Raw genomic sequence first — 72089 nt, forward strand, 5'->3', positions numbered from 1 at the left:
ACCTACTGTAATCAAAAACATTTGATTTGATTACAATCAAAAAACATTAAAAAAAAAAAAAACAGAACAAAATGGCAGAAGCTATTGGAGTCCCCAAGCTATCTCCAGATATACAGATAGCTCACTTTCCATCTTCCCAAATTCTGTATCTTATCACTGCAGGAACCTCAAAAGGCTATAGTCTGAGCATGATGGCTCATGCCTATAACCCCAGCACTTTGGGGGGCTGAGGCAGGTGGATCACTTGGGGTCAGGAGTTCAACCCACTGTGGCCAACATGGTGAAACCCTGTCTCTACTAAAAATATAAAATTAGCCAGGCGTGGTGGCACATACCTGTAATCCCACCTACTCGGCAGGCTGAGGCAGGAGAATAGCTTGAACCTGGGGGTCAGAGGTTGCAGTGAGCCAAGACTGCTCCACTGTACTCCAGTCTGGGCAACAGAGAGAGACTCTGTCTCAGAAAGAAAGAAAAAAGGCTATAGAAGAAGGCCCTTAGACACAATGGAAATGTAAGAATAAGTTTGTCAGTGTGGGGTTTACAGCATCATGGGAGGAGTGTTAAAGCCATCACATTGAACTTTCCCACCCACCTCCTACTGCCTCCCAGGACATTCTCTAGGATTTTGGCTTCAAGAAAACAAACCTTATAGTCAAGCCAGCCTGATATGGTTACCCACAATGGTGTAATTTCAAAGGAAAAAACCTAAAAATCACTTTCCCACTGATGCTTGAAAGCTTATTTTATTTTGGTGGAGTTGGGTAATCCTGAGGTGTCAGTTTTTGACACCTCAGTGCAAAAGATGTCAGGAGCTCTGGGATCAGAGCAGAAGAGGATAGAGAAAAAAGTGGAGGTTGCCACTGGCAATGAACAAAATCTGAGTGGGCATCTTGCTAAGGACTGAACCACTTTTCTAGAGCACACCTTCTTTTACAAAAGGAATTCTACCTGGAATCTAAAGACCTGGGTTCAGGTCCTAACTCTAAGACTCATGTCCTAAACTTATGATGTTTTCTCTCTGTGTCTCAGTTTTGCTTTAATGAAATGGCAATGATGAAAATACTTGCTCTGCCTACCTTGCAGGACCATTGGGAAAGCCCATTGAGGTCATGATTTGTGAATGTGTTTTTCAACTGTGCACATGATAAGAATGGAGAAGTGATATTGAACGGTTTATTTGGAGGGAGTTTATCTAGAAACCCCATCCACTGTGATTTATTAGAGAAATACCCCCACTTTTTCATCCCTGTTCTTTGGACTAAAGATCCTGAACTCTTCACAGTGTACTCTGTCTACAGTGAGGCAAAAAGGAATCCCTGTTCTTGGTTATAATCAGGGAAATTTAACCTGAGTCTCTGTGACCCCAAGACTCTCAGCATCCCTATGGTGGTCTTACAAGTGTTGACAGTCTTCCCTGCATGTTGCAAAATAGCACCCTAGCACTGCATAAATATAACTTCTTTATCTGTTTGTATTATTATACATTTGTGGTGACTGTAGGTATACGTCCTCATTTCTTCCTGATTCAGTTTGAAGCGGTAGCTATACAAATAGTACCTGGTGTGGGACTGATCCATCCATATTTGGTCAATTCCTAATTTTGTGTAGAGAAGGAATTAGTTGCTTGTTTGTTTTTTATTATTTGTTGGTTTCTCCAACTGAAGTTTCAACCAACATTTCTTTCTATCACCTCCCAGGAGACCCACCTTCAGCTCAATCATTGTACCCTCACAAAATGCAGGCCGGCACGGTGGTTCACACCTGTAATCCCAGCACCGTGGGAGCCCAAGGTAGGCGGATCACCTGAGGCCAGAAGTTTGAGATCACCCTGGCCAACAAGGCGAAACCCCAGCTCTACAAAAATGCAAAAATTAGCCAGTAGTACATGCCTGTAGTCCCAGGTACTCGGAAGGCTGAGGTAGGAGAGTCACATGAACCCCAGAGGCGGAGGTTGCAGTGAGCCGAGATAGTACCACTGCACTCCAGCCTGGAAGATAGAGCAAGACTCCATCTTGTAAGGAAAAGAAAGAAAATGCTGCATTAGAACCGAATCATTTTCTGAGTGTTAAAAAAAAAAAAAAGAAAAAAGAAGATGCGTATGTACTGTAATATGCCTAAGCAAAACTATTTGTTAATTCTGATTTAGAAAAATTCTTACTTGCTTGGCTTTGAAATGCATTGTGTAATTTTGTAATTACACAATGCATTTCAAAGCCAAGCAAGTAAGAATTTTTGGTTGTCTACATTTCTATAAATATACTAATAATTGTATTTTTATTTATTATTCTATCCTGGCTTTTAGCCAAATCAGAAGATTCTTTAGGAATGGACCATGTCGAGTCAGCAGGATCCACCCCCCTTTTCCTTTTTGTCCTACACTATACCATCTTCTTTTATTGCAATTTAACTGAAAAAACGTTTGTAAATATCAGTGTGTATTTGTGACTTTCCAGCGAATAAAAGTGTAATGTTGTTATCCAATTAAATAATTAACATATGGAATTTAATCACAGGTTTCAAGTGCTTTCCCTGCCAATCTTTTAGAGCCTGTTAGTATATTTAGATATGAATGAAGTAATAGCCACCTAAACAGTCCAATCCTAGAACAGAGAAGGAATTTATTGAAGGCATTTTTAGAATAGTGGCAGCTCATAGCATCAATTAGCCTCCTCTCAGTTACATCCTTCAGGCTAATAGCCCAGGAGTGTATTCATGCGTGCAAATAAGCAGGGAACCACAGTCCTGGACTGATGTGATGCCTTCATTCTAAAACAGTCTTGTTTGTTCCAACGAAAACTGCCGCTTGCACAGTGACGATTCATCCGTCTAACTGGTAATAAATGAATTACACTTGTATTTAGGCTTTTCTTTTCAAGTCTAATTAGTGGTAAGCTTAAGACACTTTTAATATGCTAAGATATATAGACATTTATGCCTATTATTATATATTGAAAAATTAATCTCATTTAGCAAAATGGATCCATTTCCTCAGGCAGAATAAGAAAAAAGATCGCTCTGTAATGAAGCTATTAAAGATTTTTCTATCAGCATTCAACATTTAAAATAAGTTGCTTTACAAATTAAAGAAATCAAAAGATGGCTTCAGGTCCTCAGTCATGAGAAGCAATCCAGACTTGAAGAGGAAGAAAGAATGTGACATGTAGGAGGTAATTAGAACACTTAAAGTCAGTTGTTCTATTTCTACAAGAAAAATGATGGCTTTGAAACATATCCTTCCAGTTTAACAGTTATGTCTCCTTTGGCTCAAGAGGATGGGTACACACGTGCACACACACACACACATCCCAGACCAGGAAAGGCCTTATAAGGGCATACAATTCAACTCACTCCTTTCTTAAGTGAGGAGATCTGAGTTTCAAGAGGAAATGTCTTGCTTAAGGGTGCAGCTAACACCACTGGAGCCAAGATATTGCCCCATGTGTTCTCATTGTTCAACATCCACTTATGAGTGAGAACATGCAGTGTTGGGTTTTCTGTTCTTGTTTCAGTTTGCTGAGAATGATGGTTTCCAGCTCCATCCATGTCCCTGCAAAGGACATGAACTCATCCTTTTTTATGGCTGCAACAATCTGCACATGTACCCCAGAACTTAATCTAAGAAAAAATCATGAAAAAAAAATATTGTCCCGATTTTCACTCTGATGCAGTGAACTGCACTCAGGAACTGCATTCCTAACTCTTAAGGAGTGAACCCTCAGCTGGTTTCTGGCCTCCCAGCAGAATCTTAAACTGCAGGGAAGATAATCTTCCTCCCTTTGGCAGACCAAAAGCCATCCAATCCAAGAGACCATAATTGAGCCTCCAGGATTCCAGGGAGGAATCACCCCAGAATCACTCTAGTGCTCTTGTGTTTTTTTCCTAATGAGAGAAATGGGCGTGTAGGGGGCTCTTAACACATTTGACTTGAATGTATGTGGAGCCGTTTGCAAGTGATCCAGGAGCCGCATGGGAAAGCAGATTGTGCTGAGAGGTGACCTGGCCCCAGGAAAAGCAGGTGGAGGGGAGGGGATTTGCTTGCACTCAAAGACAAGGCAAATCCAGGGACACCCACGACACAGCGTGCAGTCTTTATCCAAGCCACTGCTGGCTGACTCAGCTGTGGCCGCGCTTTGTGCCTCCCAGTAGCCAACTGCCTTCTAAAGAAATAAACATCAGCTTTTAAAGAGTTCAAATTGGTTTTGAGGACGACAGCCTAGGGGGAGTTTTTCAGAGAGGTTCTGCTGGATATCTCCAAAGCTGTGTTTTAGTTCACAGTTTATATGCAGGTGTGAAGATTCAGCACATGTACAATCACATCAAAGCCTGGGTGGAAGGGTATATCTGGTTATAGTTTACAGAAGCATAATCATTAACCCCAACAGATGTTATCTTATGTGCAGAAAAAGGCAAGGGTTAGGGTCATTCACCTTTTGAGAAATAGAGTGACTCCGGCAAGAGACGTGGGTCCCGATAGGATGCTGTCAGCTGTGGTTCTTGTTGTTAACTTAAAATGCTATATGTCATAAAAAATAACTACATTTCTTTGTCAATTGAAAACTTTTGTCAGATTTTACTATGGCTATTCCAAGTTTTGTCTCTATGCTGTTTTGTCTTCAAAGCATTCCTCTGGAGAGCTGCACATTGTCACAGTCAGGGGCTTTGTGAAATTTTGCTGGCAAGCAGCAATGAGTACACGTGGCTTCTTACATTTGCTATTTTATCTCGTATGGTAATGTAAGACAAGCGCAGCATCTCTTGAAGTGCACCAACCAGAGACACATCACCTCCTGGGGCTGCTGATGCCCTTTTTATAATTTTAATAATTTTTTTTTTTTTTTTTTTTTGAGACAGAGTTTCACTCTTGTTACCCAGGCTGGAGTGCAATGGCGCGATCTCGGCTCACCACAACCTCCGCCTCCTGGATTCAGGCAATTCTAATGCCTCAGCCTCCTGAGTAGCTGGGATTACAGGCACGTGCCACCATGCCCAGCTGATTTTTTGTAGTTTTAGTAGAGACGGGGTTTCACCATGTTGACCAGGATGGTCTCGATCTCTTGACCTCGTGATCCACCCGCCTCGGCCTCCCAAAGTGCTGGGATTACAGGCGTGAGCCACCGCGCCCGGCTAATTTTAATTCTTATGGATACCTAATAGGTGTTTGATGCCCCCCCCTTTTTTTTTTTTTTTTGAGACGGAGTCTTGCTCTGTCACCCAAGCTGGAGTGCAGTGGCATGATCTTGGCTCACTGCAATCTCAGCCTCCCAGGTTCAAGCATTCTCCTACCTCAGCCTCCTGAGTAGCTGGGATTACGGGCATGCACCACAATACCTGGCTAATTTTTGTATTTTTAGTAGAGTCGGGGTTTCGCCATGTTGGCCAGGCTAGTCTCAAACTCCTGACCTCAAGTGATCTGCCTGCCTTGGCCTCCCAAAGTGCTGGGATTACAGGCATAAGCCACCACGGCTGGCCTCATGCTCTCTTAAATAGCAGCTCAAACACAACTTTTGTTGGTTTCTTCCCTGGCAGATGTTTGGACAGCTCTGCCCTAGAGGGACCTGGATACAGAAACCCTGAGTGCCCAGCGTTGGAACCACTATGTGAGGAACACGTTTATTTTATCAACATATCTTTTGCTAAGCAAGGTCTTCACCTTCAGCCCTCAGCTGGGAGAAACCTTGCTACTACATAGGGCAGTTCATCAGCAGGGCAGCCTGGATTACAGGCATGAGTCACCATGTCCAGACTCAGTCTTTTTGATATAGACATTTAGGGCTATGAACGTTCCTCTTAGCACCAGCTTTGCTGTATCTCAGGGGTTTTGATAGGTTGTGTCACTTTTGTCATTCAGTTTGAAGAATTTTTTAATTTTCATCTTGATTTTGTTTTTGACCCAGTGATCATTCAGGAACAGATTATTTCATTTCCATGTATTTATCCAGGTTCCTTTTGGAGCTGATTTCCAGTTTTATTCCACTGTGATCTGAGAGAGTGCTTGATATAATTTCAATTTTCTTAAATTTATTGAGGCTTATCATAGGGTCTATCTTGGAGAGAGTTCCATGCACTATTGATTATATTGTGTATCTGCCATTGTTGTATGGAATGTTCTGTATATATCTGTTAAGTCCATTTGTTCTAAGGTATAGTTTAAATTCACTGTTTCTTTTTTGACTTTCTGTCTTGATGACCTGTCTAGTGCTATCAGTGGACTATTGAAGTCCCCCACTGTTATTGTTTTGCTGTGTATCTCATTTCTTAGGTCTATTAGTAATTGTTTTAGATTTGGGAGCTCCAGTATTAGGTGCATATACGTTTAGGATTGTGATATTTTCCTGTTGGACAAGGTCTTTAACCATTATATAATGTCCCTTTTTGTCCTTTTTAACTGCTGTTGCTTTAAAGTTTGTTTTGTCTGATATAAGAAGAGCTACCCCTGCTCGCTTTTGGTGTCCATTTGCATGAAATGTCTCTTTCCACCCCTTTAAGTTTATGTGAGTCCTTTTGTGTTAGATGAGTCTTCTGAAGGCAGCAGATAGTTGGTTGGTGAATCCTTATCCATTCTGCAGTTGTGTATCTTTTAAGTGGAGCATGTAGGCCATTTACATTCAATGTTAATAAAGAGATGCGAGGTACAATTCCACTCATCACACTATTTGTTGCCTGTGTACCTTGGTTTTTCATTTTTGCTTTTTAAATTGTATTTTTGTTATATAGGTCCTGTGAGATTTATGCTTTAAAAAGGTTTTGTTTTGATGTGTTTCTAGGATTGGTTTCAATATTTAGAGCTCCTTTTAGCAGTTCCTGTAGTGGTGTCTTGGTAGTGGTGAATTCTCTCAGTATGTGTTAGTCTGAAAAAGACTGTATCTTTCCTTCGTATATGATGCTTAGTTTCACTGGATACAAAATTCTTGGCTGATAACTTGTTTGGGGATCCTGAAGACAGGGCCCTAATCTCTTCTAGCTTGTATGGTTTCTGCTGAGAAATCTGTTGTTACTCTGATAGGTTTTCCTTTATAGGTTACCTGATGCTTTTGTCTCATAGCTCTTAAGATTCTTTCCTTTGTCTTAACTTTAGATAACCTGATGACAATGTGCCTAGGAGATGATCTTTCTGTGATCAATTTCCCAGGTGTTCTTTGTGCTTCTTGTATGTGGATGTCTAGGTCTCTAGCAAGGCCAGCGAAGTTTTTCTCAATTATTCCCCCAAAGATGTTTTTTAAACTTTTAGATTTCTGTTCTTCCTCAGGAGCACCAATTATTCTTAAGTCTGATCATTTACTATAATCCCAAACTTCTTGGAGGCTTTGTTGATATTTTCATATTCTTTTATCTTAGTGTTTGTTGGATTGGGTTAATTCAAAGACCTTGTCTTCAAGCTCTGAATTTCTTTCTTCTACTTGTTCAATTCAATTGCTGTGGCTTTCCAGAGCATTTCACATTTCTAAAAGTGTGTCCGAAGTTTCCTGAATTTTTCATTGATTTTTCTTTATGCTATCTATTTCCTTGAGTATTTATCCATTCATTTCTTGTATAATTTTTTTAGATTTCCTTGCTTTAGAGACTTCACCTTTCTCTGGTGCTTCCCTGATTAGCTTAATAAGTAACCTCTTGAATTTTTTTTTCAGGTAAATCAGGGATTTCTTCTTGGTTTGGATCCATGGCTGGTGAGCTAGTGTGATTTTGGGGGTTGGGGGAAGTTTTAAGAGCCTTGTTTTGTCATATTACCAGAGTTGGTTTTCTGGTTCCTTCTTATTTGGGTAGCCTCTGTCAGAGGGAAGGTCTAGGGCTGAAGGCTGTTGTTCAGATTCTTTTGTCCCACAGGGTGTTCCCTTGATGTAGTATTCTCCCTCTTTTCCTATGGATGTGGCTTCCTGAGAGCTGAGCTCTAGTGACTGTTATTTCTCTTCTGGGTCTAGCCACCCAGCAAGGCTACCAGGCTCTGGGGGTTGTCTGCACAGAGTCCTGTGACATGAACTATCTATGGGTCTCTCAGCCGTGGATATCAGCACCTGTTCTGATGGAAGTGTCAGAGGGTGCAATGGACTCCATGAGGGTCCTTAGCTTTGGTGGTTTAATGCTCTATTTTTGTGCTGGTTGGCCTCCTGTCAGGAGGTGGTACTTTCCAGAGAGCATCAGCTGTGGTAGTATGGTGGGGGCACAGCCCTAGAACCTCCAAGAGTATATGCCCTTTGTCTTCAGCTACCAGGATGGGTAGGAAAGGACCATCAAGTCGGGGCAAGGCTAGGCATGTCTGGGCTCAGATTCTCCTTGCAGGTCTTGCTGCAGCTGATGTGGGAGACAGGAGTGAGGTTCCCAGGTCAATGGAGTTGTGAACCTAGGAGGATTATGGCTGCCTCTGCTGAGTCATGGAGGTTGTCAGGGAAGTGAGGAAAACCAAGCAGTCACAGGCCTCATCCAGCTCCTATGCAATCTGAAGGGCCGGTCTCACTCCCACCATGCACTTCCTAACAGCACCAAGTGTTTCCAGGCTGTGGGCAAGCAGGGCTGAGAACTTGCCCCAGGCTACCCGCCTCCCAGCTGCAAAAGAAAAGGGCTTTCATTCTTCCCTTGCCTTTGGAGTCTCACTTCCACCATGCACCCCCATGCATCAAGTCTGTTTCATGGCTGTGGGGAAGCAGAGCTGAGAACTTACCCTAGGCTACCCACCTCCCAGCTGCAAAAGAAAAGGGCTTTAGTTCTTCCCTCACCTGTGGAGTCTGCACGCCAGATTCACACCCTCCCCACAGTTCTGGCCAGAAGGCTTCTCCACAGGTTCAGATTGTTACAAAGTTCAGCTGGAGACTTTCTTCTCTCTGTGGCATTTTCCCCATGCCTCTGGCTGCTCTCCTGAAGGATCCCTGTACTGCCAGGCAGGAATGGCCTGCTTGGGAACCCAGTAATCTCCCAGAGCCTTTCCCGCTGCTTCCTCTACCCCTCTATTTCACTCAGCTCTCTAAACTGACTCAGCTGCAGATAAGATCAAAATATTCTCTGGCAAACTAGACCTTCAGTTTCCCCAGTGAGGGGTATGTGTTCAAGAGTGGAGGAACTCTCTTTTCCAGTTCCACGGTTTGGGCACGCACAGTATTTGGGGTGTCTCCTGGGTCCTGCAGGAGCAGTCTGCCTCCTTCAGAGGGTCTGTGGTCCTCTTGGGATTCCTAATTTATTCCTGCAGTCATTCTGGAGCTAAAATTCACAGTGTGAGCCTCCACACCCTGTTCTGTCTGTATGAGTTGGAGCTGCAATCTAGTCCTGCCTCCCATCCGCCATAATTGACACCTTGATTTTATCCTCATAAACTCATTTTGGACTTCTGACCTCCAGAACTGTAAGAGACTAAATTTGTGTTGTTTTAATCCACTAAGTTTGTGGTTGTTACAGCAGCAATAGGAAACTAATACACCTGGGTACCAATTCCCTTGCTACCTTTGAGAATGAATAGTCAGAAAGCACTTTGGTCCTCCCCAGACTACATCCCTCTGGCTGGACATATATGCTCCTGTCTTAAATCAGTGAGGACAGACATAGAATGAAGTTGATCTGGAGGGCATATAACAGGTTCAGAAAAGAACAGGGTGATTCTGCCAGTCAAGCAAGGCTAAGGGTCTAATCTATAGACAGCAAAATCAAAAAGCAGGGAGGAACACGCAGAGTCCAGGAGGTCAGATTACAAATTCAGCACTGAGGAACAAGACTGACATGCTCAGCTCCTAAGCCAGCAATGGCTTCCTCCTATGATTCTGCTTTGCACATCAATGGGGAATTGTTCATAATATTTGTTTGCCATAGAAAGAGGTTAGAACCCTGCAGGCAAAACTTTGCATTAGGCTGAAATCAAAACAGAACAAAATGGCTGCCTTCCCTTCCACCTGGACGTGCTCATTAGACTACTGAGGCCATGAAGATGTCAAAAAACACATTTGGGACCAAGTATTTACCTCTGTGGCCTTCCCAAGATCTGTTATTATGTACTAAACCTAGGATGCGCTAAACTCTTCTTTAGAAACATAGAAATTTCTTGGCCAAAGTGGTTCACTTACAGCCTCCCCACTCCCAATTATGCTCTTACCATTTGGGCACCTTTCTTAAGTGAAGAAAGAAGAGATGAAATCAATGGGGGAAATGATAGGAAATAAGAACACACCTGCACTGTATACTTGTATACTTTCTTGGTGCCAGATTTCATAAGGCACATTTGACATATGGAACCATGTTTAAACCTCAATTTCACTTGATCATTTAAAAGTGGTTATATCTCCTCACCTGGAATCTTTTGATATAGGAGTGAAGTCAATGTGCAAAGTAAAGTGTACATTGTTAACAGTTTCCTTGTGAGTAGCTGTTGGAAGCACATGGTACTTCATCTCCAGGAGGTGTTCAAAGAAGAACATCTACTTCTTTAAAATAAGTATTTCTTTAAAAGTTTTTACACAGGATTGTAATAGATGTTTTCTCATGTACATCTTTTTTACATATAGTTAGCCCTCATTCTTTTTTTTTATTTTACTTTAAGTTCTGGGGTACATGTACACATCTCACAGGGTTGTTGCATAGGTACACACACGCCATAGTGGTTCACTGCCTCCATCCCCCTGTCACCTACATCAGGCATTTCTCCCAATGTTATCCCTCCCCAAACTCCCCACCCCCTGCTGTCCCTCCCCTAGCCCCCCCACCCCCAACAGATCCGAGTTTGTGATGTTCCCCTCACTGTGCCCATGTGTTCTCATTGTTCAACACCCATTTATGAGTGAGAACATGTGGTGTTGGTTTTCTGTTCTTGTGTCAGTTTGCTGAGAATGATGGTTTCCAGATTCATCCATATCCTTACAAAAGACATGAGCTCATCCTTTTTTGTGGCTGCATAGAATTCCATGGTGTATATGTGCCACATTTTCTTTATCCAGTCTATCATTGATGGGCATTTGGGTTTGTTCCAGGTCTTTGCTATTGTAAACAGTGCTGCAATGAACATATGTGTGCATGTATCTTTATAATAGAATGACTTTTTTTGTTATTCTTTTTTATAGAACGATTTATAATCCTTTGGGTATATACCCAGTAATGGGATTGCTGGGTCAAATGGAATTTCTATTTCTAGGTCCTTGAGGACCTAGAAAAGGAATCGCCACACTGTCTTCCACAATGGTTGAACTAATTTACACTCCCACCAACAGTGTAAAAGTGTTCCTATTTCTCCACATCCTCTCCAGCATCTGTTGTCTCCAGATGTTTTAATGATCACCATTCTAACTGGTGTGAGATGGTATCTTAATGTGGTTTTGACTTTTATTTCTCTGATGACCAGTGATGATGAGCATTTTTTCATATGTTTGTTGGCCTCATAAATGTCTTCTTTTGTAAAGTGTCTGTTCATATCCTTCGCCCACTTTTGAATGGGTTTGTTTGTTTTTTCTTGTAAATCTGCTTTAGTTCTTTGTAGATTCTGGATATTAGCCCTTTGTCAGATGGAGAGATTGCAAAAATTTTTTCCCATTCTGTTGGTTGCTGGTTCACTCTAATGATTGTTTCTTTTGCTGTGCAGACACTCTCAAGTTTAATTAGATCCCATTTGTCTATTTTGGCTTTTATTGCCATTGCTTTTGGTGTTTTAGTCATGAAGTCCTTGCCTATGCCTATGTCCTGAATGGTATTGCCTAGGTTTCTTCTCGGGTTTTTATGGTGTTAGGTCTTATGTTTAAATATTTAATCCATCTGGAGTTAATTTTAGTGTAAGGTATAAGCAAGGGGTCCAGTTTCAGCTTTCTGCACATGCCTAGCCAGTTTTCCCAACACCATTTATTAAATAGGGAATCTTTTCCACATTGCTTGTTTTTTTCAGATTTGTCAAAGATCAGATGGTTGCAGATGTGTAGCATTACTTCTGAGGCCTCTGTTCTGTTCTTTGGTCTGTATCTCTGTTTTGGTACCAGTACCATGCTGTTTTGATTACTGTAGCCTTGTAGTATAGTTTGAAGTCAGGTAGGGTGATGCCGCCCAGCTTTGTTCTTTTTGCTTAGGATTGCCTTGGCTATGCGGGCTCTCTTTTTGTTCCATACGAAGTTTAAGGTGTTGTTTTTTTTTCCAGTTCTGTGAAGAAGGTCAATGATAGCTTGATAAGGATAGCGTTGAATCTATGAATTACTTTGGGCAGTATGGCCATTTTCACAATATTGATTCTTCCTAACCATGAGTATGGAATGTTTTTCCATCTGTTTGTGTCCTCTCTTATTTCCTTGAGCAGCAGTTTGTAGTTCTCCTTGAAGAGGTCCTTCACATCCTTTGTTAGTTGTATTCCTAGGTATTTTATTCTCTTTGTAGCAGTTGTGAATGGGAGTTCACTCATGATTTGGCTCTCTGTTTGTCTGAGCCCTCATTCTTGAATTCTGTATTTGTGTATTTTCTTATGAACTAAAACTTATTTGTAAATCCAAAATCAGTATTTATGGTGCTTTTGCAGTCATTTGTGTACATGCACAGATGAATAATTTGAGTTGTTCAATGCACATTCCCAGTGAAGTTGAACAAGCTGACATTCTGCCTTCTTGATTCAGCTCTCATACAGTAAACAGTTGTCCTTTCCAACGTCCATTTAGTGCCATGTCTTTTGCTGTTTTTGCTTTCTGTTGGTGATTTTGCTGTTTAAAATGGTCCCCAAGCACAGTGCTAAAGTGCTGTCTATTGTTCTTAACTACAAGAAAGCTCTGATGCACCTTACAGAGAAAATATGTGTTAGATAAGTTTTGTTAAAGAATGAGTTATGTTGGTCTTGGGGGTGAGTTCAGTGTTAATGAATCAACGATATACCTTAAATAAGGTTTCTTTAAATAGAAACACGCATAAAACAAAGTTATCTATTTATCTCTTGACAAAAATATTGTGACTAGTGGGTTGCATGAACTTGACCTGTACTTCCCCTAGGAGCAATGGTTCACTATTCACTGAGTCAGTGTTTGAGATGACTATAGAACATGACTACCATGAGTAATGAGAATTGACTGTCATATTTTAAGTTTAAACCTTGTCACCAGACATAACTTTGGATGTTAGTTGGATAAAACCATAGGGTCTAAGATTTGAAAAAGCCAAATGGCCACTTTGCAAGACATCCCTGTCACCCCTCCCTCCTACCCAAGTCTGCCATTTTGATGCAAATTGAAACCCCTTAGGCAGAAAGGAATGGGATGGAAATACACACATTTAACCAAACCACACGCCACACTTTGTGGTGAACACATGTCTAGAAGAGCAGCCCTCATTTTTTTTCCAAGAAAAAAAAAGCACTACAAACTTGAAAGCTCCAGCTCATCTGTTCTATCTTATTGCTATGGAACGGGAAGAGGAAAACCACACACTCTTCCCATCCCAGACTGGAAAAGAGGGTAGCTCTTGGCCAAGACTTTAATTGAGCCTTTATGTGGCAACTGCAAAGCTTTTCAAAGTCAATCTTAGCAGAGCTGAGGGGACAGTTACTAAGAAATAGTGCTACTTCCTACTCCCAGTGACCCAGGTATACAAGGGGAAGGGGAAGGTTGAGAGAAAAGGAAGGAGCCAATGATCTTCCACATCAAAATGTGAAGTTTAACTCCACTGAGGAGCTGTGGCCTTGAAAATTGTGGGGCATCAAGAAAAATGTGATTCTTCCTCCTTGTGGGTTTCTACTGTCTCTGATAATTACCATTTGTCCTTGGAGTGAGAAAGACAGAGGAGAGAGGAAGGGGGAGAGAGAGAGATTGAGGGAGAAAGAGGGTGGAGCAAAGAGAGAGCAACAGTTGCATGCCTTTCCACTCGATTCAACAGCCACTTACTGGAAAATGTGAAAGATGAAGAAGTTCGCCTGCAAAATATGCAGATGGGAGAAGACATGGAAGGGAGAGCTCACGCTGGGCTACCTGTGGGTCCTAGAAGGTAAAAGCAACTTCCTACTCCCCTCTGGAGCCCCAGGACATTCTCACAGACAGAGCTCAGCAGCAAGGAAAGTATGGCTGATGGGAGAAGAATGAATCCTGGGGAAGGCAAATTGCTGGGATAGGCAATGGAGTTTCTTAAAAAGTGAGTTGAGAGTCCTATCATGGGAATTTGAAAGAAGTTGCTACTCCCTTAACAAGAACCAGATACAAATGTCTGCTCCCATCCCTTCCATTCATCCTGTACTAGAAGTTGCCATAATAAGAAAAAGAAAAAAGTTACAAAAGATTAGGAAAGAAGAATCTATTGTCATTATTTGCAGAAAATATGATTGTTTACACAGAAAATCCAAACTAATCTAGTAAAAAGAAATAGAGCTAATAAGAGAGTACAGCAAGATAGTTGGTCACAAGACCCAGAAACAAAAATTAATAGAGAACTTGACAAGTCTAACCCATAATTCAAGCCAAGGCAAATTTCTGGAGGGACTTATTCCACCAGAGAGAAATATTTATTATAAAGCTGTGGTAATTAAAAGAGTGAGGCATGCAGGGAAAGATAGACAGGCAGGCCAGTGAAATAGAATATGAAGCCCCAGATACAGATGCAAATATATATGAGAACTAACAAAATCAAGTTTTCTCCAAAATGTGGAAATCAAGGCTTAAGAGCTAATTTAATCTCAGCTGTAGAAAAATAAAGTGAGAGTTTTACACACTTGGCTTTTTTTTTTTCCCCAAAACATTTACATCTTTCAACCTACCCAGCACATTCTATGGTGGAGATGCTGAAAAAGACATGATCAGGATGGAAAAGGAACTGTGGCCTAACCCCTTTCAGCCCCATGCTGATACCTGGAGAGAAGCAGCGTCCAGGGGTCAGGCAGGCCTGGGTCACCAGCAGCGAAGTGAGCAGAAGAGGAGCTGGGCGCCATGTGGGCCTGGCTACTGCCAGGTGGGTACCTCATGAGGGACTTAAGAGAAACTCCTCTGTCAGGAGGCCAGGAGGCTGGGAGGCTGGCCCATGAGGAACTCTTCCTAAGCCCAGTCAAATACTGGGTATTACTAACAGAATTCCTCCACTGTACATAACACACTAGCACCTCACTTCCTAAACATATTCTGCAACTGTCCTCCCTGTGCCAGAAGCACTGCTTTCATGAAGACTTCCTCATCCATCTTTATCACAGTAATAATCCCTTCCTTCTCCTGCCAACACCAAAGAGTAGGCCAAAGCTGCATTGTTCATGGGCTCAGATTCTGTCCCTACACAGCTGTCACCAGCTAATTTGTGTCCATTCCTGCCTGGCCCTGGTCTCTTCCATACTCAGCCCCCAAGACCATAAGAGTAACCCTGAACCCCATGCCTTGATGTTACCTACTTCAGTTTCTCTCATGACTCTGAGCCCATTGCTGGTTCTAGCCCCAGCCTCAGCTCTGGGCTCCCCAACCCATTGGGACTGAGCCCTATGGATGCAGAAGGATTCCCCAGAATGCAGATGCAACTGTGCCCTCAATGTGAGCATCCCCATTGCCCAGAGACTCCTGCCTCCCTCACCAGAGGGCCGTCTCCAGGTTTTAGCACCCAGCATAGACAAGCAACGACGACCTGTAGTTTAGACTTATATGACCCAGCCCTACCAAAAGTAGGGCTTGATTCCTGGGCCTTGCCCCTGTAGCTCCCCAATTTACTCCAGTCTTCTTCCCCCTCCAATCTGCATCCTGCTGTCTCAAAAAGCCAGTCCCACCCAAATTAGGATGCTTGGAACCTTTACTCTTTCTCCATGTGCCCATCAGGATCTTAGAAAGAAACAAATTCAACTCAGCTGGTTCAACTGAGAAGCCTTTAATAAAGGTGCTATTTTCAGCAGTATGGATGGGGTTAATGGGACCAACGAGGGTAGTTGGGTCCCAAAGACAAGCAACAGATTGCAGCATTACTGCCCTTAGGACTGGGGGGCAAGAGAAGGAAATGGCAGCACAGGAGCCCAATGAGAGCTGGAGCTAGGTTAAGGGACTGTTCCTGGGGGGATGGTGCCACTGTCAAAGCAGGAATTGGGGGTGGATCTCTCCTTCCATCTGCCCTTCAGTCTCAGATACCTCCAACTGGTCAAGCCCAAGCAGAATCTAGTTGTCAAGGGAGCTTCAAAAGTGCCATTCACAGGGTCAACCTCTGCAGTGCAAAGAAGGGCTAAGGATGCATTCCTGTGTGTGGGTGTGGGTGGAAACAGAACAAGCAGCCTACCCCTCTCATGGCAGGCCCTTCATTTCTCCTACAATGATGACAGCTTCTGCCCTATTGAGCCCAGACTCAGGCTCTCCTGGCCTCCTGACAGGGGAGCTTTCTTAAGCATTTCACAAGGTGTCCACCTGGCACCATGACTTTCATGATGCAAACTGCTAAATTTCTATTCCAACTGCTCAGCTGCAAGTGAGACCATGACTCTGATATTCTCCCATTCCTGGGAGGGGAAAGTGGAGAAGGGGGATTCCTGACACTTCTCTGATACCAGGTGTTACTGGGAACTTATGGAAAGAGAACAGAGAAGGCTTGTCTTCCCCAGGAAGCTGTCAGTAGAGACACTGGCAGGTGGGACACAGCACAAGGAAGGAGGACCACAGGAATAAAAAGCCCAAGACAGGACCCCTGTCCAATCAGTTAGGACAGTAAAATGAATCGCTTGGGAGATAGTCTGTCCTCTCATTCCAGGGGATGCCCAACAAGAAGCAGAATGGCTTAGGCACCCCTGAGAGACTATGTGGCAATGCTTATTACAAACTCGCACCTCTCCTTCTGTCCAAACCAGGGACAGTTTCCTGACCCCCACTTGGTCACATACGGCTATCCCGCCCTTAACATGCATTTCTGTACCTGCTTCTCATATTCTTAATTGCTGCTACTTCTCTTTTGTAAGTCTATTTATGTCATCCCAGCACTTCTTGTTGTCACATAGTCCCAATTTAACATCCACTGTTAATTTTGTGACTTAAAAAATATGGTTGCCATAACAACTCTTGCAAAAATCATGGACCAGCTGCATCATTTAGCAGTTGGCATTTCCCACTTTGGAAAGACTTCCTGATAAGACATCCCAGACTTCTCTTTTATGTTAACCCTGAGACCCAGGGACCAGAACCAACATGTTTACCATAGCAGGCACATGTAACTCTCTCAACTGCGCTCTGAGCTGTGAACCACCATTAGTCCCATTTTACAGATGAGGAAACTAAGGCTCAGGGAGGTTGAGTAATTTGTCCCATGTCATACTGCCAGTAAGCATCAGAAGTGGGACATGTGAATACATAGAAGTAGAGAGTGGAGTAGAGACCACCTGGGGTGGGGAGAAGGAAGACATGGGTGAGGCAGGTCAAAGGGCACAAAGTTGCCATTATATAAGATGAAATAGCCCAGAGAGCTGACCACAGCAAGGTGACCGCTGTTCATAATGTTGTGTTGTATACTGGAAATTTGCTGAGAGTAGATTTCAGATACTCTTACCATGTGAAAAGATGTACCTGTTAATTTGCTTAACTATAGTCATATTTTCACTATGCATATGTATATCAAAACATCATGCTGTACACCTTAAATAAATACAATCTTTTAAAAGTGGGACATGAACTCAGATCTGCCTGAGTCTAAAGCACATGTTCTTGTGGAATAAATCAAGAGTCTCCCACGTAAATTTCTTTTTTCCCCCCCCCCACGTAAATTTCTTCAAAGATCCCCAAGTGAAGACACAAACATTGGAGATGATGATGCTGACCTCTAGGAGCCCCTCCTCCTAACAGTCACCCCTCCTCCTGCAGCAGAGATCTGCCATCTTTTCTTTTTTTTTCCCATTTATTTATTTTATTGCATTTTAGGTTTTGGGGTACATGTGAAGAACATGCAAGATTGTTGCATAGGTACACACGTGGCAGTGTGATTTGCTGCCTTCCTCCCCATCACCTACATCTGGCATCTCTCCCCTTGCTATCTCTCCACAGCTCCCCACCCCCCACCATCCCTCCCCTATTTCCCCCCAACTGACCCCATTCTCAGCAAACTGACAGAAGAGCAGAAGATCAAACACCGCATGTTCTCACTCATAGGTGGGTGTTGAACAATGAGAACACATGGACACAGGGAGGGGAGCATCTTTTCTAAATGACAATTCTGCTCTGGGGCATGTCCGGTTGAAGCTGTTCTCCTTCCTGAGAACCTGGGGTGTTAACTGAAATGTCTTCCTGGGATTTCCCCACTATCATAATCACATTGGAATCTGATCCGAAGACAGGCATTCAGGTATAAGTGGTCAATTGAGAAATAATTAGATAACTAATTAATTAAGGAGAAATCAGCAAGAAAGTACGGAAAGCAGGATACAGAGGGGGAAGAAGCCAAGAAAAGGGTGCATTTCAGGTGAAGCCCCAGCCTCAGCCTGACCCCATGGTGAGCTCTGGAACATATACAATGCCTCAGACTGCATCTTGCCTTGGGCACCAAGCTTCTGCACTCCCACACCCATCCTGGGCTAGGAAGGGAGAAGGCTCAGGGGAGGGCATGAAACTCCAAGTCTCCTCTGGCTCACTGTTGGGCTCCACTGCCCAAGACAATCTTCCAAAAGGCACAGGTGCCACTGTTAGCAACAAAGCACAAGGGGCAGAGGACACCACCAAAGGGATGATAAAAGGAATCTCAGGGGAGGTGGGTGGCACAACAGCAGTGTCCAAGACCACGGCTACGGTCTGCCTGAGTTTCCCAAGGTCCATAGATTGAAACTTAATTGCCAGTGATAGTATTAAGAGGTGGGCTTTAGGAGGTGATTAACCCTGGCAGGAAGATCCCTCATGGATGGGATTAGAACTCTTCTAAAAGAGCTTGAAGGAATGGGTTTGTTTTATTCTGCTCTCCTACCATGTGGGGGGATGCAATGTTCAAGGCATCATCTTAGAGGCAGAGACCACCCTTCATCAGACACTTGGACCCACTGCCACCTTAATCTTGGACTTCTCAGCCTACAGAGCTGTGAGAAGTAAATTTTTATTGTTTATAAATTGCCCAGTCTGTGGTATGCGGTTATAGCAGTGCAAACAGACTGGCACAGCAACACATACCAACTTCTCTCTTCAAACCGAGAGCCAACACTGTTCTGTGCCAGGGCAACAGATGCTTCAATTCTCCTGGTGTTCTGTCTTTCTAGGCAGTTCTGACAATGTGCTGGTTTCTTTACCAGCCCTACGTGAGCTTTACCCAACCCTTTTCAGTTAGTGTCTCTTTCTCTCTGTCCTGCCACATGTCTGTGATCCCAGAGTCAGGTACAAAAGCAGCATTTGGGCCGGGCACAGTGGCTCATGCCTATAATCCCAGAACTTGGGAGGCAGAGGCAGGTGGATCACAAGGTCAGGAGTTCAAGACCAGCCTGGCCAAGATGGTGAAACCCCATCTCTACTAAAAATACAAAACTTAGCTGGGCACAGTGATAGGCAGCTATGATCCCAGCTACTTTGGAGGTTGAGGCAAGAGAATGGCTTGAACCCAGGTGGCAGAGGTTGAAGTGAGCCAAGATCAAGCCATTGCACTCCAGCCTGGGCAATAGCGTGAGACTCCATCAAAAAAAAAAAAAAGGCAGTATTTGACAGGCAGCACTTCTCTCTCGCCTTGTTGCAATTCTTTTTCAGGTTTCTTCTCAGATTCTCTGTAGCTCCCCCTCTCCTTCTTGCCCTGTGCTTCAGAATGATACTGAACAAGTGAATAGCCAGGAGCAGCTTCCCAGATGGAGTGACCTGGAACCAGGCACCTGGAGCAGAAGCCAGGCCCCTTGCTGCTGAGCCCTTTCAAGCTTAGTTCAACAACCCCCCATTGTGCCTTTGTTCCTTTTTGCCAGCCTGCTTTATTCCAGGGACAGAAGAAAGAACCTTCGTTTTCTCCAGGGAGTGAGAAAGGTTGGGGGGAGTCATTCTGGGGAAGTTAAACTGAGATAGAAATGGGGCAACTCCCAACTACTTTCTCCCCCACCGACTGCCACTGTCAGTACATGAGTTGAACAAAATCAAAAAGGCATGGCAGGTGGCTCTTAACAGACCATTTCCTGCATCATCTCAGGCAGTTTGGCATCTCTCATCCATCCCCTAGCACGCACAAGCACACACACACACATACACAGAGAGAGAGAGAGAGAGAGAGCGCCCTTGGTGAGTACACAGAGGACACATGGACAAATGCTCCTGTCCTGGTTGCCCTCTGAAGCTAAATCCAGGTAAGATATTTGAATGTGAACAGACCATAGAATCCTCAACTATCTCTAAATGAGGAGATCAAGCCCAGAGTCTGCCAGCAACAGGTTCTGTGGCCTTGCTGGCAGACTATGGTCTGGAATTCAGGTCTCCTGATCTTCAGTTCACATTGAGCCATCCACATTCTCTGCACCCTACAAGGGCAAGGTGAGGAGAGTCAAAAGCAAGCCAGGCCCTGACTGCCATGGTTGGAAGATTTGTAGGGGGAGAGGCCTCTTAAAAACCCAAGAGATGAAACTTATAACCTTTCTCAGGCCAGAGAAAGCCTTTGCCTGGCAGTAAGGCTATCAGACTTACAAATTAAAATGGCTGCGCACGGTGGTTCACGCCTGTAATCCCAGCACTTTGGGAGGCCAAAGCAGGCGGATCATGAGGTCAGGAGATTGAGACCATCCTGGCTAACACAGTGAAACCCTGTCTCTACTAAAAATACAAAAAATTAGCCGGGCATGGTGGCATGCGCCTGTAGTCCCAGCTACTAAGAAGGCTGAGACAGGAGAATCCCTGGAGGGGATTCTCTGAGAACCCAGGGGATTCTCAGAGAATCCCTGAGAACCCAGGAGGCGGAGGTTGCAGTGAGCCAAGATCACACCACTGCACTCCAGCCTGGGCAAGAGTGAGATTCTGTCTCAAAAAAAAAATTAAAATACAGGTTATTCAACTAAATTTGAATTTCAGATAAAAATGAGTAATGTTTTGGAACAAGTATGTATGTCCAAATATTGCCTCTGTCTGGCAATTCTATTCCCAAAGCACAGATTTTTGAGAAGTAGGGGGAGCAACCATAGCTGCTACAGACCCTTTTTTTATTTCCCTAAGGGTATTCAGAGAATACCAGCAGAATGAGACCCTCCCCTGATTTCCAGTTCAGAGGTTCAGTCTGAAGTCAACAGAGCACTAGGGAGCAACTGGGGAAGTCAGAGATGTAAATTGTTTGAAAACAGAAATTTCAAAACTTCTAACCCATACCACCTCTTTGCCATATGAATTTCTAGGAAAGTGAGAAATAGACTTGCCATGCTGGACAATCTGCCCCTTGGGAATGCCACTCTACGAAAGATGCCAAGCAGATTATCCTGAAAGTAGGTAGGTGCTCAAAACTTTTTCTTAAATGAATTAATTGATGCATGAATGAATGGATGGATGGATGAGCAAGCCAGGGCTGGAGCAGGGTGTCAGGATGCCCAACCTCCAAGAGACAGCACTCGCATCCTAAATGGACATCTCCTCTTCTTTCCCAGCCCAGGCCTTAACCATCCTTCAGAGCTCAGTAGAATCCTCTCCTCCTCCAAAAGCCAGGCAAGCTCCTGGTTTTCACCCTCAACACAGGATATTTTTCATCACCTGATGGAAACTGTGGGCCTCACAGTTTACAGAGGGGTGAAACGAGAGCAGGAGTCAGGGCACAGTGAAGTGCACTGTAGTGTGGGAAGCATGAGAGGCTGCGGGACACAGACAGTGTAGCTCTGGGGACCCCATGTGACTCCAGCCACATCTCAGTCTCTCCACGCTGCCCTGTGGTGCTCTGGGGTCTTGTGTCAACTGCTTTATTTCTCCATCAAAGGATTATCCTGCTGTCTCCCATGCACAGATAAACAATCTTCACCATAAAGCTAATGACACACATTTTCTTCTCCATGACTTCCCAGAAATTCCCTCTTATTTCCCTGGCCACTCATCCTTAAGAATTAACTTCCAGGAAGTTCTTGCTAACTTCCATGCTATACCCAGGCTGGACAAGATGAACCTCTTCCAGCAGCAATGCATATAGATCTGCCTTTTTAATTTAATGCTACATAATATTCTGTTGTATGGATCAACCACGATTTATTTGATTGATCGCTTATTAACTCAAATGCCTTGTTAAATTCCTACCAAGAATGGAATGCTAGGGTTACAAAATTTAATGAGACACAGTATCTATAAACAATGAATTCAGCGTGATGGGTAAGCTGACATTTAACAACTTGATATAGTTTGAATATTTGTGCCCTCCAGACCTCATGTTGAAATTTGATTCCCAATGTTGAAGGTGAGACCTAATGGAAGGTGTTTGGGTCAGGAGGGCAGATCCCACGTGCCCTGGGGGCAAGTGTGGGTGTGTTCTCCTTCTGTGAGTTCCTGAGGAACTTGTTAAAAAGAGCCTGGCCACCAGGCACGGTGGCTTACATCTGTAATCCCAGCACTTTGGGAGGCCGAGGAGGGCGGATCAAGAGGTCAACAGATCAAGACCAGCCTGGCTAATATGGTGAAACCCCATCTCTACTAAAAATACAAAAGTTAGCTGAGCATGTTGGCATGCACCTATAGTCCCAGCTACTTGAGAGGCTGAGGCAGGAGAATCGCTTGAACCTGGAAGGTGGATGTTGCAGTGAGCCGAGATCGCGCCATTGAGCTCCAGCCTGGATGACAGGGCAAGACTCCCTCTCAAAAAAAAAAAAAAACAGCCTGGCATCCCCCCTACTCTCTCTTGCTTCCTCTCTCACCATGAGATCTCTGCATATACCCAGCTCCCTTTCACCTTCCATCAGGAGGGGAAGCAGCCTTGGCTTTCATCAGATGCCCAAAATTCCAGCCAGTAGAATCATGAGCCAAATACACCTTTCTCAGCATTACTTACCCAGCCTCAGGTATTCCTTTAAAGCAATACAAACTAAAACAACTAACCATGATTAAACATAATCAGAGCTATGAGGGCATTATTAGCCAAATGTAACCAAAAAAAAAAAAAAAAAAGCAAAAGCAAATAAAAATGGATCTGAGAAGGTCCTTAGTCAGCTCTTTCTTAAGAAAAACATTTTAAATGCCATATATAAATGATTTCGACTGTAAAATTTTAGACTCTTGCTGCTTAAAGTATATTCTGCAGACCAGCAGCATCAGCATCACCTGGGAGCTTGTTAGAGATGCAGATTCTCCCTCGAGACTGCAGAATCAGGATCTTCATTTTAACGAGATCCCCAGGTGATTCGTGTGCACATTACAATATGAGATGTACTAAGGTAAAAGATTTGTTGGTTTTTCCTATCTTGACCTCTTTCCCATTCCTTTATGAACACTAATTAAGCTAACTAATTTGATGGCAAATCTTATGAGGAATAATCTTTTGAAAATTGTCCAAGTGCTGTACATAAAATTAAAAAACTGTGAGTACAATACTGGATCTCACAGATAGCTCGTGGGATCCTTTGTATGTCCAAGCCTTTATCCACAGATGTATTATTCCAGCTCTTCAAGTTTCTAAGACCTTGTTCTATAAATTCCCAACTTTCCTCCTAATGATTCCTTGCTCATTTTAATTCATCATTCACATCCCTGATGTTGGGAACTGTGGAGGGTGGAAGATACCTTATCAGGAGTGCCAGCTTAGCTTATAGGTCTTCCTTAATTCTGAATTGTAAGTAGTACAATTCTGGAGGCTAGCTCAAAAAGATACTCTAAAACAAATTATCTGGACAAAAAAAAGAGACAAGAAAATGTAGATGTCTGGTCATTCAAAGACATTCTACATTAGGATGCTTCCTAAAGTGCTCAACATCACTACTTATCAGGGGACAGTAAATTAAAACTACAGTGAAATACGTCTGCACACCCTCCAGAATGGCTAAAATAAAAGACTGATGAGATCAAGTACTGTAGAGGCTGGAGAGTAACGAGAACTCTCATACATGGAAGCATGAAGTGGTACAACCTCTTTGGAAGACTGGCAAACTCTGCTAAAATTAAACATGAATCAGCCAGGCATGGTGGTTTACACCTGTAATCCCAGCACTTTGGAAGGCTGAGGAGGACAGATCACGAGGTCAGGAGTTCAAGACCAGCCTGGCCAACATAGTGAAACCCTGTGTCTACTAAAAAATACAAAAAAATTAGCCAGGCATGGTGGCGCGTGCCTGTAGTCCCAGCTACTCAAGCGGCTGAGGCAGGAGAATTGCTTGAACCCAGGAGGTGGAGGTTGTAGTGAGCCAAGATCACGCCACTGTACTCCAGCCTGGGCAACAGAGTGAGACTTCGTCTCAAAAAAAAAAAAAAAATTAAACATGAATCTACCCTGTGATTTTTTTCAGAATGTCATATAATTGGTATCAGCCTTTTCAAATTGGCTTCTAATAATATTCATTTAAATTTCCTCCATGTCTTTTCATTAATTTATAGTTCCTTTTTTTTAACCAATGAATAATATTTAATTGTCTGGATGTATCACAGTTTATCTATTAACATACTGAAGGACATCTTGGTTGCTTCCAAGTTTGGGCAATTATGCATAAAGCTGCTATAATCAACCACAGGCATGATTAAGCATGGACATAAGTTTTTACCTTCTTTGGGTAGATAACAAGGAGTGTGATTGCTGGATCCTATGGTAAGAGTATGTTTCATTTTGTAATAAGCTCCCAAACTGTCATCCAAAGTGACTGTGCCATTTTGCATTCCCACTAGCAATGAACGAGAGTTCCTGTTGCCCCACAACCTCGCCCCCATTAGATGTCAGTGTTCTGGATTTTGGGCATTCTTATAGGTGTGCAGTAGTACTTTCATTAATTTTATAATAATTTTAAATTATTTTTAATGTAAATAATCCTTTTATTTTCCTGATATTAAATGTGTTCTCCCTAAGGGGAAGAGAAAGTTGGCCTCTGTTCCCAGGCCTCCCCATAAGAATAAAACATAAGGAAGAGCACCATCAGCCTGAGAAGACTATGGGAAAGGGATAGGGAGCATCTCCTCCTTCCACAACAGGTGGTTCCACCTTTTGGCCTCTTTCCCCTTCTTCCTCTCCCCTGTGAACCCCCTCTTTAACTGCCTCTCGGAGGCGGTTATAGTGTATAACACTGTGTATAACAGTAAGTATGCGCCAGACTCAACAGACCTTGCATGTACTTATTATATTATTTCCCCAGAACATTCAAAACATTTGAAAACAACTTTAAATACAGAATATATTTTAAGTGAGGTTGAGAAAGGGGGTGGCTACATAAAGAAACAGTGAAAACAGCTACCAGGGGGAGAGAGTGGTGGGTGGACAATTTAGCAACATGATTCCATTTCAGAGTTCTCTGCTGTTTGTGGGTGATACTATGTCACTGAAACTGTCATAGTTAATCCACAAGGAAGTGGGTGGTGTTAACACGGCCTTTAATGTGCTGCCAAGGATGTTTCACTAACTTGTGAATCCTGCAAGCGTAGAGAGTATACTGGTGGGCCAGTGGGGCTACTTCTCCAGGTCCCCGAAAGCAGTTGGAGATATATACACTCCATATAACGAGGGGGTGAGGACGGAAGGAATGTGAGTGGGCCTATAAAACGGCAGCATGAGGGAATCTTGTGGTACTGAAATGTTCTGTATCTTGACTGTATCGGTGTCAATATCCTGATTGTGATATTGTACTACAATTTTTCAAAATGTTACTATAGGGAGAAGCCAGCTAAAGGATATATTGAATCTATCATTTCTTACAAATTCATGTGAATCTACAATTATTTCAATATAAATGCATATATATGGAGTAGATATATATATATATATTCCTATACTGTGCATATATACATTTAGAACCACATCAGATAGTGTTACAATTTTTGATTCAAATGTAAAATATAATTTTTAAAGCTCAGGCAGAGAATGAAAGTCTATTGTAACCATCTACATTTTTGCTTACCTTGTTCTTTTCCTCCCCCGATAGTCCGTGATTTCTTCTTTTATCGTTTTGTTTCTGTTTAGATAACTGATTTAGCATTCTTTTAGGGTAGGCCTGGCCAATTGATTGTCTTTTTAAATTCAGCTTCAGGTCGTCCTTGGTTTTGGCATGATGAGTGATTTTTCTATTAAAATCTGAGCGTTTTGGAATTCTGGGTCTTATTTAAAACTCCTGTTTTAGTTGACGACTTCTGACACTGCTCCAGCAGGGAAGGGGAGAAGAGCACCATCTCATTACTTTCACCTGTGGGTAGAAGTCCAGATTCCCCACTTGATCTCCACTGACACCTGATAAGGGGAGGATGGCCTTATTACTGCCAGGTGGAGGAGATACCCAGGCTTTCTAAGTGGTTTCCATTGACACTGTGGTGTGAAGAGATCACCTCATTAATTCCCAGTGGACAGGAAAGTCTGGGCTCCCTAGTTTATCTGTTCTGACACCATCTTGTTTAGGAAGTATGCCAGTCATTTTATAGCCTGGCAAGGCTGAAAGTCTAGGCCCTCCATTCAATATTTGTTGACAGGGCTGGGAGTGGGGCCATAATTTTTCGTGATGTTTGGCTAGAGTAGAACAGTTATTGCCTAAAATATGTCTATATTTCTAAGCTTTCCTGGTCCTTTGGCTGGAGAGAACAGACTTCACTTGGGTTTTTTTCTGTCTCTATTAACGTTTCCAGGTTGCTAGCTTCTTTACCTTCTAGTCTGAGATGTATGAAGCAAAAACCAAATAAACAAAACCAGGGCAGAAAACTCACCTCCTATCATATTTTGGGAAAAGTATATCTACATCTTCCTATAAGCAGAAATCCTTCTGCTTTTCTTTTTTTCCTTTTTAAATATTTGATTGACAAATAAAAATTGTATATATTCAAGGTGTACAGTATGATGATTTGATGTATGCATATGTTGATGTATGATTAACACAATCAAACTAACATATCCATCACCACCTATAGTTACTGTGTGTGTGTATCCATGTGCGTGTGTGTATGTTTGTGTGTGTGTGGTGAAGGCACACAAAAACTACTCTTGTATCATATTTCAAGTAAACAATACAACTATAGTTACCATGCTGTACATTAGATCTCCAGAATTTATTCATCATGTAATTTTAAGTTTATACCCCTTGATCAAAATCTTCCCATTTTTCACACCTCCCAGCCCCTGGAAACCACAGTCCTACTCTTTGCTTACATAAGTTTGACTTTAAGATTTCACATATAAGTGAGATCATACAATATTTGTCTTTCTATGTTTGGCTTATTCTATTTAGCAAAATATTCTCCAGGCCTTTTCATGTTGCTGCAAATGGTAGGATTTTCTTCTCTTTTATAGATGCAGACCATTCCATTATAGATATAGATATTCTTTACACCAACAAATTGAATAACCTAGAAGAAATTGATACATTCCAGAAAACATATAACCTACAAAGACAAAATGATGCAGAAATAGCAAATCTAAACAGTCCAATTACTAGTAAGAAGACTGAATCAGTAATCAAAAACTTCCTAACAAAGAAAATCCCAGAATTGAAGGGCTTCATAGTTGAATTATACCTAGCATTTAAAGAAATAGGAAGTGAGTCACTCACTCACATCTCCCCAAAACCATAACAATTTTCCACCGATCCACAGACAAAAGTATTTCTGTAGAAACCATGGGATTTAGGTAGAAGGTTACAGAATCTTGGTGAAACTCAAAACCTGAGAGGGTCGTTTTGAGACTGCAGACCCACACCCAGTCTGCAGTCCTGCCAGTTGTGGTCCTGGGTTCAAACCCGGAAATGATTTCACTCCCTGAAGGGTTTGACTACAGCTCTGTTTGGCCTTGAGCCTATGATAAAAACCATCTGCCATGGGGTTCAGAGGAATAATGACCCTAGTGCCTCAGCAGAGAGACTCATCGGCCCATCAACATCGGTCTTGGCAGTGGACCAAAAAGTTACCCTGTAACTTGACTCCAGCCCTTCTCAGCTTTGGTCCCTGCTTAGTACTGCTTACACAAGAGCCCAGCAGGAGACTTGCTCATCTGAGCCACCAGCACAGGCTTGTCTGCCTCCATCCCATAGCAGATCCTGAAGGGACCCTGTCTCAGCTCCGGACCCACTCTGCCATAACCAGGGAGTAATCCTGCCTATGCAGAGAAGAGTTCAGAGATTCCTGTGACTGTCACCTTAGTAGGCTTGCCACTCTCTATCCCATAGCAGAGCCTGAAGAGCCCCTGAAATTCAACTCTACCCCCCTCATTGGGAGCTACGCTGATGACACAGAGAACTTCTGGGAGATGTGCCTCTCCGTGCTAACTGGGCAAGCTTGCCAGACCCTATCCCACAGAGAATCCTTAAAGGGGTCCTGTCTCAGCTCCAGTTCCTCTCTGTAACAGCCTTAGCGTTACCCCACCTATGCAGGAAACTCCTAGGAGATGCATCCAGACAGACTTGCTGGACTCTGATCCATAGCAGTTCCATCCCACAAGTTCCAGAAAGGGCTCTGAATGTCAGCTTTGGCTCCTCTTAGCTGCAATATGCAAACAAATCTGCCTGCATAGGGAACTGCTGGGACCACTGTTGTCACTAGTTTGGGCTTGCTGACATTGGACCCATAGCAGATTCTAATTGGCCCTGAAGCTAAGTTTCAGCCTCTCCTAGCTGTAGTCTAAGAGCAGTTCGACCCAGGCAGGATCCTGCTGGGAGACATGACCATCTGAGTTTCTGCCTTAAGCTTGGCAATCTCTATTTCTCAGCAGATCTTCAGATGGCCCTGGATATTGGTCCTGACCATTTTCATCTATGGACTGAGAGCAGTTCTGCCTGCCTGGGAACTCAGAGAGAGGCATGTTTAATAGTGCCCCTGGAAGTTGATGCCCAGATCTTGGTCACATTGTGAATCTTGAAGTTGCCCTATAAATTGGCTCCAGTTCTTCTCAACTGCAGTCTGAGAACAAGTCTGCTCACCCAGGAACCCAGTGGAAGACACCTTTCAGTGACCCCAGAGACAAACCTGAATATCTTGGTCTTGGACGTGGACCTGAAACAATCCTGTATCTCAATTCTAGCCCATACCGGCAATGAGCTCAGGTAATACAGACAGCCCAGGGAATCATCCAGTGATCCAACAGAGGCTCTCTCAGAGTACCAAAGGAAACCATACTCATCAGTGTACCTAGTAATAGGCCCACTATCTGCAAATCCTGAAGCTGATGCTTACGTTATCACCAACCCAACAAACCAAGGTCCTAGAGACAGTCCAGTACCCAGGGACAAGACAACACTTGCACCAAATAACACTTGCACCCACTAAAACCTCTGGGAATAAGTCCTCCAACTGTGGTTTCTACTGGAGACCTAGAATCAGCCACATGACCTGGACCCAACACCACTCAATTGCAATCTCAGAGGCAATCCCTTCAGCCCAGAGACCTAAAAAGAAAAGACTTAAGCTCATCAGAGCCAGTCTTTAAGACTGAAAGAGAGATTTTTTTCCTTCAAATGCACACATGCCAATGCAAGACTATGCAAATAATGAAGAATCAGGCAAACATGACACTACCAAAGGAAATCCATAAGGCTCCAATAACTGACCCTAAAGAAAAGAAGATATACAACTTGCCTGAAAAAATAATTCAAAATAATCATCTTGAAGTTCAGTGAAATATAAGAAAATATAAACAATTAAATACAATTAGGAAAACAATGTATGAACAAAATGAGAAGTTTAATAAAGAAATAGAAACCATAAAAGGAACCAAATAGAAATCCTGGAACTGAAGAATACAACAACAGAACTAAAAAACTTAATAGAGAGTTTGAACAGCTGACTCAATGATGCAGAAGGAAGAATTAATGAACTTAGGTCATTTGAAATGATCCAAGTAGAGAAACAAATAGAAAAATGAGTAAATAAAGCATAAGAGATTTATGAGGACCCTGTCAAACATACAAATATATGAATTGTGGAAGTACCTGAAGGAGAAGAGAGAAACAAGGAGGCAAAAAACTCAAAGAAATACTGTCGAAAACTTCATATGTTGAAAGGAATACAAACACAGAGATTTAAGAAGTTCAAAAGAACCCAAAGCAAGATCAATTCAAAAAAGAATACTCCAAGGTCAAAAACGAAGAAAGAATCTTTAAAAAAGCAAGAGAGAAGAAACTTGACACATACAAAGGATTTCCCATAAGGCTATTAGTGGGATTGTCAACAGAAATTTTATAAGCAAAAAGGGAGTGGATTAAAGATATAAATGTAAGATCTGAAATCATAAAAACCCTAGAAGAAAACCACCTAGGCAATACCATTCAGGACATAGGCATAGGCAAAGACTTCATGACTAAAACACCAAAAGCAGTGGTAACAAAAGCCAAAATTGACAAATGGGATCAAATTAATCTAGAGAGCTTCTGCACAGCAAAAGACACTATCATCAGAGTGAACAGGCAACCTACAGAATGGGAAAAAATTTTTGCAATTTATCCATCTGACAAAGGGCTAATATCCAGAATATACAAGGAACTTAAACAAATTTACAAGAAAAAAACAAACCCATCAAAAAGTAGAAAAAGGATATGAACAGACACTTCTCAAAAGAAGACATTTATGCAGCCAACAAACACACAAAAAAAGCTTATCATCACTGGTCATTACAGAAATGCGAATCAAAACCACAATGAGATATAATGGCAATCATTAAAAAGGAAACAACAGATGCTGAAGAGGATGTGGAGAAATAGGAGTGCTTTTACACTGCCTGTGGGAGTGTAAATTTGTTCAACCATTGTGGAAAACAGTGTGGCGATTACTCAAGGATCTAGAACGAGAAATACCATTTGACCCAGCAATCCCATTACTGGGCATATACCCAAAGGATTATAAATCATTCTACTATAAAGACACATGCACACATGTTTATTGCAGCACTGTTCACAATAGCAAAGACTTGGAACCAACCCAAACGCCCATCAAAGATAGACTGGATTTTTAAAATGTGGCACATATACACCATGGAATCCTATGCAGCTATGGGAAAGGATGAGTACACGTCCTTTGCAGGAACATGGATGAAGCTGAAAACCATTATTCTCAACAAACTAACACAGGAAAAAAAAACCAAACACCTCATGTTCTCACCCATAAGTGGGACTTGAACAATGAGACCACATGGACACAGGGAGGAGAATGTCACACACCAGGGCCTGTCGGAGGATGAGGGGCTAGAGGAGGCATAGCATTAGGAGAAATACCTAATGTAGATGACAGGTTGAGGGGTGCAGCAAACCACCATGGCAAGTGTATACTTATGTAACTAACTTGCACCTTCTGCACATGTATCCCAGAACTTGAATTATAATAAAAAAAAGAAAAAGAAAAGGGGTGCACATCCCCTAGCCTGCAACTTCCCACAGGAAAAATAACTTGAAACTATGAAATACGATAAAATTAACAAAAAGTATATTCCTTCATAGGCAGGCAAATTGTGAAACGTAAGTTTCAATTCCATTTTTCAACAATCGAAATTATAAATCTTTCATCAAGATAGAAAAGAAAATCTAAGGCCACTTTTGCATACCCCAAATGTCATTCCAATTATTCCATCTCTGTGTCCCTGCATCATCTGACTTCATGTTGACACATGTGCATTCTACATTGCTGGGTTCACACATTTCATATTTTTCTTTCAACCATGAGACAGTTTAGGCATGTTTAGTTGTGATTTCTTTTCAGAATAAAATTTTTTGAAATAAAATATTTAGAGGTAAACTTAGAAAGTTTCTATGATTATATTATTTTATTGATAAAAGAAATAAGTGGGTCATTTGTCAACTCTCTATTCAACAAGAACTATTGTTGACTCACCCATCACCTACTTACCCACCAGTGTTTGTTTCTGGACTTTCTGCAGCACTGTCCAACACAGTAGTCATTAGCCACATGTGTCTATTTAAATTTTAACTAATTCAAATTAAACAAAATTTAATATTCAGTTCTTCAGTCCCCTTTCCACATTTCAAGTGCTCAACAGTCACATATAGCCAGTGGCTACTGTACCAGACAGCACAGATACAGAACATTTTCATCACAGAAATTTCTATTATATAGTGCTATTCTTGATCATTGGGAAAAAATTTTTTAAGATTAGAAAAAAAACCTTTCTGTTTTCTCCCTAGCGGCTCTCCTCCCTCACTCCATTTCTATCACTGCCTCTTCTTCTTACATGGATTCAGAATTCCTAGAAGAGATTGGACATGGTTCTCCAGGTTTTGTGGGTGTGAATAAACTTCTGAACTCTATAGCAATGACCCCAAACTTGTTATATTGTGTAGCCCACCAGTAAGGAAGCTCAAGCCACAATCGAAGAAATTTTTAAAGGATAACCTGAATAGGAAATAAACATTTAATACATGTTTTAATAAATTTATTAATAGTTCTATTTATTATAATGAGTCATTCTCATTAAGATAGAATTATATGTTTATTATTTGGATTTTGAATTCAACATAATTGAGTCTCTTTTAATTTAAAAAATTGACATTTTGCAATAAAATAATTTGAAGGTGTATTCTTTCAAGACTTGCTTTTGATTGCTGTCGTAGCTAAAAAATACTTCTCACAAAAAGTAAATATAGTAAGGACATCACTACATTACTGAATGTGCTGCCCTAAATTGTGAAACTCATTTTTCCATCTCCTTCACCACCTATTATGCAAAGATTCTTGTTGACACTTGGCAAGTAAATGACCATGTTCCCTGATGTTCCTGCAGACTAATCATAGGGTGATGTGTTTTTAAATATTTAACAGTGTTTCTGTCCAAACCTACTGAAACACTCCATTTGGAAGCTTTTAAAACAGCTCAATAATTCTGTTCCCAGGTCTCCTGTCCTCATTGCTTTATTGTGGTAAAAACACATAGCAAATTGACCATCTTAACCATTTTTAAATGTACAGTGCAGCAGTGTTAAGTATAGTCACATTATTGTGAGACAGGTCTCAAGACTTGCATTGTGCAGACGTGAAACTCTATACCTGTTAAACAACTCCCCCTTTTCCCCCTCCCCTTTCTCTAACTTCTGGCAACTCCATTCTACTTTGTGTTCTATAAATGTGACGACTCTAGATACTTAATATAGGTGCACTCACACAGGATTTGTCTTTCTGTGACTGCCTTCTTTCACTTAGCATTATGGCTTCAAGGTTCATCCATGTTGTAGCATATGACAGGATTTTCTTCCTTTTAAAGGATGAATAATATTTCCTTGTGTGTGTGTGTGTATATGTATATGTATGTTTTATATGTATGTGTGTGTGTGTATATATATATATATTTATAAAACATTTGTTTATTCATTCATCCATCAATGAACATTTGGGTTGCTTCTACCTCTTGGCTATTATGAATAGCACTACTATAAACTATAAACATGGGTGTGCAAATATTTCATTGAGACTCTGCTTTCAATTCTTTTGGTTATATACTCAAACGTGGGATTACCAAATCACATGATAGCTCTATTTTTTAATTTTTGGGAAGCCTCCATACTAATTTTAATAGCAGTTGCACAATTTTACAATCCTACCAACAATGCACAAAGGGTCTAGTTTCTCCACATCTTTGCCAACCCTTGTTATTTTCCAGGTTTTTGATAGTAGTGTCTAATGGGTATGAGGTGACATCTCATTGTTTTGATTTGCAGTTCTCTGATGATTAGTGACGAGCATCTTTTCATATGCTTGTTGAACATCTGTATGTCTTCTTTGGAGAAATATCTATTCAAGTCTTTTGCTCATTTTTTAACTAGGTTACTTGATTTTTGTTTTTGCTGTTGAATTATAGGAGTACTTTACATATTCTGGATATTAGCCCATTATCAGATACATGATTTACAAATATTTTCTCCTATTCATAGGTTTTCCTATCACTCTGTGGATTTGTGTACAGTTCAGCAGTGTTTTTTGTTTGTTTCTTGTTTGCTTCTTTGTTTGTTTTGAGACAGACTCTCGCTCTGTCACCCAGGCTGGAGTGCAGTAGTGTGATCTCAGCTCACTGCAACCTCTGCTTCCTGGGTTCGAGCAATTCTCTTGACTCAGCCTCCTGAGTAGCTGGGATTACAGGCGTGTGCCACCATACCCAGCTAATTTTTTTTTTAATTTATATTTTAAGTAGAGACAGGGTTTCATCATGTTGGCCAGGCTGGTCTCAAACACCTAACCTCATGATCTGCCCACCTCAGCCTCCCAAAGTGCTGGGATTACAGGGGTGAACACCACACTCAGCCTGTTTTTTGTTTTTTGAAACAAGGTCTCACTCTGTCTCCCAGGCTAGACTGCAGTGGCTTGATCTGACCTCCCAAGCAGCTAAGACTACAGGTGCACACCACCACACCCAGCTTATTTTTTTTTTAAAAAATAGGATTTTGCCATGTTGCCCAGGCTGGTCTTAAGCTCCTGGGCTCAAGTGATCCTCCTGTCTTAGCCTCCAGAAATTGGTGTACAGGCGCATACCACCATTCTCAGCTAATTTTTTTTTAAGAGATGAGGGTCTCCTATGTTGCCCAGGCTGGTCTTGAACTCCTGGCTTCAAGCAATCCTCTTTTCTTGGTCTCCCAAAGTGCAGGGATTACAGGCCTGAGCCACTGTGCCCAGCGTGGATTGTGCTCTTTGATGTGCAAAAGTTCTAAAGTTTGATGTAGTCCCATTTGTCTAGTTTTGCTTATGTCATCTGTGCTTTTGGTGTTATCTATTGTTGTCATTGCCAACAATGTCATGAAGTTTTCCCCTATATTTTTCCCTGGAAGTTTTGTAATTTGAGGTCTTACTTTTAGGTCTTTAATGCATCTTGTGTCAATTTTATCATATGGAATAGGACAAGGGTCCAAATTCATTCTTTTGCATCCAATTTTCCCAGTATCATTTGTTAAAGAAACTGCCCTTTTTCCATTGAATGATCTTGGCACCCTTGTTGAACATCATTTGACCATAGACAGGGGCTCTCTATTCAGTTCCATTGATCTATTTGTCGATCTTTATGCCAGTACCACACTATTTTGCTTACTGTAGTTTTGTAATGTTTTGAAATCAAGAACTACTAGTCCTCCAACTGTGTTCTTTTTTCTCAAAATTGTTTTGGCTATTCAGGGTGCCTTGAGATCCCATATAAATTTTAGAATAAATTTTTTTATTTTGCAAAAAATGCCATGATATTTTAACAGAGATTGCATTTAATCTATAGATCACTTTGGGTAGTGGTAACATCAATACAGGATGCCTTTTTATTTATTTCTCCTTTAATTTTTTTCAACAATGGTTTTGAAGTTTTCAGTGTACAAATCTTTTACCTTGTTGGTTAGGTTTATTCCTAAGTATTTTATTCTTCTTTATGCTATTATAAATAAAGTTGCCTCTTTTTTTTGAGACAGTTTTGCTCTGTGGCCAGGCTGGAGTGCAGTGGTGCAGGCTCGGCTCACTGCAACCTGTCTCCCAGGTTCAAGTGATTCCCCTGCCTCAGCCTCCTGAGTAGCTGGGATTACAGGCACCCTCCACCACACCCGGCTAATTTTTGTATTTTTAGTAGAGACAGGGTTTCACCATGTTGTCTAGGCTGATCTCGAACTCCTGACCTCGTGATCCACCCACCTCAACCTCCCAAAGTACTGGGATTACAGGTGTGGGCCACTGCGCCCAGCCATGAAATTGCTTTCTTAATTTCCTTTTCAAATGATTCATTGTTTTTCCCAAGTTTTTTTTAATATGGCAGGAGGATAGTGGGCAAATTATCCACTTATATTTCTTTTATCAATAAAATAATATTATCATAGAAACTTACCAAACTTCTCCCCCTGTATTTTATTCCAAAAAATGTTACTTTCTGCCGCAGTATAAAATACTATTTTCACCTTGATGATAGAGTTTGTGTTTTTTAGTGTATTCCTTTTCATAAAATTTTTTATTGTAAACATTTTTAAACACATAAATGTAGGGAGATAATGGTGTAATTATCTGCCATATAGCCAATACCTGGATTTAATTATTCTTTATATTTTACTAGATTTGCTTCAACTAATTTTTACCTCAGTATTTAATATTAAGTATCTAATATTCGCCTAAGTATTAATAATAAGCTACAATGACATGTCACCTCATCATTGCATCTCTAAAAACGCAGAATTTTTTTTTACATAACCACTATCTTAGCTTGTTCAGACTGCTGTGACAAAATACCAGTGGCTGGGCATGGTCGCTCATACCTGTAATCACAGTACTTCGAAAGGCCAAGGTGGGAGGATCGCTGGAGCCCAGAAGGTCGAGGCTGCAGTGAGCCATATTTGCACCACTGCACAGCGGCCTGGGCAATAGAAAGAGAACCTATGTCAAAAAAAAAAAAAAAAAAAAAAAAAAAGATAAACTGGGTAGCTTATAAACAATGAAACTTATTTCTCACAGTTCTGACGGCTGGGAGATGCACAGGGCGCCATCGTGCTGAGGACCCTCTTCTGGGTTGCAGAATGACAACTCCTTGTTTTGTCCTCACATAGTGGAAGAGCCAAGGAGTTCTCTGGGGTCTCTATTATGAGAGCAGGGATTCCATTCATTAGGGCACAGCCCTTATGACATAATCACTTTCTAAAGGCCCCACCTCCTACTGAATTCTGGGGGTGACACAAACATTCAGACCATAGCAGCCGCTGTATCATTATCATACCTAACAAAATGAACAATCATTCTTTTATATTACCTAGTACCCAACCCGTGTTCCACTTTCCCCAGTTGTTGCCAAAATGTCTTGCAGTTGGTCCATTCGTGCCAAGATCCATGCTAGCCTACACATTTCATCTTGTTCAGCATTGTTGCACTAAATTTAGCAACATGTCTGGACAAGGCTGCATTAGCCTGGGGAAGCAGAGGGGACATAGAAGGCTGTGTTCCTGCCTGAGGGTCTGGGACCTTAACAACGTGGCATATCATCAACTCTGGGAGTGATGAGGTGCTCCTGGCCCTGGTGCAGAAGCCTGGAGCTGGAAAAACAATTCGGCTTCCAGAAGACCTGATGGAATTCTCACCTGATCAGATGTTACCATCTGACACTGTGTGGCTCTGGGAATAACTGCAGTGGACAAGTTTACACCTCTGCGTGGTCCAGTTAGTATTCCTAATCTCTTTGCAGTGATTTCTGACTATGCCAACTTTCTTCCCCATTCATGAACATTACTAACTTACCCATCAGTGCTTGTTTCTGGACTTTCTGCCAATCTGAGCTCTTCGTGTCTTTTGTCAGTTCTATTGATAGTCACTTGTCTTCCTGGAAGAGTTTCCCAAATTTGAAACATTTGCCACCTTATCATAAAGGAAAACTGTGTAACTCATCTTTAAAGAACCTGGCCACAAAGAATCAGTGAACTTCCTGTGCAGGTAAAAGATTTTCATCCCCATCCTTATAAAATGCCCCTATAATGCTACATTAATGGAGCATCTCTGACTTTTATTTTATTTCATTTTATTTGAATTTTTTTTAACTTAAATCTTTTTCAGTTTTATGGGGGAAGGGGTGTGGAGCTTCCATGCCCTCCCTGGGTGAGCTGCTTCCAGGAATCTCCACATGTTCAGATATCCAGAAGCTCAGCATCTCTGGCTTTGACCTCTTTGCTGTAACACCTGGCCTATGAAACAATGGTAGATATGTTCTTTATGGGAAATTCAATATTCTCACTGCAAAGTCCTTTCTGTTCCCCTCCCAAATCAAAGCAGAGAACTCTTGGTAGTGCTTTTGCATTTCACTTTTCATCAAACACTGTTTTTTTCTTTTTTGTTGTTGTGTTTTCTAACCACTAGATGATGTGGAACATCAAGCACTTTTTTTTCATAAGTTATTATTGAGACTATATCTTATATAGTTCATCTTTCCTTTCATGGCTTATTAAAAAGTAGTTCTTTCAATTTATGACTGACACAGTCTAACAAGCACTATGAGCTAGGATGTGTTACAAGCATCTGTACTTTTATCAAACTGTATTGCAAATTTCCCACCAGTGTAATTTGTTTTAATATTTTCCAAATCTTTGGCAATATTTTCTGTTTCTTCCACTTTTTGACCAGCAAGGACTGCACTTTAATCTTGCCACAAAATTGCCTCCAGATATTCCTCCTATTGTTTTTATTCCAGCAGAATGAGACTTTTATACATAGTGTGCTTTTCATCTTTTACATAAGGAATCTCAAAAGAGGTTTTGTAAGTATTTATCATTAAGTCCAATAGAATTTTGTAACGGTCTGAATAAGGTTTATCATAGCTTTTAAAATAAAGTAATAAAAAATTGAAGCGTTTTCATCCTTGGGATGCTTTTTTTTCCTTTTCTTTTTTCTTTTTTTTTTTAATGGAGTCTTACTCTGTCACCCAGGCTGGAGTGCAGTGATGTAATCTCAGTTCACTTCAACCTCTGCCTCCCAGGTTCAATTTAATCTTGTGCCTCAGCTTCCTAAGTAGCTGGGACTACCAGTGTGCACCACCACACCTGGCTAATTTTTTTATTTTTAGTAGAGATGGGGTTTCACCTTGTTGGCCAGGCTCTCAGACTCCTGGCCTCAAGTGATCTGCCCACCTTGGCCACCCAAAGTGCTGGGATTATAGGCATGAGCCACTGTACCTGGTCTAGGATGCTTTTTTTTTTTTTTAAGAAAAAAGGTCATATTAATCATGTTAAGTTTATGTTGAATTGAACAGTATGGAATTTCTAATTTTATATCAAAATATAGCTAAATATTGTCAACTCTATATGATTCAGCCTAATACTATTTGATTTCTTGATTTCTCAATACATATACACCTAAGGCAAGGTTTAAAACTAATAAGAGTGGCTTTAGAGCCATAATCCAGAAAGAATTCTTAATAGTTTTGAATTTTTTTAACCAACTGTTGGTCAGCACTGATTAGACCATCATTGTTTTTAACCTTATGTTTATTGATACTAGGAATAGAGACTGTCAGTTCCTCCATGTTCTTGCAGAGTCGTTTGACTTGCCTCATTAGTCTCTTCAATCTGTGAGTCCTTTGCAGCACTTTTTAAAGCCACTTGTTCATTTGGAGAGTATAACTCATAAGTCTACTTGGCAGGCACATTTAAATCACAGAGAGGGTATGAGGATACCACAAGCAGCACCCCTCGTCTTGGGGAGCACCCTCTCTTTCCTTGGGATCCCACACTCCACGGAAGCCTCATAACCCGTAATCCAGCAAGGATGTCAGTGTCTATTGATATATGGAATATTAACAAAGCTTTAAATACAAATTAAATAGCCCTAGCTATTACATTTTATTTCTGCCCTCCAGCATGGGCACTCCTTTTTAGGAGGTCACTGTTCTAGGTTGGGCATGGTGGCTCACGCCTGTAATTCCAGCACTTTGGGAGGCCAAGGTGGGTGGATCACTGGAACTCAGGAGTTCGAGACCAGCCTAGGCAACATAGCGAAACCCTGTCTCTTCCTAAAATACAAAAATTAGCTGGGCATTGTGGTATGCACCTGTGGTCCCAGCTACTTAGGAGGCTGAGGTGGGAGGATCACTTGAGTCCAGGAGGTGGAGGCCGCAGTGAGCTGAGATCACACCACTGCACTCCAGCCCAGGTGACAGAGGGAGACCCCATCTCAAAAAAAAAAAAAGCTGGGAAGAGAGAGAGAGAGATTGAGAGAGAGAGAGAGAGAGAGATCACTGTTCATTATGACCGTGGGCATGTCCTCTACAATAGGCTGCCCATCACTCTCCAGCCCCACCAGCAACTCATCAGACCCAGCCTACGGTTGATGCCCAGCCTCTCTCTTGAGAGTCACATTCACAAGAAGCCACCTTCGCTGTCTGTTCTTCCCTGATCTGCCCTTACTCCACATTCTGTATTCTTAGCCTAATACACTATACTCCTGTGGAGTCTCAGGTGCAGCACGTGCACACATTGCATTAGTAAGAACTGGCTTTCAGTCAGGCAAGGGAGGAAACTAATTTCTAAACTGGAAAGCACCACACAGGCATTGGAGCAATGTTCTTTTACAGGCCCAGCCCAGGACTAGTGGATCCAAGTCTCTGGGTCATGCCCTAGACATCTATATCATTACGTGCCTTTCTACTAATTATGCACAGTTATGCATATTTAAATTTCAGAACTTCAGAATTAGACCTCACATCACCTGCCTACTCTTATTTTGGGAAATTTCTGACAATGCTATATGATGGCAGTGAATACTCTCTTCATTAAGAGCGAACTTAAAGGCACATGATCAGCACTGCACTTGTTGAATGAATAATTCCTCTGGGCTTCTGGGAGAAAGATAACTTTTTGGGATAGTTGGTTGGGGAAAAAAAATCTACCTTGAGTCTGGTGTTGAAGGTTGTAGAATTTCAATTAAGAATTGAGTATCGGAATTACAAAGGGGGAAAGACCTGAAGTCAGGGAAGGTTTGTGGTCTTATTCTTCTGATTCTCAAAAAGCTGGAAGGATTCTATTTTTTTAAAAAATCAAAATTATTGAGAAAACTTTCTAAACTGTAGATTTGTGTCTACTCTCACTAGTTTTGAACCTTGCCTTAGGTGAAAGTGTTTTGAGAAATTAAGCAATGATTGCATTATACGTAGTCTTATGGGTCCACAGAGGAGGCTTTTTGTGGAGTGCTTGTTTGTCTCTAGACATGGTTTTGAGCAAAGCATCTATGCAGTGCCTCAAACAGAGGAAGAAAAAGGAGCTTCTGATGGAAAGTGGGGCCCCAGGACAGCGTGGTGCTGCCGGCTCCAGGCAACAGTCCAGACACAGCCAGCCAGGACATGGAAAGGCTAGGCTTGATTTCCATGATTTTTTTCTAAATAAGTCCTACGAGATGTTGGAAGCCATGCTGCAATAAAAAATAATTAGCATAAAGAACTTTAACAACAAACACTCAGGAGCTCCCTGGATAGGAGAAGAAACAGAGGAAGGAAATGAGGAATCGGGGGATGCAGGCCTCACCGTTATGACCAACCCCACTCACTGCAGAGACTGTCTGTCTACACAGCAGGCAGTGCTGGGCTAAGATTCCTCCAAGAACACTGCTTACTGAGCTCCCCTTGACTTTCTTTGACCAGGTTGAGGTTCATGAGACATGGAGCACACTCTGCTCCTTCAGCAATGGCTCTGGCGATTTCAAATCCTCTCCTGCTTGTCATTCTAAACTGAATGTGTGACAAAGAAATCCAGATGGAGATGGCTGGATATGGTGCACAAACAGTTCAGATCAACCCATAAAGTGAAATGGGACTAAAGTGAAATGGGACCAAGGCATGTCCTTGCCTTAAGGTTAGAACAGATAATGCATAAAGATGGGCACTGTTGGAAACAGATGCTTGATGCTGCAAAGAAAAATCAGCACTGAGACAAAAGATGTTTTAGCAGGGCAATTTTTACTTTTTGCAGAAAGGGTGCTCTTGTTAGCTATCTTGCTATGAGAGTACAACGAACAAAGGAAAAGCAGACATATTTATCTTTTATGCATTTGGGGTCATCTTTACTGCTGTGTCTGATCTCTGTTGGTTGGAGCTAGACTTCACAATCCAAATTAAAACTTGATTGGCTAACAACTTAAAACTTTTCTAAGCAGGTAAAAGCAATGGAGAACAAAAAGGAAGTCTAGATAAGGCAGGGGCGTAGGCTGCGAGATGGGACATGCCTGTGAGCACAACTCACACAGATATCTTGCTTAAAGTACAAGGACATAGGATGTACTATGTGCTTATGGGCATGTATAACAGCTACATAGGATAGGGGTTAAAAAAGAGCTACTAGCAAGAAGGCTTTGAAGAAAGTTAGTCTTTAAAACAAACTATTGTTTCTAATACTTATGATTTATTCTTTAATGAGAAAGGAAATTTTGAAGAGGAACTTTTCTACTTCCTACAGGCACTTAGCAAGGGCTGTATTAGTTTCCTAGGACTGCCATAACAAAGTACCATAGACTGGGTGGCTTACATCAGAAATGTACTGTCTCACAGTTCTAGAGGCTGAAAATCTGAAATTGAGGTGTTAACAGGGCCATGCTCCCTCTGAAAACCTGTAGGGGAGAATTCTTCCTTGCCCCTTCCAGCTCTGGTGTTGCTGGCAATCCTTAGTGTTCCTCAGCTTATAGATGTCACTCTAATCTCTGCCTCTGTCTTTACATGGCCGTCTTTCCCTGTGGCTGCCTCTCTTCTTCTTATAAGGACACTAGTTATGTTGGAATAGGGCTCCCCCTACTCTAGTATGATCTCATCCTAATTACAGCTGCAATGACCCTATTTTCAAATAAGGTCACAGTCTAAGATTCCAGGTGGTAGGACTTCAACTTATCTTTTTGGAGAATACAATTCAACCCAGCATAGGGCATAAGAAGTATCTGTTGCAGGAGTGACAAAAGGTCCTCGCAGCACGGGCGTTCTCTGTCTCTATAAATTAGACAACCCAACGTGAAGTGCTGTGAAAGCTAGAAGTTACACTTGCAGGAGCACTATGGCTGCATCCCATTACTGTCCGTGGGGACAAGGTCGACTGGTAATATCATTCTGGCTTCTGGCTCTGCCATCAGGTTTTGCTTCACTCAGACCCAGACAGGCTGGGTCCTGACTACTGTTCAATCAATGTATATAATTACATCCTCTAGCCACAGGAGAGCTCTGTACAAGAATATTTCTTCTGGCTGGGTGTGGTGGCTTACACCTGTAATCCTAGCAGTTTGGGAGGCTGAGGTTTATGCAGTGGGGAAGCAGGCTTTGTTTGGCTAAGAATTATATATTTGAGAGCTCCCTAATTCAGGGTGCTTTGAGTAATGGTGGGCAAGAAATGCTATTAAACCAGGCATGCTTGTTGTCTTCTGCTTATGAAAGATCTTGGCTTTATACTGTAATGGCGTCTGGGGATATAAAACGTCATTGGTGGGCAAATGCTTTACAATGACACAATCTTACCCAAAGATTTATTGATGGTTGCATTATGATGGAGAAGTGCTCAAATAGCTATTGCTTTCTGCTATATTGTGTAGGGGCGGGGAAGATATATTGCTATGATTTACCATCCTCTCCTCCACAATTAACAATGAGTTGCTTTTTGGTAAGGAATGGCTGGGCCCTTGTTAAACCATTAGGTGGCGCTGTCTCTGCGGTAAAGCAGGGCAATGCGATAGCTATACTGTTAAAATTATTTCGTCACAATATTACATAGTTACAGTGCTGTAAATCCATGACTGAGGCCATCTGTAAACTAAAAATAATTTCCCAATTGTCTAAGCTGATGCACAGTACAGGAAAAAGCAAGGTCTACCATAACCACAATGAGCGAGTGCTGGGGTCCAACAGGACTTAGATGGCTTATTGTGGTTTCTTCAAGGGATGGAGGCTTCAGGATGGGGAGCCCAGGTCTCAGGTCTACTGACCTTTTAACAGCATCCTACCCTTGGATCACCACCCCCAGCTGGCAGAGCATATTAGTAGTTTGAACAATAGAGCCACACTAAGGTTGAAAGTAAGGCAGCTGGGAGAAGAGGTAGTTTTGCTCAAAGTAACTGTGCCAATAATCGTGGAAGCAGGAGGAAAGAATATTTTTTGATATAGCTTTCTATTTATAAAAGAAAGATATATCAGCGAAACACTCTGAAAACACACATATAATATTTTTCCAAACATTTCAAATCACCCCTCCACTCAATGTGCCTGTTTTGAATATGGTCTACTCTCCTGGTATTTATGTATGTATGATTTTATATGTAAGTAATTAACACGTCTGTATAATATAAGCATGTGTATTTATAATTTACATCTACCTATATAATTTACCAAAATGAGGACCTCCTGTACATTCTGCCTTGCAGTCTGTAATCTATTGCAGTCAATATTATGTTATTGAGTCAATATTATTTAGAACCTGACTATAGGATTGTGAAGCAATCCATCATATGGTCACATCTGGGATACATCTAGGTGATCAGATCACACTGAAGCAGGAACTGTACCACAGAGCTGGTCCCACCTTAAGCAGCACCAGCTTTGATCACCTAGCTGCATCCCAGGTGCCTTAGTCCATTTTCTGTTATTTGGAACAGAATACCTGAAATTGGTTAAGTTATAAAGAAAAGGAATTTATTTCTAACAGTTATGGAGGCTAAGAAGTCCAAGGTCAAGGGGCTGCATATGGTGAGGGCCTTCTTGCTGGTGGGGACTCTGCAGAGTTCTAAGGTGGCTCAGGGTGTCACATGGTGAGGAGCTGAGTGTGCTGTCCCAGGTCTCTCTTCCTCTTCTTATAAAGCCACCAGTCTCACTCCCATAACTCATTGATCCACTAACCCATTAATCCATGAATGTGTTAATCCATTCATGAGGGCCAAGCCCTCATGACCCAACCACCTCTTAAAGACCCCACCACTCAATACTGCCACATTGGGGGTTAAATGTCAACATGAGTTTTGGAGGGGACAAACATTCAAACCATAGCACCAGGGTTGGATGTTTCGGTGGATAGATTTACAATTAGCTGTTTTGTTTTGTTTTGCTTCCTTATCTTTGAGACAAAGAGTTGGACTGCAGTGGCCAAAACAAAGATGAAGACTGAGAAGGAAGGCAAAAACCTTTCTGGTTTGTCCTCCTCCCCTACATCCCCCCACCCCCACCATGCCTTCTATTCCCTCAGCTCCACACAGAGCCCACAGTCCTTGAGTTAATTAGAAATGCTGGAGGAGCATGGAGTGATGGTAGTCGATTACATCTCTCAAGGTTCCATAGAGCATGATGCTGCATGGTATTATGAAATGCATTATTTATTTCAAATACAGCTTGCCTCCAGGCAGGCAATTCAGCCTTTCCACAGTCTGTCCATGCTACTAGTCTAGTCAAGGATGTGAAAGCTAACATTCATATGCTGGATATTCAAGAAAAATTCTACATTCAAGTGTATGCTTGGGGTTGATTGGCAATTTGAGGCTGTATGCCATTTTTAAAAATAAGACACAGGGTTCTCATCCTATTCCTTTTAGAAAATTTCCAGGAAGAAGGAACATTATTCTTTCGTACAATTTGTCTGTTTCTTTGCTTGTTGTCACTCATGTGGCCAACAGAAAATGCGTCATACCCGATGTTCTGTGATTAAAAAGCAATTTCCAACTGTGGTATGAAGACTTCGGGGTGGACTTTGAGCTCATTGAGTCCAGTGTGACAAGGAAGATACATTTGTTAACTGCTTGAAGTTTGTGCAGTAGCTCAAACGCAGAGAAGCAGGCACATGTGCAGGGGAGACCTATTGTTTTGCTTATCTTAGAGTCTTGAAGGGTAGGGCTGGTCAAGAAGGTGAAGATCCCTATGTGAATAGCTTAGGTGAGAGAGATAAGGATAAAGAAGAGTTAAATTGCACTCCATAACAGTGTTGGCATTGCCTCCTGGGGCTTGGGGAAAAAGTGGAGGCTGTGGAAGGGGAAGTGGGAGGAAATGGGTCCTAGCCATATGGTAGAAAAAGGGGCCTGTAGGAGGACATGTGTGGCAATGGGAAGGGAGGATGGGGGCCAGTACTCCACCCATCCAGTGAAAGAGAACCCACCAAGCAAATGCATGAGGTACTTTCAGCTGCCCAGAGGCAGCAGGCTCTGTGCCTGCTGAGAAAGAAAAGTCAAGGTCCCCAGAAGTTGAGTCTGAGGCAGGAATTTGAGTACAAGTAGATTAACTAGGGAAGTGATCCCAGGAAACACTGGAAAGGGGTAAGACCAATCAGGAAGCTGGTACCATAAGCCAGGGGTGAGGTTATGGTGGCATATTCCAAGGTGGTAGCAAGGGAGGGAATGAGATCAGATGAAAAGGGCATCATTTGTAAGAGAAAGCATAAGTAAAACATGCATTTGTTCCCAAAGTGATGTTACAGAGATCCATGTCATAAAAACCTGAATAGCAAGAAGAGAGCCAGGCACAGACACTGTTAGTATGAGATGTGAATTCAGAGAGGGAAGGAGTGGGGTGCCCAGCTTGATCAATGCCTCAGTCCTTCCTCCCATTCCTGTGCTTATGGCAAAGACCCTCTTTGAACTGTCACTCTTTTCCCCATGAAGTTCTGATATGGTTTGCATGTGTGTCTTCTCCAAATCCCATGTTGAAGTGTAATTCCTCATGTCGAAGGTGGGGCCTGGTGGGAGGTGATTGGATCATGGGGGTGGATCCCTCATAAATGACTTGGTGCCATTCCCAGGGGTGATGAGTGAGTTCTTGCCAGTTGTTTCCAGGAGATATGGTTGTTTAAAAGGCTCTGGGAGCTCCCCCTTCTCTCTCTTGCTCCCTCTCACCATGTGACACTGCCAGTTCTCCCTTACCTTCTACCATGATCAGAAGCTTCCTGAAGCCCTCACCAGAAGCAGATGCTGGTGCCATGCTTCTTGTACAGTCTGTAGAACAGTGAGCCAAATAACCTCTTTTCATCATAAATTACCCAGTCTCAGGTGCTCCTTTATAGCAGTGCAAACAGACTAAAACAAGTGTCCATGCCTGTAAGATGCCCACAGCTAGAGCTTGGATTGCAATTTTTTGAGCCAACTAAATCTGTGTTCACTGGATACTGAATTGCAGGGGGTTCCAAAGTCAGCATTGCCTCGTTTACTTCCACACACCTTCCAAAGCTAATTAGTGTCATGGTCTTTGAGACCCAGCTGGTAGGCTTGAGTTTCCCTCTGCCCCTTTCTGAAGGGTGGGGATGAGCTGTTATTTGCTGCTTGCTATTACTATTTTTTATTTTTTCAAGTAAAAGCTGTTCTTAAAGATGACTGATGTGACTTTCCACTTAGTCTTTTGCAGCTTAATCGTTAACGTGTTCAGAAGACCCAGTCTGTATTTGAACTGATTTGGGAAGAAATCTGGCAGCTCCTACAACTAACTAAGACTCATCTTCGTATCCACGTGGACACAAATGCAGTGCCTTTATTGTGCCCAATGGTTGACGAAATGACAAACTATGGAGATAAATCATTATTTTCTAAACTCACCTTTCCTGTTTGGCACTCCATTTACGCATATGGCAACTTTGTCCAAAGGATGAAAGGACAGACCCTCCAGACATGGCTCCTTGCAGGACACAGGACAAGGTAAGAGCTGGGCTGCATTTTGGCCTCCACGGCCCCAGCCCCCAGCTCCCAGCTGCCTTGTGTAACATGGGATCTGCACCACAGCATCCAGCAGGCTGAACCTACACAAAACAGGTATCAATAAATTAAAGCTAGCCAATTATCCAGAGACCTTATTATGCATTCCTGAAAAAGATCTGCCACCGCCATACATATAATTTCATATACATATGAAATTCATATAATATTTTGGCTGGGTGTGGTGGCTCATGCCTATAATCACAGCACTTTGAGAGGCCCAGGCGGGTGGATCACTTGAGGCCAGGAGTTTGAGACTAGCCTGGCCAACATGATGACACCCTGTCTTTATCAAAAAATACAAAAACATTAGCCAGGCATGTTGGCACACACCTGTAGTCCAAGTTACTTGGGAGGCTGAGGCACAAGAATCGCTTGAACCCAGGAGGTGGAGGTTGCAATGAGCCGAGATCATCCCTCTGCACTCCAGCCTGTGCAAGAGAATGAGACGCTGTCTAAAAACAAAAAAAAAGAAAGAAAGAAATTCATATAATATCTTGGAGATGGAACCATCATGAAAATTCTTTTTCTGTTGTTTATAAGTTGTGAGGATCTCCAACTGTGAACTGTCACAGGCAATGACAATATCCTTTGCATTATGTTTGGAAAGACAGTCTCCATGCCCCTCCCCCTAGTCACTGCCTTGGGTCCAGCAGTCCAGGCAGTTGTAGCAGCACTGTCAGTGGCCTCCCCACATGCCCTTGACCCTCACCATTCCCACACATGCAATGGCTTCCTACAGCAAGCGTTTGCAACTCATTGCCTAAGTGCTATCTCTCACTGCAGGAATGTTCTTGGCTGCAGGTGCAGCAAGGAGGATACGCTGCAGGATCTAATGCCTCTGCCTCATCTGTTAGTGGTGACAACTTTGAGAAGTACTCTTTATACTCTCCCAAGTTTCTGCAGGGGAATTAAGTCCCAGTTGTATCCAGCAGCAACCTGCTTGTTACAGGATCTCACTCTGTCAACCAGGCTGGAGTGCAGAGGCGTCATCATACATCAGCAGACTTGAACTCCTGGACTCACCCAATCCTCCTGCCTTAGCCTTCTAAGTAGCTGGGACTACAGACACAAACCATAGGGTCCAGCCCTATAGGGTTCTGTGTGCGCCTCCCTATTGGTGCGGAGGTAAGAAACTGTAGAAATAAAAGACACAGACACAGAGGTAGAGAAAAGAGAGTTAGGGCTCGGGGATCCACTGCGAACCAAAGCGCGGAGACCTGCAATGACACCAAGTGCCTAGACACTCTGACTTTTATTGAGTACAAAGCAGTGGGCAGGGAATGTAGGGTGAGGTAATGGTGGTCGGTGATCGGGTCAGGTAAACCACGTGTCTTGGAGATAGGGGGCCCAATACTTTCAAGTAGTCGAGGAGAAAAGCTAATGCGTCAGCACTCTTCACATACTTGTCAGAAATGTCAAGGACACTACGATTATGTTACTATTATTAATTCTTATCTTTTAAGAAAAAGAGAAACCAGGTGCAGAAGCAGGGCGTGAGAGTAGACATGGAACGTGACCATTGAAGCACAGCATCACATAGAGACAGTTAAGCCCCTGGATGTCTGTGGGCTTCCCTGATAGCCATCAGGTCTTGCCACAAGAGCTTGGAGAAGTGGAGTTTTCTCCTAACTTCCCCAGGAAGGAGATGTCTCCATCATTATGGACATCTCCTTCTCTAGCTAGCTAAACAGCAGGTGCTTTCCCAGCGCTGGTGCCGCTGCACAGCCGAGGCGCCCTCCAGCAGCCCTTATGCGGGTGTGACGGAGGGCTTAGAGCATCCTGCCTTAGGATCACTTTGTTCACAATGTTCCCTCAGTTCCATGCTTCATAGCCTGATAGTCATTAGTAAAATTAAAGGTTATATTGAGTGTATATCTTTATGATTATAAGTAACTATAAGATTATATATGATTATATAAAGGAATAACTATGTGCCTACATTTCTAATTCTTTTCTAAATCAATATTTATATGGGAACAGGCTGAGGCTTCAGACCCTTGCCACAGCACTTGAGGGGATTCCCCCCTACAACACACCACCATTCCAAGCTTATTTTTTTTTTCATAGAGATGGGGTCTCCTTATGTTGCCCAGGCTCAAACTTCTGACTTTAAGCAATCCTCCTGCCTTGACCTCACAAAGTGCTGGGATTGCAGGTGTGGGCCAATATGCCCAGCCAGCAACCTGCTCATTAATACAAATTTATCTGTGTCACCTGTCCACTCCACTGCAAGTTCTTCCTAAGCTCCTCCAAATACCCTACTTGCACTCAGATTCTTGTCTTGATGTCTGAAGCCTAACTCAAACCAGCTGCTTGCTGGGTTAGTTAAATTGATTCCTCCTTTAGATCTTCCTTTAGTTCTCCTTCTTCAGACTCAGGTTAGACAGAAAGACATTTTCACAGGAGAATTTAAAATATGCAAATGACATTCAAGTCCCAGAGTAAGAACTACTGTTATTTCTGCCAACCTAATTACGCTCACACCCACCAAATGCCAGAAAAAGAGAGGCTGTCAAACAAAGATAACAGAAACAAATGCCGAAAAGCAGTCAGCCCTGGCCAGTGTCATCAACTCCCAGATGAATAGGACTCTGCTATCAGGAGCTCTGATCTCCAAAGTAGGGATAGAGAAACAGAGAAATAAGGGTCCTCTTCCCTCTGAAACACCCTCACAGCCTCGCCCAGTGATGTTCCTACTCCCTTCGCATCTCCGTAACAGCCTCTGCCCTACACTAAGCAGTAGGAGTCTTTCAGGGAAATAATGGTATCATGTCCAACTGTTGAACAAGGCTAAAAGCTTGTTGTTGTTGTTGTTGTTGTTTTGAAACAGAGTCTCACGCTGTTGTCCAGGCTGGAGAACGGTGGTGCAATCTCAATTCACTGCAAACTCTGTCTCCTGGGTTCAAGTGATTCTCCTGCCTCAGCCTCCCTAGTAGCTAGGACTACAGGTGAGCACCACCACACACACATGTAGTCCCAGCTACTAGGGAAGCAGGAGAACAGCTAATTTTTGTATTTTTAGTAGAGACGAGGTTTCACTGAGTTGGCTGGGCTGGTCTCGGACTGCTGACCTCAAGTCAAGTGACCCACCTGCCTCAGCCTCCTAGAATGCTGGGATTACAGGTGTGAGGTACCATGCCTGGCTAAGACTCGTTCTTGATTCCTCTTTTTCTCACCACTCTCAGCCATTTCATCAGCAGGCTCCAATGGTTCTGCCTCTAAAATACATCCCAAAGGATTCTGTGCACCCCTTCCAGCCTGACCACCTTAGTTGAAACCATACCCTGCACCAGGGTTACTGCCGCAGCCTCTTAACTGGTCATGTCTGCTTTGACCCTTGTTTCCTTACAGGGGAGCTAAAGGCCAATTTCCCCTGCCTGTGACACATGTAGCCCAACTGCACTGTAAGTCCCACTTCTGCAATATCTGCTGCGTCTACTAACCAACACGCTCTTGGCAGGATTTAGTTTTCTGCAGCAATGGAGAAGATCCCAGTACCTTAACCCCAACTTCATGAGGGTCAAGTTGGCCTACTTGTGGCAGCAACTCCCTGGGTGTCTCCTCAGAAGGGAGTGTTTGGCCCCAGAGCCAGCCATACAGGCAGCAGCTCCCTGACAGTGGAGGAGGTGGCAGCTCTCTTAATGGCAAATTCTGCAGTGTCCCTCTGCAAATTATTTCCGGAGCTCAGCCTAGAGTCTCATTCTCTAGTTTCTCCAATCATTTTGCAAGCACCTAATTCTCTATATAAATCCCTTTCTGCTTGCCCCAACTGGAAGAATTGCTACCTATAGCCAGCTCTGATGGTCACCACTGCCGTGTCTAAAGGGAATTACAAAGATTGCATGAGTGTGTATTTGACAGCATGTTTAATAAGCCCTTCAAAAAGGAGATTAAAGTTATGTCTATCACTCTCCCCATAACCATGGGAAAATATATCCAAGAACTTAGTGCTTCCCGGGGGGTCTCCTTACTTATCCCTGGTTCTTGCCCTTGTTTCCAACCTGAATGCAGCCCCTGCCTCCTCATCTTTGTTGGGGAATCCCCATGCACCTTCTGGGAATCCTGGCCCTACCCAGAGTGCCTGCTGTCACCCAGGGGGCCATTTCTCTTCCCCCAGGATTATGCCCAGTGGCTCCCATGTGGCATTCCACAAAAGCATCAGCCACTCCGAGATTGTCCAAACAATAGGAAGAAAGGAGTTTGAAGCACCAAAGTCCCACCAAGTGGTCCTATGTGTGCTTGTGTTCCTCACAAGCTCTTCCCCCCAGGAGGAGTTGCAGAGATGCCTGTTCATGTTTAATTTTCCAGTCAGCTGCATATTTCCCACAGACATCCATAAATTCTCAAAGACAACACCCACAAAGAAGAGGTGACATAGTTCTCCAGCTGCCTGATTTATTTTCAAGCCCACCTATCCATAAGCTAGAAATTCACAATTCCACGAAAGATTATGACAGTTCCTTTCCTTAAATCCCCATTTCCAAATTGAGACCCCTTGAACCCATAGGCTAAATAAAGGGTTTATTGCTAAGCCACACACTTGCTTATAGCTGTTCCACGGCTGCACAGACCAGAAACACGTTCTACAGTGACCTCTTGTAAGGAGTGGAATAAACTCCTGGCTACCTCACCTTGGAATCTCTGTCTTGTGGGTAAAAGGAGGATTTTAGTCTTTTAGTGATTACCATATTGAATATACAAGTCCAGGAATCTTAATTTATTTTTTAAAATAACAATAATGCCTTTAGCAAAGATGTTGCAGCAGAAATGGCACTAAGTGCTCACTGGTTCTGTTTGTTTCTAAGAGGACTCAAATCCCTATCCCTAAAACATCAGTGAAAACTTGCTGTGGCTTCCTAGGGACAGACAGGGAGGATGAGAGGATGAGCTGCTCATAACCTCCTCGCCCGAGCCTCATGCAGGCATACACAAACACACCGCCTTTAAAAAATTTTTTTATTTCATTTTAAGTTACGGGATACAGGGGCAGGATGTGCAGGTTTGTTATACACATAAACGTGTGCCATGGTGGTTTACTGCACCTATCAACATATCACCTAGATATTAAGCCCCATATGCATTAGCTAGTTCACCAGATGCTCTCCCTCCCCTCCCACAACCCCCTGGAAAGGCCCAAGTATGTGCTGTTCCCCTCCCTGTGTCCATGTGTTCTCATTGTTCAGTTCCCACTTGTAAGTGAGAACATGTGCACAACACACCATTTTTTGGAAGCTAAGGTATCAAAAGCAAGAATTTGGCCACAAAGCTCTGTTCTGCTAGTGAAAGCGGCCTGAGAGAAGACTGGCAACTCATGCTGCCTGTTAATGATGAAATGTGTCTGTAGCATTTATCAAGCCCCCGTTGTGCTTTCACATCAGTCTCCCCAAGGTGGCGTAGGACTGTGACAGAGAACAATAGTTGCCTCTCAATAACCATTCTTCCCTTTTCCCTAAGTAACAGAGCTCTTTCATTTTAGCACATGGCTGGCCAGAATAAAGGCTGCTTTCCTAGCCCCTCCCCACAACCCTTGGTCTAGAGTTTGCATTTGGCTCAATTCTGGCCAATGGATTATAAACGGACACGTTGGCTGGGACTTCTGGGAAATCTAAAAGGGGAATTAGTAGACATTTCCTCTCCCCTTTCTTTCTCTGCTGTCTGAAATGTAGATGTGGTGACAAGTGCTCCTGCAGCCATCTTGTACCACAAAATCAAAGGCCACACCCCAGAACCAAAAGCTGGAAGGAGCTTCGGCTTCTGATAATTTTGTGGCACCAAAATCAAAGCACTTAATCTTGGGACTTCTTTTACATAAGATAGAAACAGACACAATCCTCATGGCGGCAGCCAGAGTCCCGGATGGCATGGAGGAACCTGGCATGGACAGGGAGGCCGAGACCTTGGTGATCTAGGCACCAGCGAGGCCCCTTAACTGCGTGGAGACAGAAGCCGCAGTGGGGGCAGCCTGCAACTGGCCCTGGCCCAGGCCCCTGGGGACCCCGTGGCCCAGGCCTCAGTCAGCAACAGTGAGGACACAGGTGGCAGCACAGGCAGGGAGCTGGTGGACCTGAAGATCATCTGGAACAAGACCAAGCACGACATGAAGTTCCCCCTGGACAGCACAGGCTCCAAGCCAAAACAGAAGATCCACTGCATAACCCATCTCCCGCCTGCCATGCAGAAAGTCATGCATAAGGGACTCATCCGTGAGGATAAGACATTGATAGAAATACGAGTGACCAGTGGTACCAAGATCATGGTGGTTGGCTCCACCATCAATGACGTTTTAGCAGTTCACACACCCAAAGATGCTGCACAGCAGGATGCAAAGGTCAAAGTGAACAAGAAGGAGCCTCTCTGCAGGCAGAAACAACACAGGGAAGTGTTGGATAAAGGAAAACCTGAAGATGTGATGCCATCTGTTAGTGGTGCTGAGGAGTGCATGCCAACAGTACTCCTGTCCGGCATGTACAATAAGTATGGAGAAAAAGTGAAACTCATCTTTTTTTTTTTTTGAGACAGAGTCTTACTCTGTTGCCAGGCTGGAGTGCAATGGTGCAATCTCAGCTACTGCAACCTCCACCTCCTATATCCTTATCTCTACAGATAAGGACTGGTGGGAGTTTGTTATAGATAAGGACTTATCTTATAGATAATGTCTGATGGGAAGTTTGTTTACCAGGGCAAGGGATACAGAGAGTAAAGAAATCTGGCCTTGAAAGCAGTGAAAGCTGGGGTTACAGGAGCCCGCCACCATGTATGGCTAATTTTTTATATTTTTAGTAGAGATGGAGTTTCACTATGTTGGCCAGGCTGGTCTTGAACTCCTGATCTTGTGATCCACCTGCCTTGGCTTCCCAAAGTGCTAGGATTACAGGTGTGAACCACCATACTCCACCAAGACTCACCATTAAGCTAGAACAAGACCAGCTGTGGACTGGCACTAAAGAACAAACTGAGGAATTGCCCGTGGGCTCCATAAAAAAGGTGGTCAGTGAACCTATTGAAGTACATGAAGACTATCACATCATGGCATTTCAACTGGGGCCCATAGAAGCCTCTTACTACTGGGTGTACTAGGTTCCAACTCAATATGTGGATGCAATCAAAAACACTGTGCTGGGGAAATGGCAGTATTTTTGAAAGCACTTTCACCTTTGGCCCAGGAGACTGACCCAAAGTGAAGGACATTGCTGGGAGAGGCCTACAGCATCCCTGGATTTCAGAGTTCTGGAACTTTGTTCACAAAAAGTCTATATTCATTCTAAGACAATGTGGTGACTATTGGGAACAAATACTCAGTGCTGCAAAGAAGAATCAGCACCGAGACAAAGGATCTCTCAGCATCGCAAAATTACTTTCTGTAGAAAGGGTGCTGCTTGTGATGGAGCAATGGCAAGAGCACCCCGAACAAAGGAGGGAGGGAGTTTTTATTTCTAACGCAGCTCACCCCTGCTACTGTGTCCTGTCTCCATTGGCTGGAGTTGGACAATTTAAGCTGAGCCCGGCTAACTTGAAAAGTGCAAAAATGCAGTTATGCCGGTGAAGAGTGCAGTTTCGGGGGAAGGAGCCTTTGTGACAGGAGGGGTAATCTCTGGAGTGGGTAGCAGATGTGGAATGTGGTCTCTAGAGATAAGGACTGGTGGGAAGTTTTTTTTACCAGGGTAGGAGATACAGAGAGGAAAGAAATCTGGCCTTAAAAGCAGTGAACAAAGAGCAAGGATGCTGAGCAAGTTAACCGTTTGAAGAGGAACTCTTTATATCCAACAGTGACTGAAGCCAGAGGTGATGTACTTTCACCATTAGCTTAATTTTAACTTAAAATCAGCAGCTCCCTTTCTTGCAGTCAGCTTCATACCATCATGAAGTCAGTATGATGGAAATCAACAAATCTGAATTCCAAAAAAAAAAAAAAAAGATTGAAACAAGGTTCTGTCTTGCTTATGCTACTCGCTTAAGCCATGGTTATGCTGGCTTTTCTCAGATGTAGCTAAACTGATAAATTACTAAAAATGTGTGAAATATTTCACTTTGCAAATGAAGCCCTGAAAAGACAAGTGACTTATTAAAAAGCAGGCAATGGAAAAGCTGGGATTAGAAACAATATCACTCAACCACAGCTTATGATGCTCCCCACTGTCTTATATTTAATATAGAGAATATATATATTATATAGATAAGATATATTTTATATAAGTTAAACCATCATCTGCAGAAAAGAATTGGAGGGCTACAACTGTGTCACTGGTCAGACAGACCATTTCCTTCTTCACCAGCTAGCATTGTTTAATTACAAGACCTGGGTCTGACAAACTGAACCACCAAAGTAAGAGTTAAAGTATTTCTACCACCCAGCAAGGACTTGAAAGAGAATAGAAACATGAGAAATCATAAGGGAAGATACTTTTTAAGGCTAATTTTCACAAAGTAGAATTTTAGTAGTAACTGCTTGCCTCATTGTCATGAGGGTAGAATCATTACTGAGTTTTATCAAACACTTTGAGAAAAATGTGCCATGAAAGTACAAACATCCCCAACTTTTAAAATATATAATGAACAACAGTTCACACAATCACTTAATTTTCATGCCATAGTGAGTACATTAATTCCCTATTGAGATGAACCAGTCTGTCATCTCAATTAAGTCCCAGAAATGTCAGAATTTTGAGGATTTTAAAGAGGAAAAAAATTTATCAATAGCATTTATTTGGCCCCACTTGTTTAGAGGCTTATGAGTCATCTTTTGTCCCTCTCTTATTATTTTTCTGCAATGGACTGAATGTTTATGCTCCGCTCCCCCTCAAAAAAATTGTATGTTGAAATTCAGGCCCCCAGTGTGATGGTATTATTCGCTTGGTGCAAAAGTTACTTCAGTTTTTGTCATTGAAAGTAATGGCAAAAAATGCAATTACTTTTGCACCAACCTAATAAAAGTTGGGGCCTTTGAAAGGTGATTAGGTCTCGAGGGCAGAACCCTGGTGAATGGGATTAGTGTCCTTATAAAAGGGGCCTCACTGAGATTGCTTGCCCCTTCTGTCATGTGAGGACATGGAGAGAAGTTTGCTGTCTATGACGAACAGGCCCTCACCAGACACCAAATCTGCCAGCACTTGTTCTTGGACTTCCCAGCCTCCAGAACCATGAGAAATAAATTTATCTTGTTTAAAAGCCACCCAGTCTATGGTATTTTTGTTATACCAGCCCAAATGAACTGAGACATCACCCTTCACTAACTAGGGTCCTTTCCAGGCTACACTCCTAAGTAGCTTCTTGGTACATAGTTTTTCATGTCTGAAGAAAGAGAGGGTGGGATTTAAGAGGAACAGGGAAGACTTTTGCCTCTAAACCTCTCTTCCACTGTTCTTAAATGCAAACTAGAAATTCATTCTTTGGGATGAAAAAGGCAGTTCCCAAAATGAGTTCCACAAAACACCAGTCCTGAAAGATTCTTCCCCTGCCCAGTCTTACCTTTGCAAAAAAGAAGGTATTTCATATCAAACACATTTGAGAAACTCTTTATACTGTATTCTGTTTGGAAAATTCCAGGAAGTTTTGAGGTAAAAGAAACTATTTAACTTGGTTTATCCCAGAGTTGCTCAAAATTCTTTGACCAGAGACCCCTTTCTGTAAATAGCTATTTGATGACCAGAAGAAGAGACCAAAAGGACTTTGGAAATATTTCATATGGTGTCATACTAAAATATTCCACCACCCCCAGGATGACTAAGGCATTCAGCCCTTACTCCTGAAACGCAAATTCATTTATTCTTCCCATCTTATTTATTGATACAGGCTGGATGTACCTATTTTGGGGGCACATGTAAGAATTCAATACATTCATACAATCAAATCAGGGTAATTGGAATATCCATCCACCTTATCTATCTTCACAGTAGGAACATTTAAATTATTCTCTGGTAGCTATTTTTAAATGTACAATCAATTAATGTTAACTACAATCATCATACTAATCTATCAAACACCAGATCTTATTTATTCTAAGTGTTTATTTGTACCCATTAATCAATCTCTCCTCACCCCAGTCCCCCTCCTCCCCTCCCCGGCCTCTGGTATCTTCCCATCTTTTTTTTTTTTTCGAGACAGATTCTCGCTCTGTCTCCCAGGCTGAAGTGCAGTGGCACAATCTCGGCTCACTGCAAACTCCGCCTCCCAGGTTCAAGCGATTCTCCTGCCTCAGCCTCTGGAGTAGCTGGAATTACAGGCACCCACCACCACACGTGGCTAATTTTTGTATTTTTAGTAGAGACGGGGTCTCACCATGTTGGACAGGCTGGTCTCAAACTCCTGACCTTAGATGATCCACCCACCTCAGCCTCCCAAAATGTGGGGGTTACAGGTGTGAGCCACCGTGCCAGGCTTCCCATCATTTTTAACAGCTTACTGAGAGCAGTTTACGGCAGAATTAGAAATATCACTGCAAGTGATCCTACACCTTGTCTAACACGGTTTGCTTTATGCCTGCTCCTGTGCAATTATTAATAGCACTGCTGTCACTCCCAAAAGAGTCCTTATGTAGATGATAAGGTATAAGGTCACCCCAATCGCAGCCAAGATCTGGTGGGAGAGGTGTGGAGAAGACACTACAGAACAGGATCAGTGTCCTAGGATGTGTTAGAAGTTCCCCATAAATGTGTAGAAGATAAATGGAAATTTCAGGACCCTGAAGAAGACTGCACAGGAGGCAATGACAAAAGGGTATGGAAGTGAGAAGGCACTCGAAATAAACTTGGCCAACCTGGATTTTTGCCAATGGCTAATCCTGCCTGTGGTCAGCATGGCCAGGATAATATAAGCTCACACTGGCAGCTTCACAGGCACCTTTTCTGACATGTACAGAGTAGCCTGCCCCATTGGAGAGAGACACCAATGTGTTCAGGGGGTACGTGCCTCAGCAATCCCATGCACGGCTGCCCACCTAACTAAACTAGCTGGAAGAAGACTCACCAGCTGCCCAACAGGAAGGGCATCTAGGGATGTCATTTCCCAACCCTGAGGTTGCAACAGCTGCTGCATGAGGTTCAAAGTTCTCAGAGCCTGGAAGCCACTGGAGGAGGCTTCTTCAGTGAAAACCAGTGGCAGAAACCATGGGCATGTCAAAAGTGCTGCCATGGTACCCTGTACGACTAACAGTTCAGTGTGTGGGCTCTGGACTCAGCTTGAACCTTGATTCCACTTCTTATCAGCTGTCGGATGCTAGGGCTATAAACTAAGTCCTAACTTCCTGGTAAGAGGTTAAGAGTAGAGCACATAATAACCAGAGGAAATATAATGCAAGCTACCAATGCACTAAATTACAGAGGTAATTTTAAAGTTTCTAGTAACCACATTTAAAAAGTAAAAAGATCTACCTTCAAATGCATTAAAAAAAAAAAAAAAAAAAGTAAAAAGAGGCCAGGCACAGGGGCTCAAGTCTGTAATCCCAGCGCTATGGTAGGCTGAGGTGGGAGAGGGTAGGTAGGGAGGATCACTTAAGGCCAGGAGTTCAAAACCAGCCTGGGAAATATGGTGAAAGCTTGTCTCTACAAAGCATAAAAAATTATCCAAGCATGGTGGCACCTGTATTCCTAGCTATTTGAGAGGCTGAGTGGGAGGATCACCTGAGCCCAGGATGTCAAGGCTGCAGTGAGCCACGATTGCACCACTGCACTCTAGCCTAGGCAGAAAGTGAGATCCTGTCTCAAAAAAGAAATAAATATATAAAATAAAAAGTAAAAAAAAAAAAAAAAAAAGTGAATTTAGCTTCAATAATAATTTTAATACATTATATCTGAAATGTCACTACAACCAACATTATCCCTGCAATCAATATTAAAAATTATTACTGAGATATTTTACGTTCTTTCTTCTGTCTACTGTCTTCAAAATTATTGACGTATTTTATGCCCACAGCATATCTCAGCTCCAATTGGCTCAATTTCAAGTACTCAGCAACAACATGTAACTGGTGGCTACCATACTGGACAATGGGGCAGATGCTATCATGTATTGGCCCTTTACATGTATTGGCCACTAGCAGCTTCTTACTGTAATCACCTGTGGCTCTGCCTTGGAGCTTCCTCTCATCTGAACATGCAGCAGGCCAGAAGTGCTGAGGAAGAAATGTCCCAAGGAGCAGCCCTCAATCAATGAAGATTCGCAGTTGGCAGATTAACATCCTACTTCCTGACTCCTTAGATGGGGTGGGACTATTGAAATTGTAATTGAAATTAATTTGATGTAATTCAACTTCTCTTTTGCTTTTTTTTTTGAAATGGATTCTCACTCTGTCACCAGGCTGGAGTGCAGTGACACAATCTCGGCTCATTGCGTCTTCCACCTTCTGGGTTCAAACAATTCTCCTGCCTCAGCGTCCTTAGTAGCTGGGACTACAGGCGTGTAGTCCTGTAGTCTGTGCTGGAATTACAAGTGTGAGCCATCCTGCCCAGCCATCTTTCACTTTTGTTGCTTATGCTTCTGTTTCCCTGTCCAATAAATCATTGCAAAATCCAATGTCATGAAGCTTTCCCCCTACATATTCTCAGGGAAGTTTTACAGTTTTGGGTCTTACGTTTAAATCTTTCATCTATTTTGAGTTAATTTTTGTGTATAAGATCCAATTGCAGGCCAGGAGTGGTGGCTTATGCCTGTAATCTCAGCTACTCAGGAGGCTGAGGCACGAGAATCACTTGAACCCGGGAGGTTGGAGATTGCAATAAGCTGAGATCATGCCACTGCACTCCAGCCTAGGCAACAGAAAGAGACTCTATCTAAAAAAAAAAAAATCCAGTTCCACTCTTTTGCATGTGGATAGCCATTTTCCCCGCCATCATTTGTTGAAGAAACTATCCTTTCCCCAATGTGCATTCAGGGCACCCTTGTTGAAGATCAGTTGACCATATGTGCATATGTGTGTGGATTTATTTCTAGGCTATCTATTCTGTTCCATTGGTCTACATGTCTGTTTTGATTCCAGTATCATACTGCTTTAATTTCTGTAGCTTTGTAAGATATTAATTTTTTTTTTTTTTTTTTTTTGAGACAGATTTTCGCTCTTGTTACCCAGGCTGGAGTGCAATGGCGTGATCTTGGCTCACCGCCTCCTCCGCCTCCTGGGTTCAGGCAATTCTCCTGCCTCAGCTTCCTGAGTAGCTGGGATTACAGGCACGCGCCACCATGCCCAGCAAATGTTTTGTATTTTTAGTAGAGACGGGTTTCACCGTGTTGACCAGGATGGTCTCGATCTCTTGACCTCGTGATCCACCCGCCTCGGCCTCCCAAAGTGCTGGGATTACAGGCTTGAGCCACCGCGCCCGGCCCAAGATATTAATATTTTAAAATCAGGAAGTGTGATGCCTCCGGCTTTGTCCTTCTTTCTCAAAATTGGCTTGGCTTTTGGGGGTCTCCTGCAGTTCCATATGAATTTTAGGATTTTTTTTTTCTATTTCTGTTTTTTTTTAAATGCCACTGTGTTAGCCAGGTGTGGTGACGTGTGGTGACATGTGCATGTAGTCCCAGCTACTGGGGAAGTTGAGGTGAGAGGATCGCTTGACCCCAGGAGTTCTAGTGTGCAGTGAGCTGGAATGGCACCACTGCACTCTAGCCTGGGCAGCAGAGCAAGATCTCATCTCAATAATAAAAAATGAGTAAATAAATAAACAAATAAAATCCTTATTTTAAAAAAAGTAATTTTGATAGGAATTGCATTGACTCTCTAGATTGCTTTGGGTTGTATCAATATCTCAACAATATTGTCTTCTAATTTATGAACACAAAATGTCTTTTCATTTATGTATGTATTCTTTAATTTGCTTCATTAATGTTTTGCCATTTTCAGTGGACAGGTCTTTTACCTTCTTGGTTTAGTTCAGTCCCTAATACTTTATTCTTTCTGATGCTATTGTAAATGAAACGGTTTTCTGAATTACCTCTCACATAGTTCGTTGCTGATGCATAATATTTCAATTGACTTTGTATATTGATCTTGTACCGTGCAACCTTGCTGAACCTGTTTGTTAGCTCTAATAGCTTTTTAGTAGATTTTTTTAGGGCTTTCTATATACAAGTTCATGTCATCTGCAAATACAAATGGGTTTACTTCTTCCTTTTATCTGGATGACTTATGATTTTTTTTTTCTTCCCTGTTTCCTCTGGTTAGAACTTTCAGTACAATGTTGAATAGAAACAGTGAAGTAGAAATCCTTCTCTACTTCCTAATCTTAGAGGGAAAAGTAATCAGTCACCATTAAGTATGACATTTGCTGTGGCTTTTATATAAATGTCCTTTTATCATGTTGAGGAAGTTCCCTTCTCTTTCCAGTGTGTTGAATGTTCTTATCATGAAAGAGTATTGGATTTTGTCAAACGGTTTCCTGAATTTATTGAGAAATAAATGTCTTGTCAGGGGAAAACAGAATTTTAATCAGTGCATCCCAGTAGGTGCAATAATTTTGGCATGGACAGATTTGTTTCCTGTGCCTCGGGTCACTCCAGAAACACAGCTATTGGGCTTTCTCTATTTGGGACCAGCCAGCTATGGCCCTAACCCTTCCTGGAGTGGCTTGCCATCAAGAGGTGCTGCTCTGGGGCATAAGTCACCACCATCAATCCTTTTGAAACATATGGCTTAAAAAAAATCACACTCTGACTTTAAATTTGCCATCAGCACCCAGCCATATTATAATCACACCAGCCAGATTTTTAATTAAGGCCTCAGGCTCCAAATAATTTGGGTGACAGATTGATAACAAAATAAGAAAGCGTTATTGCCAAATGACATTTGATTGATGGGCTTGGACCTCTGAAGAGGATTATCTTGAGACCCTTAACAATATATGCAACTGAGTTGTTAAATCTTTATGAGCCTCAATTTCATGACCTGTTAAACAGGGAGAATAATATTTAGCTCATAAGGATGTTATGACGATGAAAGGAAATGGTGCAAATAAAGAGACAGTCACAATACTTGGTCCAGGAAAAGCTTTTAGAAGTGTCATTAATAATTAACTATGAATAATCCTTCCCACATAGTGTTGCAATGATCCATTTAAAATGTCTCTCTTAATAACAAGGGCAAGGTGTGATTTGTTTTTGTGCATTATTTTGTGAATAAATGAAAGAGAGCAATCCCAGCTAGTAAAGAAGGAGAGGGGGGAAGGGAGAGGCGGGGTCAGGAGGAGCGTCTTTGAGCTCGTGAATGACAAGGCTAACGCTCCGTACAATGACTTTTCTATTTCCCTGAATATCTTCTGGTTATGTTCTCAGAAGCCACCACCTCTTTCCTCTCTACAGGACCCTGACAGAATCTTAAGCATCATGAAGTGACAACTTCACAACCCTAGCACGTTGACAAACAAAAATCAGCTGTCAATGACACAGAAGAGTGTTTGTCCCCCTCCTACCTCGTTCTCATTCTTCAACCAGCAAACCACCTCTCCAAATAGAGGCCGACCTAGGCCAGGCATAGTCTCTGGGAACTCAGCGAGTTAACAGCAGGGTGCCTTAGGGGTACATAGTCTACCACCTAGGGAGAACAGAGCAAGGAGGACAGCCAGCTTTTAAAACTCTGCTCTTAACAAAAAAAAAAAAGAAAACAATAGGCTTTATTATGAACTTCCTAAGCACAAGAACCAGGTTTTGCAATCACTCAAGGTACCTAATATAGTGGCCCTTTAGTCTAATTTATCAATTATGTTCGTTTATAGTGAGCCTTTTTGTGTCATGTTTAAGAAATCTTTGCCTCCTCTGAGGTCATAAAGGTGGTTTCCTATGTTTTCTTCAAAGCTTTATTGCTTTACCTTTCACATTTAGATGGATTTAAAAATCCATCTGGATTTTTTTTTGTATGGTGTGAGGTAATTTTTCACATGAACATACAATTGGTCCAGCAGGTTTATTGAAAAGACTGGTCAGGCGCACTGGCTCATGCCTGTAATTCCAGCATTTTGGGAGGCCAAGGCTGGAGGATTGCTTGAGGCCAGGAGTTCAAAACCAGCCTGATCAACATAGCAAGACCCCATCGCTAGAGAAAAAAAAGTTAAAAATTATTCAGGCATGGTGGCACACACCTGTAGTCCCAGCTACTTGGGAAGCTAAGGTAGAGGATCTCTTGAGCCCAGGAGATTGAGGCTGCCATGAGCTATGATCGCGCCACTGCACTACAGCCTGGGCGACAGAGCAAGATCCTGTCTCAAAAAAAATGACCACCTTGTGCCCACTGCACTATCACCTTTGCATAAATCAAGTGGCCATATGGGTGTAGGCCTGTTTTCTCTGCAATTAATTCTGTCATTGTAATTACCAGCTTAAAAATTACTACCTAGACTACTACTTGGTTCATCTTTACGCAACAGGTATTTAGGCCAGGCATGGTAACTCACAGTTGTCATCCTAGCACTTTGGGAAGCCTAGGTGCGAGGACTGCTTGAGGCCAGGAATTCGAGACGAGCCTGGCCACATAGCAAGATACCATCTCTATATATCAAAATAATATTTTTTAGAAAACAAGTATTTAACACCAATGGTACAGTTTATTTAGAAAAGGCAGGGTAAGTGCTTGATTCTTTCCCTTCATTTACTAGTTTTAGAAATAGAGTTGGCTTGCCCACATCCTCTAAAACTGATCACATGAATTTAGGCATTATTATGAATTCATATAATTAAACATAATCAATGTGTTTCCATCAATTGCAGTTATGACCCTTATTGATGTTCAAAATGTTCTATCTTTGGGAATCTCTTCTTGTTGGCTCTGCCTCATTTTGACATGACCCTACTGTTTGCTTTTCACCTCTGGTGTGTTTGCAGCAATAAATAATGAACAGATAGAAAGTCTTTGGTCAGATAACAATCCTTCAAGTTTGACTGATGGCTCTGTAGAGGTCAGTATGAGCAGCCACTTGGGCGACAGCTATGTTCAGGGGCAGGGAGACCCAGATCCCAAGAGTAACTCCCTCACCCAGAATGGGACCACCTCGGGGGTGATATGAAAAGGCCAAGCGACCAGGTGCAGTGGTTCATACCTGTAATCCTAATATGTTGGGAAGCTGAGATGGGCAGATCACTTGAGGTCAGGAGTTCGAGGCTGGCCTGGCCAATATGGCGAAATCCCGTCTACTAAAAATACAAAAATTAGTCGGATGTGGTGGCAGTGCCTGTAATCCCAACTACTCATGAGGTTGAGGTTCTGCTTTAATCTGAGAAGCTGAGTTTGCAGCGAGCCAAGGTAGCACCACTACACTCTAGCTTGGCGACAAAGTGAAACTCCACCTCAAAAAAAAAAAAAAAAAAAAGGAAAGGCCAAGCACTCCGATCAGGAAGAAAATGGGGTGCCAGTGGGAAGAGATACTGAAGTAATAACAGTAATAATAATATTTATGAAAACTCACTGTGTGCCAGAAGCTAGTCTAAGCTCTTTGAAAGTATTAACTTATTTAATCTTCACAATGATCATGGGGGTGAGTATAATCCACATATAGCATAAATGGTATTATCTCCTGTTTTGCAGACAAGGAGACTGAAGCACAGAGAGGTTAAATAACTTGCCCAAGGCCACACAGCCACTAAGGGATGGAGTCAGGAATCAAACTCAGGCACTTCCCCAGCCTGAATGGAAGACAAGCTGTTTCTCCTTCATGGATTTGGTAAGGATGGCTATGGAGGAAGTTCTAGCACCTGATGGGCACCTGGACAATGCCATAAAATACTCAGCCAGCATTCCAGTGTGAATTTTAGTTTGAGCTGGCTTTGGTGTGTTCAACATAAGGTTAGCCACGGCTACCACTTCATTCCCCTCCCCTTCATTCCCTCCCTCTCTGTGCCCACAGCCTCAATGCCCAGCCCTGCCTCTGCCTTCACTGGAAACTTTCTCTGCTTCCTCCCCGGCATCCCTGAGAAATTCACTTCTCAGCCAAGGTGGTAATATTACAAATAAAAGTTTAAAATAGTGCAAATAAAACTATCTATTGGATGATTACTAGATGCTAGGAGTGGACATGTGCTTTGCAAATGTTCTCAATTATCCTTATTTTATAGAGGCGGAAGCTGAATGGTTAAGGGTTTTGTTCAAGATCACAAAGCTAGTGAATGCTGGGCCAGGATCCTCTGTGGATAAATGTCTCACTCCCAAGGCCTGCCTGTGCCTCACTCCTGAACCACCACTGCCCTCTGCTGGGCTCATGACAGCACTGCCTCACTATGCTGGGTACCACATCTTACCTAGGCCTCTCTACAACAGCGGCCCCAGGCGGTTCCATCACAACAGGGAAGGGGCAGCCAGGAAGGAAGCAGGGAGGGTATTTCTTGTTCTCAAAGCTCCTGCAGAGTTCAAGTTGCACCAGTCAAAAACATACGTATTGCTGGGCGTGGTGACTCACACCTGTAATCCCAGCACTTTGGAAGGCTGAGGCCGTTGGATCACCAAGGTCAGGAGTTCAAGACCAGCCTGACCAACATGCAAAAATGCAAAAAATTATCTAGGCGTGGTGGTGCCTCCCAGCACTTGGGAGGCTGAGGTAGGAGAATTACTTGAACCCGGGAGGCGGAGGTTGCAGTGAGGTGAGATCGCGCCATTGTACTCTAGCCTGGGCAACAAGAGCAAAACTCCATCTCAAAAAATATATACATATATACACACACACATATTTTTTTTCTTTGCTATGATGGATATTACTGGGATAATTGGTGAAATCTGAATAAGGCTATATAACAGTAAAGGGGCATAATGTCTACGACTTTCAAATAACTCAGGAAAAAAGTGTGTGTGGAGAGATAATACAAACAAATGTGGCAAAATGTTAACATTTGGAAAATTTGGGTGAAGGTTGTAGGAAATTTTTTATACTATTCTTACCACTTTTCTGTAAGTCTAAAACTATTCAAAATACAAAGTTAAATAGTTGCAACTTCAGGAAGCCACCAACCCCAGCTCCCCAGATTCAGGAGGTTCTCTGGTAACTGACAGATTACCAGAGGGCCCCCTCCTGGCCCTGCTTCCTAACAAACAGCATGGTAGACAGGGAATCTAGGGGTCCGTGAGACTACAGCAGGGAAGAAGCTCACTCTTGGGCGTGGCTACAGGAGTCTCCAATGCCCACAGGATCCCATGCATGCCCCCTCCAACACACACACTGGTGCACAACCACAGGCAGTGACTTGGGACCCCCAAAAAGGATAAGCTTGTGGGTATGCAGAACTGGGCAGCATAGTGAAGGGAATGGGAGGCATTTCTCATGAGGAAGAGTAAAAAGAACAAGATGGAGAACTTGGGAAGAGAAGGCTGGGCAGCAAAGGGAAGGGCAGGAGGCACTTAAGAATCACCGTAAGCCAGGTGTGGGGGCTCATGCCTGTAATCCCAGCACTTTGGGAGGCCGAGGCAGGCAGATCATGAGGTCAAGAGATAGAGACCATCCTAGCCAACATGGTGAAACCCTGTCTCTACTAAAAATACAAAAATTAGCTGGGTGTGGTGTTGCACACCTGTAGTCCCAGCTACTTGGGAGGCTGAGGCAGAAAAATCACTTCAACCCAGAAGGCAGAGGTTGCAGTGAGCCAAGATTGTGCCATTGCACTCCAGCCTGGAAACAGAGCATAACTCCGTCTCAAAAAATAATAATTGTAGACATGCGTCATGCAAAAGAGGAAGAAGATTCAGTCTATTCAGAGGTGTAAGAAGACAAGAGGCTGGGCGAGGTGGCTCACACCTGTAATCCTAGCACTATGGGAGGCCCTGGCAGGTGGATCATCTGAGGTCAGAGAGTTCACGATCAGCCTGGTCAACATGGTGAAACACCATCTCTACTAAAAAATACAAAAAATTAGCCAGGCGTGGTGGTGGGCACCTGTAATCCCAGCTACTCGGGAGGCTGAGGCAGGAGAATTGCTTGAACCAAGGAGGCAGAGGCTGCAGTGAGCCAAGATCGCGCCACTGCACTATACCCTGGGTCACAGAGCAAGACTCTGTCTCAAAAAGAAAAAGAAAAGACAGAAGAAGTCCTAGGCAGAGGCACTGGGAGGCACACACCCAGGCCTCTAGAATTCTGGCCCCAGGGGGAAATTAATAGCTGCTTCTGCTGTCAGGTGGGAGTGGGGCCACCTGAAGGCAAGTCTACCTAGGTCTTTCCCCAGGTCTTAAGGCTGGATTGTCTTATTGAAGGGAAGGGAGTAGCCCTAGCTGAAAAGAAGTAGATCCCCAAGTCCAAAACAATAGAGAGGCTCATCTCCAGACCTCAGCTCCTCTCTGTGGATGACTTTATCCAGTCTCCTGGCTCCTGGTGTAGAATAACGTCCACACCCTGATTACTCTCAAATTTCTTTTTTTTTTTTTTTTTTTTGATCTGTGGTTTTCTTTTTAATTATCTTAAGTCTTATGATCACACATCATTTTTAAATTTGTGTATATCTCCTCTACTTTAATCCCTTTAAGTTGGCAAAAGCACCATTCCCAATCACAAATACACAGCAGCTGTACAGTTTTGTTTCTGAATGGCTGTTTAAAGACAATCCTAAATTATAACTTAGTTTGACTTATATTGTAAAGAATCCGAGAGTGAAGTTTAATAGGCTACTATTTTAAAAGCATGTGACCTTATAGATCATCTATAAAATGTTTGAAGTGTTAAATAATTTTTGATATTACACATAAACCACATAAAATGCCTTTCAATAAGTAAAAGGAACCATTTTAAATACAGGAAATTCTAATTAGATTGGCATAGTTAAGGCCAAAAATATATCATAGCCATTGCTACCCATTTATCTTCAACCCTTGCCTTTAAGAGGCAAATGAACACAAAACACAGGTGAATCTTGCTTGGTTCTGAGACAGTGAAGGAATTTCCCCCATATTTAAATATATTCACATAACCAGTTATATAAATCTAAATATAAAACCAATCTCCAGTAAGTTTTAAGATAGCACTCACCATCTTTGTGAAAAATTTAACATTACTAACGAAGTCTAATCATATCTTTAGAAGGGGTAAACAGTGATAGAATTTACTAAATTAGAATTACTATTAAAATCCAAAAACTGAACATACTCATTTAACCACAAGCCAGTCTTAGTTTTAAATCAGGACTGCCCAACAAAATATTCTGTCAGTCATTCATGATGTAAATTCTGGTGTATGAGATCTATTAAAGTATGGTACACATAAAAAAGTCATGAGACATTTGTTTTGTAATAAATAAGGCAGTGGCCAATTATTACTCATTAGTAGCTTTTTTGAGATAAGCTATTAAGTCTTCCCTTTCTCCCTTCTTCTTAATGCCGACAAAGATCATTTTTGTTCCACGGATATACTTCTTGGGATTCTCCAAATATTCCATCAGTGTATCCTCTCCCCAGATGATGCCTTTGTTCTTATTGGCTTCAGTGTAAGTGAATCCAGAGGCCTGACCTGTCTTCCGCCCAAAGATACCATGAAGATTAGGTCCAGTCTTGTGCTTGCCTCCCTTTTCCACGGTGTGACATTGGGAACACTTCTGAATAAAAATCCTCTTGCCTTTCTCAACATCACCCATATTTAATTCTTTTTCGTCGTTAGCTCAACAAAGTTTACCGCTCAGAAGCCGGACGTCCCGCTCTCTCTACTCTCAAATTTCTATTTCCATCTCAGACTACTCCCCAGCACTGGACATCCCTCTGCGGGCATTTCACAGCCATCTCAAACTGAACGTGTCCAAACTCCTCTCTAATCCACGTCCCACCTACACCTGTCCTCCCACAGCTGTCCACAGTTCAGAAATGGCAGTGCCATCCTTCCAGCTGCCCAAGCCAACTTCACAGCCATCCTTGACTCTCCTCTTCATCCCTCTCCTCCATACCTAATCCTTCTGCAGATTCTGACAATCTGACCATTTCTCACCACCGCACCACCGCCACATGCTCCACTGAGCCTTGTGTGTGTGTGTGTGTGTGTGTGTATCTGTCTCTCTCTTCTGAATCGCTGCTGTTGCCTCCTCTCTGATCTCGCTTTCACCTTTGCCCCCCTGCGTCTGTTCTCAACATAGCAGCCCTTTGCAAACAAACACTTCGAGTCACTCCTAGGCTCTGAACTCCCAACCCTTCTCATCTTGTTCAGAGTAAAAGCCAATGGCCTTGGCCTTGTGTAATTACTCATGATCCTTGGGACCCCTGGGTTTCCCGCCGGTGCTCCTCCCCCCTCCCCTGCTCCATCCCTACAACTCCTCCATCGCACAGCTGTCTTCACACTTCCCCAGACACCCAAACAGCTACCTCCCCCACAGCCTCCAGGTGTGCCCATTTGCCCACCACCACCTCTGCAGTGAGGCCTTCCCTGTGCACCCTATTTAATATGGCAACCTCTCCCCACCAACATTCCCTCTTCCCCTCTCCGGGCTACATTTTTATCTATTTAACATGTTTTCTCAGGTTTGTCGTTCTTCCCTAAGATGAGCTCCTTGAAACAAGGACTTTTTGTTGCAATGTCTGGAGAGGGCCTACCCTAGAGCAGGCACTCCACAAGTGCTGGCTGAACACACAGAAATCATCAAGGCTGGCCGGGCACCGTGGCTCATGCTTGTAACCCCAGCACTTTGGGAGGCTAAGGCGGGTGGATCACCTGGGATCAGGAGTTTGAGATCAGCCTGGCCAATATGGCAAAATCCTGTCTCTACTAAAAACACAAAAAAATTAGTGAGGTGTGGTCGCATGTGCCTGTATTCCCAGCTACTTGGGAGGCTGAAGCAGGAGAATCGCTTCAATCTGGCAGGCAGAGGTTGCAGTGAGCCGAGATCGTACCACTGCACTCCAGCCTGGGCGAGAAGGACTCTCAAAAAAAAAGAAAAGAAAGACAAGAGGAGAGAGGGGAGAGGAGGGGAAAAGAAGAGAGGGGAAGGGAAGGGAGGGGAGAGAAGGAGAGGGGAGATGGAAGGGGAACCATCAAGGCCAGTGTTCGTGGGCTCTGGGTATGGAGGGACACCAGATGCAGGCAACTACACAGGTGCCCTGATGCCACCGACCAAGGCCCTATGAACTTCACAGTCCTGGACAACAGAGCCTTCAGCAGATGGAGTCGAGCGCAGGGACTCTCACCACTTCTCCAGCACCACGTGAGCCCTCAGCTCCTGGCGCAACAAAAGGGAGCAAGGCAGCCAGGGAAAACGACTCATGTTGGGTTTCTCAGCAACCCTGGAAACTGGTGGCTTGGAGTCAGATTTTGTGGGGTTTAGGAAAGTAAATGAATGCGGTGGGTTCTTTGGTTTTTATGGGGTTTTTTGCATCTGGAATGTTGGCGAGCAATTCATTGTGGAAGTTCCAGTGGTAGTAGGTTTCCTGTGGGCAAAAACAGCAGACACCCCTGTCCAAAACGTAGATAATCTACAGGTCCCACTGGCCTCAGACATTTGCCCTGGTAAGGCTGGCCCATTGGCTCCCAGGAGTTCAGACTCTCCCACGAAAATAGAAGGTCCTGGAGCAGAAGGCACACAGTAAGTGAGGAGACAACATAAGGCCTCCCCGAGGAAGTGCTATTAATGGTGAGAACTGCAAAAACAGAGGAGTTAGGCAGGCTGAGGAGGAACTGGGGAAAGGGAAAAAACTGGGCAGAGGAAACAGCACACGCCAAGGCCAGGGACAGGCTCACACCTAGAACAAGGAAGGACATGCGGCAGGTGTGGCTGTGAGGGCAGGGCCTGAACACGTGTGTCGGGCACTGGCCAGCTCACTGATGGCCCCAGAAGCCTCGTTACCAAGTCTGAACTTTAACCTCAGGCACCAAAGAGTTCCAAACAGAGAGAGCTCATCCCAGCTATTATGTAAGAAATGGATTAGAGGGGGCCAAGCATGGTGATTCATACCTGTAATCCCAGCACTTTGGGAGGATGAGGCAGGCGGATCACCTGAGCTTGGGAGTACAAGACGACCAGCCTGATCAACATGGAGAAACCCCATCTCTGCTAAAAATACAAAATTAGCCAGGCATGGTGGCACACGCCTGTGATCCCAGCTACTCAGGAGGCTGAGGCAGAAGAATCGCTTGGACCCAGGAAGCAGAGTTTGTGGTGAGCCAAAATAGTGCCATGGCACTCTAGCCTGGGCAACAAAAGCGAAACTCAGTCTCAAAAAAAAAGGATTAGCAGAGGTGGCCAGGCTGCAGGGAGAGGGCTGGAGGCTGCCCTAGAAATCCTGGCAGGAGATGGGGCCTGGCCCAGAAGGCTGCAGTAAGGATGACTCCGAGGATATTTGGAACGCAGAACGGGCAGGCCTGGGCAGTTGATGAGATCACTCCAGTTACTGGCTTGTGTGACAGACACATGGGTAGTCAAAGAACGCTGACTCAGGGCAGGGGTAGGAAGGGCATAGGTTTGGGTTTTGTCACGCAGTCTGTATGAGAGGCCTCATAGGCAGCTGGACTCAGGCCCACGTGGGCTAGAGTCATGGACTTGGGAACTGCTGAAGTGAGTGTGGTGATTAGAGCCCTGGGAGTAGGTGGGAACACTCAGGGAGGAGAATTCAGTGAAGGAATGAGAGCCTCAGGAAGAATGCCACCACCAAGGGATAGCCCAGAGGAGAGACACCCAGAAAGAAGACTGAGGAGGAGCAACCAAGGGCAGAGGAAAGCCAGGAGGGCAGGATGCAAAGGCCAAGGACAGAGGGAGTCTCTAGAAGCAGGGGGTGGTCAGTAGCATCCTGGGAAGTAACGCTGGCTCCACATATGTGACCAGACATCCACACCCTTGGCCTTCCGACACCCCCCACCATCAAAGACCACACATGATCTAGAATTTAATATATGTTTATTTGTGTAGTAGGAACATTCAGGTATATAAATAAGGTAAATGCTTTCCAATGTACAGTATATCATGTCCTTACATTGTGTGGAAAAAGAAGCTACACGTATTGTTCAACACAGATCACGAGTGCACAGAGGGAGATCAGCTGCATTTAGTGAAACGCCAAGTTGGGGAAATGGCACAGCAGTAGCGCACAGGCACACACCTATCTGGGGAGGCTGTGGGGACTGTCACGTGAACTCTGCACACCGAGAGCTGCTTCAAGGTCGCCCGTGTCTGAGTGCAGGAAAAGTGAATATCAACACCCAG

The 72089-nt window shown here is 43.0% G+C and overlaps 2 protein-coding genes, 1 long non-coding RNA gene and 1 pseudogene across 3 annotated transcripts in view; 3 read left to right on the forward strand and 1 right to left on the reverse strand.

The window, feature by feature from the left end:
* Positions 1–62, forward strand: part of PROKR2 (prokineticin receptor 2) — a 10233-nt gene extending 10171 nt beyond the window's left edge. The window contains exon 3 of the mRNA XM_032295479.1: positions 1–62. This exon is cut by the window's left edge and continues 1031 nt beyond it. The gene's annotated coding sequence lies outside the window, so the exon portion shown is untranslated.
* Positions 63–19529: 19467 nt separating this feature from the next.
* On the forward strand, positions 19530–46870 carry LOC116562941. Its single transcript, XR_004274142.1, has 3 exons — positions 19530–20149; positions 21182–21272; positions 46684–46870. It is a non-coding gene; the product is annotated as an uncharacterized LOC116562941 (long non-coding RNA).
* Positions 46871–52864: 5994 nt separating this feature from the next.
* On the forward strand, positions 52865–54290 carry LOC116562942 (annotated as a pseudogene).
* A 13386-nt stretch (positions 54291–67676) lies between these two features.
* LOC116562945 (cytochrome c-like) lies at positions 67677–68613 on the reverse strand. The gene has a single exon (XM_032295485.1). It carries the CDS (start codon positions 68544–68546, stop codon positions 68229–68231), a length of 318 nt encoding a protein of 105 aa, XP_032151376.1. The 5' UTR covers positions 68547–68613; the 3' UTR covers positions 67677–68228.
* Positions 68614–72089: the final 3476 nt, after the last annotated feature.

Source organism: Sapajus apella, unplaced genomic scaffold, assembly GCF_009761245.1.
Source record: "Sapajus apella isolate SASKATOON/1434 unplaced genomic scaffold, GSC_monkey_1.0 scaffold33, whole genome shotgun sequence".
Lineage (NCBI taxonomy): Eukaryota > Metazoa > Chordata > Mammalia > Primates > Cebidae > Sapajus > Sapajus apella.

What these genes read in the sequence shown, in the direction of transcription:
- LOC116562945 (XM_032295485.1), bottom strand. Translation starts at nt 68,546, where the DNA reads ATGGGTGATGTTGAGAAAGGCAAGAGGATTTTTATTCAGAAGTGTTCC.